Here is a 72,089-nt window from a genome sequence, read left to right on the forward strand (position 1 = left end):
TGAGGGAATTAAATAATTAAATACACAGTCATCTCTGTTTTGGTTCTGCATTTGAAAAATTGTTTCAACCCTCTCATTTTCTCCTCAAACTTCACCAGCAAGATGACATGAGGGTTTAATAGGAGAGAGCCCACCAACACTGTCCAACAACACCCTCAAGTGCTTGAAATCTTCACAAGACATAATTGGATGGGGTTTTTCGAAAAATTCAGAGGGTATGATGATGATGTGGCTCAAGAATTTTCTCTCTCCCTCATTCCACACACCAAAAGCCATGCCACTGTTATAATAAGGGGCCTCACTATAGATCTCACCCTGAGCTCATCAACAGAGTCACCACACTTCCCCTAGGAATACCATGGAGGAAAGAAGACAAAGGAGATAACCAAGTTGCCAAAAGAAAATTCTTTTTGGAAGGTGAGGAACCCACTAAGGACAAAAATGGAGTAAGGAGGGAAAGTCTGTCGTATCTATGGAATGAGGTAGGCTACCAACTAATCAAATACATCTCATGTGAGGGTAGGTATGGTGTTGTCTATGGCTATCATTTTAGGATCCTTGAAGAATTAAGATTTGGAGGAGAAACACCCCCTCATTAAATGCTTAGCATACCATACTTCTTGCTTCAATCACTCAAGCATCAAAGTAAAGGAGGGAAATTCCCAACAGTTAGCTCACAATGGGTTGATTAGGATCCTCATATAATATGCCCTCCAAAACCTCAGAACTCCTATAACATGGATAATTTTCAGAGACATGCCAGCAGAGGATGACATCAAAGCTCTCACTTATGATGTTAGTCCTACTGTCAGTGAAGAGGAAGTAGAACAGGAAGAGGAAGATATAGAAGGAGATAAGGATGAGATGGATGAAGAAGGAGCTGACACAAAGGAACATGATGAAGATGAAGAAGAAGAGGGAGAAGAGAAGGAGGATGATGATGAAACAGAGGAGGAAATTAAGGAGGAAATTGATAGAGATGATGAAGATCTACAAGAACAAGAAGACAGGAAGGACATAGAGGAAGAAGGAAATGGAATAGAGGGGACAAAGAAAAAGGAGGAGTCACCTAGGGTGTCTCCAGAAGCCACTGAGAGAGAGGCAACAACTGTCCTCACTGCTCTCAGCACCCAAATCAAGCAAAAAGGAAAAAGGCGGAGGCAAACCCCATTATATTTCAGGACAAGAAAGAGCATAAGAATAAGACAGGGGAAGCCACAAACATCAGCCAAAATTCCTATTGTGATTTAAGATTCCCCTACACAAAAAGACAAAATGCCTTCCCCTAAGTCCCTATCACCTATGTGAGGAGGCCTACTACTAGATCAACTTCCTCAATTGAAAAGGCAATCCTATAGCACACACAACAAAATCTACAGGAAGCAAAAACAGTCCTACAGGATACTCTGCTGAATCTACAGGAGGCATAGGAATTGGAAAGGAAGGTAGTGGAACAACAAGAAACTAAAGAGGAGGACCCAGAGACAAAATAACCCAACCGCCAACCTAATCTGGACTCCTATTACCAGTTTGTTGAAGGAGGCAGGGTGATACCTCAGAAATTTGCCATCCCACTGTTCTTCGAGCTTGAGAAGGAGAGGGCCAGAACTCACCGATGGATGCAGATCACCAAATAAAAGGGGGTGGAAGGCATTAGGCACATGCAAGAGAAACTCAAAGAAATGGACAGAGAGCTAAGTGACTTGAGGGACAGAGAAGCTATAATGAGAAATCAACTAGAGACAGAAAATGCATGGCTGAGGGGACAATTGCGAGAAAGAGAGAACCAATTGGTATGTATGGCTAGCCTCTCCTTGGAAGCAATCCAATGTAGGATTCCAGCTAAATCCTATGCTCTCTACCTCAAAGAATAATGGCTACAGTTTTAGATTAAGACCCTAACACAGAGAGGAACCATGCCATTTCAGGACTACAGGCAGTTTATTGATCTATGTGATCAAAGTACATTAGAAGATAGGGCCAAAATGGCTAAGTTTTGTTTGCACAACATGGCCCTCACAGAAATGAATGTATGGGACCCTGATGCCAATCTAGGAGATCTACAATTAATGGCTTTGGCATCATGGATGAACCATGAGGAGTCAAGAGCTGCAGAGATGAAAATGATATTGGCAAGAGACAAAATTGAACCTCTTCTTATCAGAGTTGAACAATCAAATCCCATGGCCCTCATCAGTACCCATAATTTGATTGCAAATGATCCTCGGCTGGCACTTAGATATCTTGATGCCCAAGAGTAAGCAATTTCACATTTTGAGGACATGTTCAAGTTGCTAGGAGATGATAGTATACATGCTTGCCTGAGGAGATGGAACACCCTGCCGTACATTTTAAAGATAAGAGAATATCACTCCCCTCAAAGGTTGAGAGAGGAACTCAACAAGACACCTATGTATAAGCAATCTATGCAAAGGTTGAAGGTCAATTGGATAGGCCTAAAACTCAGTCCACCACTACTCTTAGGGGTGTTAGAAGGGAGAAAAGAAGAAGAAGAAAAGAGGCAGTGGGAAGAAGTAGAAAAGAAAGCAGGCTTCTATGAACAAGAAGAGGAGACCACAACAGAGGCATGGGATGTCAAAGAGGCTACTAGAGCCATGAAGGATATGGATATTGACTAAGTTGCTCAGAGGATGAGCAACACTTTCAATAGGGGGTGATGATGAGCCTCATCATTGGGTAATTATATGGGCCTTAATTCACCTCCTAGCTTAGTCAAACCAACTATTCTCATAACTTATTGCATGCTTTTGATTATATTTTGTTTATGAGGTGAGTTAGAGTTGGATATTTTGCTTTGTGGTCTAATGTGCATTTAATGCAGGATTAAAGGAGAAAATCAAGGAATTTTGGCAAAGACCAAGGTCAAAACTTGAATGGGACAAGGGAGAGGGATTATAGGAGGTAAATCCTCCTCATTTACTACCCCTCCATTCAAATATTCCTCCATCAGCTCAGAGTGCAAACAACCAAATCATGAGGACTAGAAGGCAGTCGAGCAAGTAAGAGACAAAGCACCAATTTATCTCGAGTTTGGGAGCCGAGGCTCCCTAATTTTAAGGTAGTCATTGGAGACTTCAGATATATAAGTAGAGAGGCCTAGGACCTCAGTAGGATTCAGATTTTTGATTGTAAAACTCTACTCTATTTTCGAGCTGCAAGACTTGTGAACATTCTTTCGGATGTAATTTGTTGTTTTGGTAACAAGAATGAGTTTTGTTTTGAGCAAGCACTGAGTTAACTTAGAGGGATGAAGCTCTTAGGTTAGGGCCCAACCCTAATAGCCAAGGCTCCTCTTGATTGTACATGCATGTTTAGTGTAGATTCATAGCTTAATTGTTAATTTACTTATTAGATGAATTTCCATTACCGGTGTAGATTAGATGGGTTGTGTGATAGTTTTTTTCCATTTGTGCTTTAATTCAACTAGCAGGTTAGTAGAGAGAAAAAGGATCACCACAAGGTTGTTAGCAGGTGTCTCGGCCTCACTTTCTCCCTCTAGGACCATGACTTGAGTAAGGGACCTTTAAGCAACCCCAAAAACATAGATTTCTAGTTCTTTTATGAGCTTTGGAGTTTGTTGTTTGTAATTGAATATTTGGTTTATGTTGCAAGGTAGATTTCATTGTCATCTTTTCCATCTCCATTTCTGCAATAGATATCACTCTTGCTTTCATTCCTTTTAGCAACTTTCTTCATACATAATATAGGCAGTTGATTCATTAGTTCTGCTTTTCTAGTTTATAAAAATGTATCTTGCTGCATAAGGTTTTGGAAGACACACATGTTTCATGCAGAGAAGGTGCTTCAGGAGGAGACCAAGACTTCATAGCCAGCGGCCACCTTCCACTTCATCCACCTTAACCATCCCTTGCTTTCATCATCACCCTCACTAGTTTTTCATCATTTTTCATTAAAATTCTCCCAAACACATGGAGCAAATCTAGCCATCTCTTATCTTGGATATTGACTCCTGAGTGCTCCTAGACCTTCTAACACTCCATTCCACCCATCACACACCTTTCCTAAGCCTCCCAACACCTCCAACACCTCACATTTAGCTCTCCGTTGTATCCTGTATGTTTCCTGTAATCCTTACAGGATCATCCTATAGGTTTCTAGTACATCTTGTAGGTTTTCCTGAAACGGCCTGTTTTGAGGCCGAATTGAGGGAAAACCTCTAGGAAGTCACAAAAAGCCTCCTATGATCCAGATTTAAACAGGAACGCAACAAATTACAGAGATAACCATAAATACAGAGATGAGATAACCATAAATACTGAGATGCAGCGGAAATAATACTTCATTTCATTAATGGAAAATACTGAACTATGCTTACAAATAGAAATAGAAATAACCCAGCTAGGGCGATGGTAGCTTATCTCTGAGAAGAGATGTGTCAGCTACATGCCTCTGAATTGTTCTGAACTATGTTACAATGAGGCTCGAGGGCCTATTTATTGTTGAGAAACAATGGAAAACCCTTCACATTCCAAAACCTAACCCTAGAAGATGAAACGCCAAATTGTGGGCCCCGTTTTTTGGGTAAGTTGGTACATCAACTTCCCGGGGTCGCGACTTGGTCGTACTATCTCCGTTTGACGCGCATTATAGCCCGTTGGAAAGATATCTCTGAGGACTACGACGGAAAAGACGATTTTTAAACAGAAAAATCGCTTGGCGGTGGATTTCCCAAAAAACGTCGTTTAGGGCCTCAAAACGGCTCCGGAAGTTTAGGACCCGAAAAGCTGCTAAAAATAGTAAACTGTGCTATAATTAAGGAAACAGAAAAACTGAAAGAGATAGTTGTGGGGGTCCAAACGGGATAGGTGAGTGGCCACCAACATCCACCTGGATCATTCCTCCCCCCTTAGGAAGCAATGGTCCCCATTGCGTTGAGTTCCTCCCTGAGATGAGGAAGCTTCTACTGAGTTGGCTCTCTGGTGAGCTGTTCTGCAATCTCTGATGTGTCCAGAAATGGTGGGGAGCATGGTCGGCAACGGTCCACATTGAACACTCGGTGCAAGCGAAGGAATGGAGGAATTTTGTGCTTCAAAGCATTGTTTCCCGTAGCCTTGTTACTGGTGTAAGGACCATGTCGAAGTGGTCTGAGTTTCTGATGGGTTCTGGTAAGGCGCTCCCTCTGCAAATGTAACCAAACTTTGTCGCCCACCTGAAACTTGTGTGGTACCCCTCTGGTTAAGGAGAAGTTGTTCCTGTGTTCTGTCACGACTGTATCCCTCTGTTGCTGCTGCTGTGTGGAGGAACCCTTTACGGGGGTCATGGATGTAGCAACGATCTTCCCCTTACTTTGGGAGCGAACCAGACAAAAAATGAATTTCCTAGTCTGGGAGATGAGCTTGCTTCCTTTCTTGGCAGTGATCAAAGAGGTGGCGGTAGGTGGGGCTACCTCGGGTATCCTGTATAATGAATTATCCAAAGAAATAATGACAGCACGAGGCCTTGACTCATACACATCATGTCGCCTCCACAAGTATGGTTGGCCTAATAGTACATCGCAAACATCCAGAGGTGTAACATCACACAATACCTCGTCTGTGAAGGGCTTGATGTTGTAGGGAAGGCGACACTGCTGGCGAACTTTGAGATCTCGTCCTTCGTGAAGCCACCCGATACCGTACGGCTGTGGGTGTGGTGTAGTTGGTAGGCCCAACCACTTCACGACCTCTGCTGAAATGAGGTTCTTTTGGCTGCCACTGTCGACAATGAATTGCAGCGGCGAACCCTTCACCCACATCTGTGAGTGGAAAAGACGTTCACCCTCCTCTAGATCTTCGGGCTCATTTTTCTGGATCTTGGCAGTAGCAACAGTGGCGCTGGGATCTGCATCAATGATCTGCTTCCCTTTGTCATTCCCCTTGTCGGGTTCTGACTCAGAGTCGGAACCTGCATCTGATTCGGAAGCCTTCAACTCGGCCACCAGCGACTGCTTGGTCCGACACTCACTTGTGTTATGAGTGGGACTCTTGTGGAACTCACACCACTTTCCTGTGTCCTTCTTCAGCTTCGTGGTGGTGTTCTTTTCTTGCGGCTTCAATGGGTTGTCTTGGGTCACCCCGCCTTGGCTTTGTCCTTTGGGCTTCGGATTTGCAGATCCAAAGTCTCGCTTCTTTTGTTTGAACTTTTGCTCGATTTTGACAGCGTATCGGTACGTCGTGCCGAGTGAGGAGATGTTCAGGAACTCCATCTCTTCCTGGATGTATCTGTGTAGGCAGCCACGGTATTTGAGTACCAGATGCAGCTCAGAATCTTTGATACCCAACTGTGTGCAAAGGGTATGAAAAATATTTGTGAACTCTAGCACATCTTGGTCTTGTCCCTGCCGCAGTGTGGTCCATTTGATGTATTTGTCCTCATAGCTTTTGATAGGGTAGTACTGCTCCTTGATGGCATCCCGGAAGTCATTCCAAGTGGGGGCGGCTGAAAACAATGAGCCTGTACTTTCATCCTTCTGCTCGCAGTATGTTTCCCACCAGTCCTTGACGTGGGGGGCTGCTTTGAGAAGAGCAAAAACAATCTTTTCCCGACTTGAAAATTCATGAACAGAAAAATACCCATCTAGCAAATTCAACCATTTATCTACGGCATCTGCGTCTATTTGACCCTCGAAGATAGGGATTTCAAAATTAACTTGTACCTTAAACGGTGTGGCGTTTCCAGAGTCGCTGTTGGAAGCCGATGCGTCACCTCTGGGTAGCCGCTGAAGGATCTGCGCAAAGCTATCCATCATCGCGTTCCTTTGCCGCTCGAGGGCTTCTTCGAGCAAGATTCTGATAGGATCTCCTGCCCCCTCGTCTTTCTTCTCATCCGCCATGGGAGGTCGTCGAGATTTGCGAGGCTGGTCTTGCAGAGGTTCGACCAATTCAAGCGCTAACTCCTTATATCCCGACCTCGTTGGGGACATGTAAAGAAAAACAGAGAAAAAGCAGACCGCTTTGTTACCACTGATCCGGATTTAAACAGGAACGCAACAAATTACAGAGATAACCATAAATACAGAGATGAGATAACCATAAATACTGAGATGCAGCGGAGATAATACTTCATTTCATTAATGGAAAATACTGAACTATGCTTACAAATAGAAATAGAAATAACCCAGCTAGGGCGATGGTAGCTTATCTCTGAGAAGAGATGTGTTAGCTACATGCCTCTGAACTGTTCTGAACTGTGTTACAATGAGGCTCGAGGGCCTATTTATTGTTGAGAAACAATGGAAAACCCTTCACATTCCAAAACCTAACCCTAGAAGATGAAACGCCAAATTGTGGGCCCCGTTTTTTGGGTAAGTTGGTACATCAACTTTCCGGGGTCGCGACTTGGTCGTACTATCTCCAAATGACGCGCATGATAGCCCGTTGGAAAGATCTCTCCGAGGACTACGATGGAAAAGATGATTTTTAGATAGAAAAATCGTTGCCGGTGGATTTCCCAAAAAACTTTGTTTAGGGCCTCAAAACGGCTCCGGAAGTTTAGGACCCGAAAAACTGCTAAAAATAGTAAACTGTGCTATAATTAAGGAAACAGAAAAACTGAAAGAGACAATTGTGGGGGTCCAAATGGGATAGGTGGGTGGCCACCAACATCCACCTGGATCATCCTAGGACCCCTCCACACCATCCAACCACTTCATAAACCTTCTAGCCATCCTCAAACACCTTCAATCCACCTGTCACATGCACAAGAACAATTAGTTTGCATACTTGATTTTGCATAAAAAGACCCAAAAAATGAAAACAAATTTGGTTTAGTTTCTTTACCTGCACATTAGTATTGTTTGATGCTTCTTACTTCTGCAATTTAGATAGTAGCATGGATTTATTGTTGATTTAGCATTTCTACTTAGCATAGCTTCTTAAATGGTTAATTAGGGTATGGTGTGGTTTATCATTACATGTTGCCATTCTCCATTGCTGCAGTAGAGTAACTCTCTTAGAGTAGATTTGCCTTTCTTCCATCAAAGAATCAAACTTCTTTTGACTCTATAGAACTCTGGCTTGGAACCCCAGTGGTCTCTTTCTAGCTGAACAGTGACAACAGACATAACCATCACTTTTACTTGTGCATACAACACTGTCACCTCCAAGTTTGTACGAACCCCGGGTTGATAAGTAAATTTGGTAGCCCAGGAGTTGCAGCATCCTTGCTGCAATACTAGCGCTCATCACTTTCCTCAAAGACATAATGAGAAAAGAGAAACATGAGCTACACCATAGATGTCTCAGCTGCTGCAGAAAACATATGAAGGCTAGAAAACCCCTACAAGGTCCTCTATATTCTCAAAAGCCTTCAAAAACTAATTCAACCCACTAGTTGATCCTAGCACCCATAGACTCAAACCTGCAAAAAGTCTCTTTAGAAGTGCTCCAATGGCTCTGAAACATGTTTCATTGGCTTCAGAAGACCCAAAAATGCCTGTCTAGCCTCTTTATGCTCCTCAAAAGACCAAAAACTGAAGAAGATATGAGCTTCCCTAGCCTTTCTGCTAGTCACTCTACAATTTCCCCAAAATCTGGCACTAGTCCTACAATTTTGCCCCAAAATCTGCTAACGAAGCAACAACTTGGCGCAATTCGTGGGCTCGTTAAATTGCACAATGACACCTATGTGCGCCCTCCTGGTCACATGGACCCCATAAATCTTAGGGCTAGTCCTGGGGGTTGGCTCCCCACCACCCTTCTCCGTTGCGGTCTTCCTTGGTGGTTTAGGAGGGTCATTCACATGAGCGGTTAAGCTCATGGTTAGCGCTGGCAGAAATGGAATTGTTGGCGTGCGGGCATTTAGGTGACAGGTGTTCACATGGGCGGTTAAGGTGGCACCGCTGTTAGAGCCACAATTTAGGGTATGTCGCGTGGGTTGGGCTAGGCCCTAGTCCTTGGCCCTCAGCTCGCGGTCCCGTGGCGGTTGGGTGGACAAGGGCTAGGTCTTAGCCTGAACCCCCATGCCCAAACCTGCGCCTTAAAAACTTAAATAAACATTGCGCAATGAGGTTGTTAAGAACCATCGTGCAGTTCGTTGGTGTAGGCTGTGGCTAGTGTGGATGAGGTCCAGGGTTCAAATTCCCGAAGTTGCATTTTGGCCTTAACCAAATGTTTGTGGCCATCAAGGTGCCACGTGGCAGCCTCTGGCTGGTCCACACAGCGGCCTTCGGTTGGTCCACATCACCAACACCTCCACCCATTGAAAACTGCCCATATCATTTGCCACAGGCCTACCACATGTCACCACGAGATTCGACGAAGGAGCCCAGTCATGTACAGTCACCCTACCATGTCAGCGTGCCACGTAGGCAGCCCGGTCACCCTGCCACATCAACAGTACGGACTACCGATTATGCAATGCTGCTCATTTTTTGCCAAATTCTCCTGTTTGAGAAAACAAACAGAACGCGTTTTTAGGAGTATATGGTGTTTGTTTCTCGTGAAATGAGTTGCATCAGATTAAGGACAATGAGCAATACGTGGTTGTTCAGATTCTACACCGATCTGACAACTTGGAATTTTGAGCAAATTTTTGAGCTCTAGATCAACAAGATAATGATAACGTGACATAGAAATGGGCATTCGACAGGGAGCTAGGTTACTTTGATCCTGAGATCATCCAACCCGCTCAACATGGTGTTCATTGAACAATCACGGTGAACTAGTTAATTAAAATTTTTAATATTAAAATTAAAAGTAAAAACTTTAATTAAACATAAAAAATAAATGAAATAAAGTAATAAATAAAGTTAAATTAAACCAACAAGAAAAAGAAAAAGGAAGTGAACTTCCAAGTGGATATTGCATGCTGCTAAGTGGCTTTTCCTTCTCGATATTCGGCCTTCAACTCCAACATGAAACTCTTCATCTGGTTCTCAGGATGTTGCTTGTTGCTTTCAGGATTGAGGAAACTCGCTGCTGTTACAGTGTTTTAAAAAGACAATTATCACTATTGTAGATTTACGAATTAAGGGAATGGTGCTTTGTTTACACCTATGTTGATCTACTACTGCTTTACACGTCCCTTAGATAGGAACATTTCACCGGAAAGAGATATATGCGCAGAAGATCAATGAAAAAAAACTAGCTAGCGTAAGCAGGAGGAGTCTACGACAACCAATACTTACCCAATAAAATTGCCAATTGCAGCAGACTTGGACTGAGCAATTGAAGTTAAGACCCCAGGTCTAGGAGGTCCAATCATTGCATTTAAAAGAAGCGCTAGAAAGCCTATAAGAGCTTTAAACTCATGATATAGGCACGTAAACATAAAGAAGGGTTGAACTCCTTACTCATGGAACTACTAGCAACTGGTTAGTCTCAGTGAACAGAGGTTCCAGACTGTCTACTGTTCTCTCTAATCAAGTTATCCTACTCCCGCAAATCATTATATAATCAAGTTATCCTACTCCCGCAAATCATTATATAGAAAAGGGCTTAGCTCTATAGTAAAAATGTTTGTCAACTATCTAGCTTCTTTCCATTCCTACTTAGTGAGTAAGTTTGTCTCTCTATTGAACAATGAATTAAAATGAATACCTACATAAATTACAAGTTCAAAATAATAATTGATTCAACTGTATATATATCGAAATAATAGAGTTTCCCAATTTATGTCAAAATGAGAGAAAAAACATTCACCTTCAATCCTTGGGCCGATGTTCAGTCACCTAGAGAGTTAATTCAATTGTGATGTTGCAATGAGTTTTGAACAAGCCAGTAAGACTAGAAAAATGGACCGAGATTAGTTTCATTGTGAACAATTAGAAGCGCTATGCGCTCAGTGAGTTGTTCATGTTGTCGATTATTAGCTATGTATGTCAGGTCCCGAGAATAACCCCGTAGCTAGAAATAGCCTTATAGGTCATGTCACCTTCCTTCCGACCCTTCTGTCAACAATGATAAATCGTTTCAATCTGTTCATTCTTCCCACTTCCTCTTTTAATGCCCACGTCAATGATTTTGCGATGGCAGGAAGGCTAGTAGTTTCCTAGGTCCAATGAAAATTCCATTGTTGCATGATGATATCTAAGCACAAACAAACACGTAAATATCAAATAACTACTATCATATTGATTAATATTGTTGAGGTCTCCATTTGATTATCATCTGGGGATAGAAACATGGTTAAGGCTACCAGGATTGATAGTAGAGGAGAAACTTACAAATCAGCTCTGGTCATCGGGAATTGTGAAGGCTGGATATATGCCTTAAGTTTTCAATTTCTCTGAAAGCACCGAACACCAATATTCGCAGAGGCAGCAATAGATCTACAACATAATGGTATGAGCAAGAATGGATAGGGGATGTTCAATTCATGGCAGTCGCTTCCTACCAGCTAAGTGAAAGTTCTAGTATTTGTGTTGAAAGATGAAATGATTTTTTACTCCATCCTTTTGCATATTTAGATGTTCGGTTGCCATCTCCCCGATTTCATAGAGGTCGCGTGTATCTAGCATTTGTTGAAAGATGTAATGATTTTTTAATCCATCCTTATGAATCTTTAGATGTTCGCTTGCCATATCCCTGATTTCATAGTGGCCACATGTAGCAAAGGGCTCAGGGGAGGGGATCGTGGCAACACTCATGGGAATCCACGTGTAACAGAGGGTTCCCAACGTGTAACAGAAACTCATGCTTGTGATTATAAAGTAAGCATTTAATGCTAAGATTTGATTTTTTTGAAAAAAGTACGGATGATGTGAATACGAGACTCATGTTTGTGATTATAAAGTAAGCATTTAATGCTAAGAAGTAATGCTAACATTACTTTCATTTGATTTTTTTTTGAAAAAGTACTATGATGTGAATACTTTTCACATAAGGAATATAGATCGATGCCTCGGGAAGAGGCCAAATGAGACCATGAAAATGTTTATTGGTTAAAAAAATCATTGTACATAGGTGATAGGTTCATGGAAAATGTTTTATGAAATATCAAACTAAAACTTTGGCTTAATTTTTTTTATCCATGTAAGAACTAATGTAAACCTAATAATTTCGATTACTAATAGCCCATGTCGTGACGACAAGGACTAACAAACTAATTAATCACCAACATATCTATATGTTATTAGTTATAGTTGAAAATGAACTAACACAAAGTGTATTATTAGCTATAAGTTATTGTTGAAAATGAAGTATGTGTTTTACGACATGTTCCTTTCGCCCAAGAAATAAGAGCCCTCAATTTTTCCATGCCGTGATTAAAAGTAAAATTTGAACAAATACACACCATGCCAATTTATGTAAGCATATGAATATTTCTGCAAACATTGTTGTGTGGCAAAAGTATATTGAAGATGGATTTTGGCGCCATGAGCAGCTATACCCCTTTGCGCTCAGGGTGGGTTGGGGATGGCAAGGGGCATATTCTGAAAAGGCAGGGCCGAGATGCAAGAGGAAAAGGAAATAAAGCATGAAGGAGGTGTGAGATAAAACGAGTATGCCAAGGCAGTTTATTGGAGTAGGGCGGGAGAAGAGAGACGTGATGGAGTTAGAGGAAGGAGTGGTAGGCGGTTTCAAGGAGGTAGTGTTAGAGGAGAAAGGTTGGATTTAGTGCCAACAATAGGTGGAGTCTAGAGAAGAAGACTGTGAGAGTACACAAGAGAAGGAAGAGTGGTGGAAATTGGAGAAGTTTGAAGCAAGCGTGCACTAACATACCACAAACAGAAGGAGAAGGGGGACTGTCATAGCCCGAACCGAGAATTACAGAGACCATGCATCCCGAGGAACCTTCTCAGAGTACATGCCACACCAAACCCACCACCCCGCACACATTTATTTCCACATGCACATTTATTACCACAACGATAAATTCTCTTAGTAGCATACTGCATTTTGTAGTTAGTTAAGGAAGCAAATAGGGTCAATTCAGTAGTCAAATCTAGATGAGTCAAATAGGAGGGAGTAGTTCGCAACAAATAATAGTTATATCAAGGGGCGCAACATTAGAAGGTGGTAGCCAAAGGAGAATTGCAGACACTCTAAAGTTGCCAGTATTTCATGGTGTCAAGAATGACAACCCTAAACAACACATGTTTGTTTGTGAAACAGTTTGGTATGCTAAAAATGTGTAGGATGAGAATGCTAAAATTGTGTAGTTAGGAACCACCTTTAGGGACTACACTCTGGCGTGGTACCTGAAGTACAAGAGTAATGCTCCACCAGCACAACCAAGGACACTGCAATATATCAAGCAAGTGTTGTTAAGAGAGTTTCACAGACTTAATTCTGCTTCTCAATGCATGATCGAGCTGAAGGAGATTAAGAAAAGACCAGATGTGTCTATCAGGGACTATGACCAGTGGTTTAAAGTGTTGTTGGGGAAGCTAGCTTTTGAGATCCCTGATGCGCAACATAAAAAATGGTTTATTGCAGGAGTGTTGCCTCACACACCCACAACTTGTCCTATGATGTAAAGGTACGAGTATTTTATGAAAACATTATTTTGTGATTTACGTAAATCGATTGGTCATGACATCCACCATTACAAGGTGTTGGAGTTGATGCACGACCACACTATGGATGTGTACAGAGTTCAAGAGGGTCAAGACAGGTTGGCACAGAACTACACAGAACATCGCAGAGGTTAGAGTGCAATGGGAAGAGGACCTAGAGGAATTGCAGGACTTGGACAAGGACAAGGAGCTTTTGGACAAGGAAGAGGACCAATTGTCTATTACAATTGCAGTTGGCCTGAACATCTCACTAGAGATTGTCCTAATCCATGTTTGGCATGCACATATTATCGAGTTTTGGACCATGCAACTAAGGATTTCCCGCATCTGTTAGCAAATATTCAGGAGAAGAAGGGGCGTCATTTGGAGAAGGTGAGAGCAGAACTACGAAAAGATCAATCAAAAATGAAAGTTGTGACATGCAAAGGGGGCAAAGATTGGTGCAAATGCTGCTAATCATGCTAGTACTAGTCAACAGTGGGTGCGCAAAGCTGCAAACCCACCCCTGAAATTTGATCCTCGGAGAGAGAAGGATACGTACAAAGAAGCATGCAAGGAATTGATTGCGATATACTAGATTGCTCCTAAGGATAGTCTTGTTTATGATATGCCTCAAATATTTGATAGGGTGACTAAGAATTCAGGAGGAGATAAATCTATTCAGGCATTTTTGAGAAGTTGCTTGGACTTTATGCAGGATGATGGAGCCCTACAAAAATTGTGCAAGAGGATTGACCAGTGTGCGAAGGAGTCAGAGAAGGAAGCAACATAGATACCCAAGTGCGTAGTTAACCAAGTCATGTAGAAGAAGAGAACCAATAAATAATTCAAGTTTGGTGTGCAAGTAGGAGCTTATGAGATGAATAAAATTATTTTGGATTTAGGTTCTGATGTGATCATTTTGCCTAACAAGACATGGGAGATGATGGGGAGGCCTAAGATGACTTGGTCCTCAATCCAACTCATATTGGCAAACTAATACAATATTTTTCTTATTAGAAGATTATCCAATGTGGAGGTAGACATTCATGGAGTTACCAGCATGGATGATTATGAGGTAATTGAAATTTTTGATGATATTGATTCTTACCAACCTTCTTAGGGATCAATTGGGCCTTTGATAATAAGGTGTTTATCAATTTGAAGAAGAGTCAAATGAATTTCGAATTGGGAGATGTCAGTGTAATCGCACTTAGGACCCAAGTGAAGGAGACTTGTATGTGGAACTTGTTTGAGAAGAAGTGGAAGGAGAGGCCCTGGAGATCTATAAAGTTATAGCACAAAAGAAAGACTATGTCAACCCAACCACATATGGAGTGTTGAGTTGGAAAAACATTGGTTGATGCGCCTCAAATTCTGAAGGACTGGAGAATTGGCAGAATCAACTACACGATATTTCAATTTGGGCATGCGAGCACGTTCAGATCAGTAATGAGGCACCAAATTCCTTCAAAAAGTAGTTATCTACGCAGGGGAATTTTCGAGGTGACAAGTTGTTACTTAGTACTACAACTAGCAATGACCTCTCAAGACATGTTTTGAAACCATTGGAGAAGCAATTCCCCGTCGCCAAAAAGTGCATTGAACATCCAGCTATGATTTTATGCCCAATACACTAGCTTAGGCACCACAATTCAAATACCCTAGAGAGTAGCTCGCCGATGGGAAGAGCAACTAGTTATTCTACCAGTTCGACCACCAATGAAGAGCGAAAGAACATCACACATGCTTTCTCTCACAAATCGCAGTTTGTCACACCTCGTCGCAGTTTGTCGCATGAGTATGGAACGTGTAGTATTGTAGTGTTGGGGCCACAACACGACAAGTAAAAATTAATATTTAAATAAATAAATAAATAAAAATTATATATGAATAATACTTGTATACAATAAATGTTGTTTTTTATGTTTTTGCGCAGTTAGGAAGAAAGGAACCTATGTTTGTGAACGATTGTAAAAAACTAGTCATAGAATTGGTGGTAGAAAGAGAGAGCGTGAACGAGCCTACAAAAACGTTACAGGAACTCCACAATACATGAGTTAAGTTTATGGGGCAAGTTGTGGGAAAATCATCCATGTGCGTGCTCTAGACAAAGAACCTGTTTGTCCCATTACAATTCGAACAAGGACCTGAGGTGGTTCTGACTCAACAACAAGGAGAGACCATGGAAGTCATTGAGTCGTCATCTCAACTAAAGAGGTGTTGGCCAACATCCAACTCTATTCCACCCCATTCAAAGGATGTGCCATAGGTTCAAGTATTGAAAGAGATGAAATCCATGGCCATTATGCTAGGACTTCCTCTAGGAGTGTTGAGAAGGTGGGTAAACTTAGACACTTTGATCACGATTTGCTAGATTGAACCAATTTCTAGAGCTTCGGGAGTATTTGATAGTGAGTTCGACAACTAATCCAAGGATTACGATGCTTGAGCCGCAATAGTGGGCGATAGGGTTACAAAACGATAACATCCTATATTTGTTGGAGATTCCTTATTTTGGTTGCATCGACCAAATTAATGTAATAACTAGACTATTACTTAACTGCATACATGGGGGTTGGTTGTGGCTAGATAGGGCCATCGAAATTACTCCATAGATAACTCACTAGATTATGAGGTTTCCAATGAAAGGTGAGAATCCTATACCACTCTTTGAAGATAAGTCCAAGACCACAGGAGAGAAATTGCTAGAGACATATGGTACATCAAGGGGAAAAAGGGGGTTTAAGTTTGCATAGATAAGAGATTAAGGTGTTTGGTTCACTATGCAAGTACTAGCTTGTAAGGTAATCAGGAAGTGTAGAAAAGACGAGGTGTTCATAGGAGTTATTCAGGAAGGGGATTTGAATTTGATCATCGCCCATACATTACTCAAAGATATAATCAAAGAGAAACTTCCTTCCATCAAATTGGGTTTATTTGCTTGAGGGGAGCCACAAGTGTATGTTGGGGCCTATTGCAACAAGTTTGAAGTTTTGGGGTGCACGCAGAGATGGAGAAGTAGAGCATAGCACGCAGAAGCGTCATGTAGATGAGGCAAGAATGTGTGGCAACAATAAGTATGGTGAACTGCACAATCAACAAGGGTGCTGTCACAAAGGAAAAAAGCTTGGGTAATTCTGCTAATGTAATCATAAATAAATCAGTGAGAGTCGATTCGGCTAGGGGGTTCTTTCCTCTGCTTGTTTGTATAGAACACTTGGTTAGGTTTTGGGCCTGTTAGGGATTTTGACGCTATGTATTGTAAGTGTGATCTCTATTGTATATGTTAAAGTTTGGTAAAATGAATTTTAATTTATTGATATTATTTATAATATAAATTTCACATATATGTATATAATTTACTAAGAATCTATATGTTTAATAATTACATGTTTCGAAATATCGTGCTTATAATACAAAACATTATTATTTAAATTTATTTTAATATGATATGCGCGTGCGCGCATACACACACACATATAATTTATTAAGTATCTATATGTTTAATAATTATATGTTTCGAAATATCGTGATTATAATACAAAACATTATTATTTAAATTTATTTTAATATGATATGCAAATTATGATTTTTTTTCTTTAAAAAATGTTTGTAATTTTATTAATAGAAACAAAATTATAACACAGGGGATGCAGGTGCGGAGAGGTTATCTTTCACCCTAACGAAGAAATAGAGTTACAATATACGTGGTGCTACCAATAATCAAGCTAAATTTTTGGCCTTGTGGGGAGGAAGGGTGGGTTAAAGTTGGCTATAGCAAGGAAAATTCGACAGTTAATGGTTTTTGGAGACTATGATTGTCTTTCAGCAGTGGATTAGACTCCACTCAAAAGGAACTCCAGCCATGCTCAACACCCAATTTTGTAAAATTAAGAATACAATTAGGAAAATTTGAGGCATTAGTTTTATCATGTGAAGAGGAATATAAATGCAAAAGCAAACGCCTTAGCAAATAAGGGAGTCCATTTAGACCAAGGGAGGAGTCCATTTAGACCAAGGGATATTGGCTCACGATGAGCGCAATGGTGTTTATAACTCTTTACCATGAAAAAAGCAAACAAAGATCAAAGAATTGTAGTATTGAACGAACAAAAAGGTATAAGAGAAGAACTTATTTCTAAGCAGCGTGGCAGGTCCACATTATTTAATTTTTATAATTAAAATAATTTTGATTAATTATTATATAATAACAAAAATTAAGTATTCCTAATCCTTTTAAATTATTTTTATTTTGACAATTGGAAATAATCAAGAAATTAAACCTTCAAGTACATTATTAGAAGAACTTTATAATAATTTATTAAATTTAGTTAATAAAAATTTACTTTTGTTTTATTAAATATTGTGTTATAATTATTATATAATAATTAAAATTAAATTATAATAATTTATTAAATTATTTTACATTTTATAGTTGATTAAAAAAGTATTTAATTTTAATTTTAATTATTAGTTAAAATTATTTTATTAATTATTAATTATCGTGTTATAGTTATTTATTTTTTAAAATAAATATAATTAAGCTTTGATAATATTTTTTTATGAATTTAAAAAGATAAACTTAGTCATGCCTTGATAATATCATATCATTTCATTTCATTTTTTGAATAAAAGAATTAATCCGCGACATATCTGTACTGTATGTCGCTAGTTATTGTTGAAAATGAAATAACACCCAGTGCATTATTAGTTATCCGTTATTGTTGAAAAGGGAGTATATGCTTGACGACATGTACCTTCCGCCCCAGAAATAAGAGCCCCTCACTTATTACATGCGCTGATAAAAAGTAATAATTCAACAAATACACACCATGCCAATTAAAAATTGTTAAAATTTTGAAAGATTAAAGGGTAAAAAACAGTTACTGGATGCAAATTTGCCTCCCCACTATGATAAAAGAATTTACAATTTTAAACAACCACATGTTTTCATGTATCAAAACGTTCAAGCCGAAGACGTCGTAGTTCCTCCAAGGACAAGTCGTCAGAGGTACCAGCAGGTGCTGTCGGGTAAAAGCGTGGAGCTGAAGCGCTAAAATCGACATCTCCGTGCCTTGTACCACACATCTCACAGGTGTCCAGATATATGTTGTTGTCAAAAGTACATCTTGGGCAGCGCCATACTGCGTTCACATTTCCAGCTGCCCCAGGAACTCTTCCACCTACTGTTCCATGACCAAAAGTAGGTCTTCTGTAGCCAATGAACTGGCCTTGAAAGAATCTCAGAGGCCAGCCTATAATCCATGTTAATTTCCTGATAATTGGGGGCAAAGGATTGGTACCAGAGAAAAATCTCCTGAAACGGAGGTAGAGGATCCCTGCAAAAATGCCACTAAGGTGGCCAAGGAATGAAACTCCAGGAACAAACATTTGGATCAGTAGTAACTCTGCCCAGGCAGCATGTCGTGCAGGAACAACCACTCCATATACATTAGTAAGATTTGGGGAGTTAGAATTGAGAACCACTTTCAAAGCAAAGAGCACCGCTGAAAATCCAACTGCACATTCTGAGGTTAAGGGGTATGGGTAATCAAAGAAAGTTGCCAGCACCTTTGCTGTGACTACCACAATCCCATGTGACAAACCAAGCAACACAGCAACCATAGAGGCAAATTCAGTGCTTCCCATCATCCTTTCTAATTGTACCCCCTTCCACAACAAGGAAAGCATGTTATATACAAGGTGTGACTCGTCCAGATGGTAGAAAGCTGATAAAAATAGCCGCTTCAAATCCTTATTCTGCAACAAACACCCAAACAATCACAAACAATCAACTCCTGTTGAAGGCATGGGTAGCAAAAGACTGTGGAGGTTAACAATTATAAAAAAGGTGTAAGCTAAAATGCTAAGGAAGTTAACAAAAATGCTAAACTGTAACCTCCTCTTGAAAGAAACAGCTGAATTTTAATATATGATATCTTATATTCTAAAAACCAACAAAACTATAAATGTACAATTTGAACTTCAGCAGCATGAATTGAAATCTTAGATTTAAGGGTATGTTGATTTGTTGAAGAACATCCTATGCTCAGGCTTGCACACTTGTGATTCCTCCACACCATGTCATTGTATTCAAATCAGGGATGACTTCTCGTAATAATTCTTAAGTTCATATGTCAGTGGCCAGATTGTGGCATTATATGCATATATTAGAAAATGCAAATCTTTGTCATCATTTCCAAAATGTCCAACAACCCAACATTTGTGGACATAAGTGCTTCAAGATGTGCTTCTACAGTATTCCCACCAAGCAACTACGATATTACATAGCTTATCCAAGGGGTGAGAATAAAGCTAACCCAAAGCAACTTGGGAACATAAATTCCCAGTTCCAACACTTTTTGAAGAGCACCTACAGGTTTGAACTCACACGCCCAACTACCTAGGTTCTAAATTGTGCCCCAAAAAATTGTGTAGATAAGGTTTCATTATAAAAGTGATTGAGAATAGCTAGCACTTAATGTAGAGCATAAAACATGTGGGAAAAAATAATTCTGTAAGGTAAAGACACACACATACTTCGGCCTCTGCTCATTTGGATAACTGGATTTTGCAAAGTGAAGCTAGATTGGTTGAAAACACTGCTAGAATCCAAAGGCATATTCTTTGCTTCACAGATTTACAAATTGAAATAAGGAAAACACTGCTAGAATCCAAAGGCATATTCTTTGCTTCACAGATTTACAAATTGAAATAAGGAAAACACTGCTAGAATCCAAAGGCATATTCTTTGCTTCACAGATTTAAAAATTGAAATGAGAACCTCCACACATGATTTCCCTGAAACAATCACAATCCCACTCTATCTAGAATGAGAATAAATTCTGATCATTGATGAGCACGTCAGAGACAAGTTCTATCAGAGTTTACCTTTCTGTTGACAGGTTAGGGGATTATTACTCAGCCAGTATTGGGTGTATATCCAAAGGTAGAGAGCCCCCACACTGTTGTAGAGAGTGCTAGCCATAGGACGTCCATGTAGCAAATGCTGGATAGGTTTTTCTTACATGGATTTCCCTAACCAAGACCTTAAAGCATAATCTCTGCTTTGCTAATTGCAGTATTTAACTTCGAAATCTGCATATTCACATGTCAAATGTCCTAAGAATTCCCATGGGTCATCAGGGTTTGTCCTTAGCAACTTCAGCTAAGTTTAAATATATTCCAATTTAAAAAAATAAATATACATATATATATACCTCAGACTTCAGTGCTCAGTTTGCTACAACATAAAGGTTAGGTACTATTCACTACCTAGAGTCTTAAAAAGCTCGCTATGTGCCTTAATCTCCTATAATGATAAACAGAATGCAGTCTCTTTCTTACGTGTCTTTTCCTATATACAAATTTTTTGAAAGATAGATTGTGGAGATATAGAGTCGAGTATTCTTCTGCTGTTCGTCATCTACCTTCAAATACAAGTATCCATTGGTTTCAAAACAAACTTAACAAGTTCTTGGAACTGATGAATATCTAAAGACGTTAGCAAGCCTCCCCAAAACTTTGATCCGAAAGGAGATACCTTCATTTAACCTCCTCAGCATCTCCCAAGATTTTATTCTAGTACTTTCATAGGGTACCATTAAAAATAATAAAATATAAATCACTGTTGCCCCATTACCTGCCCTTTTGAAGCTGCAAATGATGCTTTACTCTTTTAAGTGTTAAAATTTGAAGACTAGAGTATTTTTATCTTTATAGCATGCAGAAAGTGGCTTCCTATATTTCAGAATGAAGTCTCATTATCAGTTCGTTCTCACATGATAGTACACCTTCGGTATTAGGTGCTTACCTGGTAGATGATTGGTTTAAGTTCTCCATAATTATATAGATGCTTTGTAGGTCAGGACCCATGGTATCCCTTAAGAACGATCTTTGGGTACATGGACACTGAATTCGAAGCATCTCATCTCCATCTTATTTTCATTTTTTGTGATTGTTATATCATACTCATTATGAATGACGCATTTCCATGATGAAATATAACGTTATAAACAATTACAATTGAAAGTTGTGTTTTGTACTTCCTCAAGGACTTCCATGCCAGTTAGTTTACATCAATAGGATGGAAAAAGTGAAAGCGAGAATCCATCTATATATACAGATAAAGGCTCTCTACAAGATTATAGGATTGCAAAGAATAAAAAATATTGATCAGACAGGCAAAGCTAAGCTACACAAATTTACTGAAAATTAGATATTGATATTTATTATTATTTTATTTTATTTCCTTTATAAAGTGGAGTTTATAAAAGTAATTGAGGATAGTATTGATGAAGAGGGGATCATTGCACTGAGAGCAACGAAGTGCCCTAGAGTCCAGTATGATGGGAATGTTGTCAAGTACATGGTTAACACTTAAATGTTAACTTTGATATATATATATATATATATATGATATATATATATATATATATATATATAATGGCTATAACAAAAAATAATATTCTATGTTTAAATAGAAATATTGTTGCCTCTATACAGGAGATGCAGCTCCACAGACCTCATACATCCAGATTCCATACTATGATACTACATAGTCATTTATGAGGGAACAACTTGCAAGTATTTCAGTTAAGCACATAAACTCAATATATAAAAAGCATAGAATCTAGTCTGCAAAATACAACACACAAATAAGATAGATACTTATATGCAATCAACATTGAACATGTGGAATGGTTGCCAATGAATGATTTTTACTCCAAATCCACCCAGCAAAAGGGTTTCAATGCAAACCCCAGGTCAAGACTATGAACTGGCCACTTACTCACAGGTATGTCTCCATAGATACTCGCAGGAAACCACACTAGCCTACATGCTAAGCATGGAAAAGTGTAACAGCTGTAGACATCCACAGGAAACAGTGCTGCAGATATTAGTTGAATGGCTTTACTAGCCGACATGCTAGACCAAAAGATCCCTTGCCAGCCTTCACATTGGCCAGGAGCCACTATCCACGTTAACCTAATTATTAACAAGGAAGCCATTAAACTGCAAATGGAACTTGTCTCTATCTCAGCATATAACCACTATCCCGCATGCAAGAAGGAAAATCAGCTCAACAAGTAATTATAACCCATCACAAAAGTCCCCTGTCTCAGTTCGGTCCCCATGCACATGGCTCAACATGGGTGTTTAATGCCACCACCACCACATAGTGAGCAATGGCAATATATGATTCTCTCTCAACAATGCCAGCCAATGCTCAATTGCACAGGTAGAGCCAAAGAATGGGAGTAAGACCAACCAGAAGAGGACTCTTTGCCTAACCTCAAAAGTTGCTTAGAGATTGAAGTTAGTAGGTGTGCATGAGCTGAGGTGTTGGCATATTCTGAAGGCTTCATATGTTGGCATATTTTGAAGGCTTCATATGCTGAAGCCACCAATGAAATCATGGAAGGGGATTTTTCCAAACGAGTGAAACTTCCCCTCTCTTGCTCCTTTTACCATTGTTGCTTGTTAAGTCATAGCCCTCACATGTTCTATTTCTTTCCTATGTTGCATGTTACTGCAAAATCCAGCAGCTCAGTGCAAAGCCTCACAAGGCACTCTATGTCCTAGGGTAACAACCAGATAAGCCACCATTGTCACCTTAGTGGCTTTTCCCCTGCTGTTTTGTAGTTATATATTATCCCCAGAAATGAGGCTTCCCCAACAAGGCTTAGAAGTTAGATGACCAAATGATCCTAAGCCATTTGGCTTTCTAAGGAGCTTGCAAATTATACACTTTATAAAGGTCTTCAATAAAGAGAGGTTGGGGGTGGAAAAGAGATAATGGATCGGAGGAAAGCACTGAAAAAGTCTAGGAGGCCAAGATAAACTCGATAGATGTTCAAGTAAAGTTTTCCACTAGCCATCGTCAACTTATATAATGTTGTTATAAGTTAGGATATCAAGAGTATGTAGATTTACAGAATGCAAACTTTATATCCTCCCCACAACAATTCATAACCACTGCATCCAAGAAGTTAAGAACTAGTGCGCACTCTTTGCAAGAGAGAAAATTGAGTGCGTGACAAATTACAATTATCCATCCTAGTTTGACTCCCCTCTACTTATATGAGGGTAACCAATTCGCATTAAGTCTAAGTCATAAGTAAAAGCCTCAAAACATGACTTAAGTGTTCAACAAGGCTAATAGGTCACAAGCTGACCTAAAAATAGCCTTACATGATGATAAAACATAATAAATAACTTTTTTCTTCACGTGTGGGAAAAGTAGCTTTGAGACATGACAACATCCTCATAAAGTGAGTATCTACATCAAGCAAGATGCCAAGAAGGGTCAAAGAGTGCTCCTCACTTCAAGACATCTCATCAATGTGAAAAGGTGTATCTGCAAGCCAAAAAATCCCCATCCAAGATGTCATCATCAAGAAGCCACACATCATCATCCTAGGATTTGCATGAGTGACATTGCAACCCTAGTGCATGCCATCATCATCAAGAGGTGTACCAACCCTCCCAAAGTGTCTCGAGTCTTCACCATCCTCATCTGGGCATTGGAACAAGGCAACACCCATCAACAAGGTGCAAGGTCAACATAGGAGCATCCTGATTCCTTTGGGGTACATCATCAATCCTGGTAACACCTAACTTCTTAGCTCGATGTTCCAGCATTTGGATGTATAGGAGGTGTCATACATCCATGAAGGGGCTCCACCAAGGGCCAATGCTAATCTTTGCAGGGGCAACATTATGGTTGCAAGGTCATAAGAGCACTCATGTTGGGCCTAGATGTCCTCTTCAATGTGCTGTAGAAGTGTCAAGCCATCCCTCATCTGATATAAACCACCTAAGACATACCCTTAAGATCAAGTGAGATCAACATAATTAGGTAGAGAAACCATAAAAGTATCATAGTGGACCATATTTAATGCTAGGGGTACCACAATACTTCACGCAAGACTTTCCTTCAAATGCGTTTCTAGCTTATAATTTGTAAACAAGTTACCACATTTATGTTTAGGATGGAAATCCAATGAGCCCTATTAAGTGCTTCCAACTCTAAAGGAAAGGATAGTTCCTAGGAAGACACATCAACCCACAAGTGCAACTGATAAAGATGAACATGGAATGGGAAAAAATTCAAGGAAGATGCCACTGCCATGGTACCAATTGAATGAGGTCCAACATCTTGAGTGTAATGATGTGAAAAGGGAGCAATCGTGGGGACTTGAGTTATCCCTTTCCTCAACATATTTTTACCACCCATCTGGTATGTCTTTCATTTCAATGATTTTTCTTTTTCTTTCTTGCATAGCTTGGGTAACCAACTTGCTTGATGCTTTCTAATACCCCTTAAAATGTAGCAGTTTATTGTTCATTGGGGTTAGGACACTCATAAGTTCCTCTTATTTAGATAGAGCATGGTATGCTAAGAACTAGGTGATGGCTAATGAGGGGAGTAGATCTTATGCTAGGCTTTTGTCCATGCACTTTAAATTGTCCCAACCATCTTTTGCATTTTACATTTTCTTCCATTTCTAGTTATATATGTTTTTAGTGTTTTTTTACAAATCTTTTCCTAATTCTGAACTTTTATTGGCCACAATGAAAATACTTGAATATGCTTAATTCACTTTGCAGAAATCAATTCGAGTTTTATCAAATTTGTTGCAGGGTAAATTCTTTCATAAATTATATTGCCACATAATTTGAAAAAATATTCAGGTGACTTATACCACAAGTAACAGTTCGCAAACAATTGATAAAATATTGGCCAATTTTTTATTTGCACAGTAATTTTTTATGAACAAAATATTTTAAAATATAAACCTAATTGAGATTATCGGGGTTTGCAGTGTATCTTAGAACCAGATATGGATGGAGACAGAACTCATCTAAAGAAGGAAGCAGATCGTCCAGCACCCCGGGCCTCAGACAAACTAAAGTGTTGGCTGCAATTAAGCCCGCTGTGACCAGGGGTTTCCTATCCAACTGACAAAGCTCAGAGGCCACATGCAAAGCTAGAGGATATAGCATCCCTCTGTTACGGGATCTCCCTCGGCTTCTATATGTCATGTCTCTTTCCTTTTCTTTCTGGGCTCCTTCAATCAATAACCTACCACCCTTAACAGATACAGACATATAACATTCTGAAACTCTATACAACTGTCTTTATAGGATGAAGCTTGAGAATATCTTTGCTGTTATGAAATCAGCTGAATAAGGTACACATTCTTCTTAACTACCCATCATCTAGACATTCTGTGCTTCCTGGCATTCTGAGGGCATACTCCCTCCTTCATAGTACAATACAAAAGTACTTCCATATTTATCGGTCATGTTGTTTCTTCATTGTTGTTAATGTTTAGGATCACAACAAAAATGAAACTCGGGTAGGTCCATTCTCTCAGGTTACACTGTTCATCTTTTAGTTGACCTTTGCCCAATCTTCTAGTGAAAGCAAGGCACTAAAATTCCATTAAAAGGTCGTTAGATATGAAGTTAACCATTGAAAGGAAACTTGACAAGTGTGTCCAGTGCTTGGCGAGTCTTTATGGCTTGCCTCTAAAGCTAGCTAAGGCTATCTAGTCCGCTGATTTGGGCCATACCAAGTCAAAATTTGAAACTGGTCAAACTCGAGCAGACTCGAGAAGTTTAACCACTGGATAAATTCAACCAAGACTCCTGACTTGTTGAGCAGGTTTGACCGATTTGCTGATTTAATAACAAAGTTGAAACAAACGTTAAACGGGCGTTAATATAGTTTAAACAGAATATTGTGTGTTCTGAGGAATTTTTGGGTCTACTAAATTTTTATTTTCTGAGTGTTTCTTGAGGTGAATCCCTATTATTACTCTTCGGCTTTGCTAATTCAATCCCAGGTACGAGACATGTGACTATGATTTTAATGACAATGTTAAACGGCAATACAGCTTCCTTTCAGTTTTGAAACCATACTCCCCAAATTCTCTAACAATAGAGATTTGTTTAGGTATATCCCCGTCTTCTCAACAATTCAATTCTTTTTTTGGGTTCTGTATTATGTTTAGGTTCGTTGCTGCTGAAAACCTCAACAAGAAACTAAAACATTCAGAAAAATGTACATCTTGCTTTAGGGTGGCATTCAGCAATTATTTTGAACAATTTCAAAATTTGCCGAATCTCGAACATTGACAACCAAATTGCCAGATACTGCAAATTTAATCATAATGAATTTGTTTCATGGTCAAAATTCTAATATAAGAGGAAAATTAATTCGATGTGTACCATAAAATTCTATGTTATTGGAATTTGAGATAATTATAGAATTGAAAAGATTGGACAGGTTACTAATTGAACCCAGGGCCTGCCCCGCTGTTGTGGAGGATCGCAGCAGTGATACCATGTTATAGTGTTTGAAAAAATTGGCAGACTTGGAGTTGAACCCAGGAACTGTCCCAGGACAGATGGTGCTCTCTACAGCATGCCCTCCTTGATGAAAGAGACCAAGTTCGAAGCGTGGATTCATTTTCCAACACTCCCCTCCCCTCACTTTTCACGCCACAACTTGCCAACAACAACAACACCTAGCTCTGATACCATGTTTCTATGTTGAAAAGATTGAACAGGCTGAAATTGAGCCCATACTTGCCCTCCTTGATGAGGCAGTACAAGTTCAAAATGCGACTTAACATTCTAACATATCTTTTCCTAATTCTGAATTTATTGGCCACAATTCTGAAAATATTTGAATATGTTTAATTGCTTTGCCAAACTCAATTCAAGTATTATCATATTTGTTGCAGAGTAAATTCTTTCCTTAATTATATTGCCTAATTTTTTTATGAACAAAAGATTTAAAAATATTAACCTAATTGAAATTATCGGGGTTTGTGGCGTACCTTCAGAACCAGATATGGATTGAGACAGACTTCATCTAAAGAAGGAAGCAGATCGTCCAGCACCCCAGGCCTCAGATAGACTAGAGTGTTGGCTGCAATTAAGCCCGCTGTGACCGGGGGTTTCCTATCCAATTGATAAAACTCAGAGGCCACATTCAAAGCTAGAATATATAACATCCCTCTGTTACGGGATCTCTCTCGGCTTCTATACATCCTGCCTCTTTCCTTTTCTTTCTGGGCTCCTTCAATCAATTACACTTCTTCTCATACGATCCTTAACAGATGCAGACATATAACATTCTGAAACTCTATACATCCATCTTTATAGGACGAAGTTTGAGAATATCTTCGCTGTTAAGTAATCAGCTGAACAAGGTACACATTCTTCTTAACTACCCGTGATCTAGAACATTCTGCGTTTCCTCGCATTCTGAGAGCATCCTCCCGAGTCCATCTTGTATTGATCGTCTTCACATGTTAATGGCGTTTAGTGTCCAGGGTCGTGGCGATTTAGTGTAACTCTTTTTATAAAATTATTATTTGGCCTAAATCACAAGATAAATGATTTTTCTTCGAATTACACTAATTGGTTTCAAACGTTTCGACAAATGATTTATCTTGACAAATGATTTATCTTGTGATTTAATCTGAAGAATTCTCTTAAACTTAATATTAAACTGAAGAATTTTCTTAAACTTAATATGGATCACAGAAGCCTCAATTCAACAAAATTATTATTATTTCTCATATGGTTAGCGTAGATCAAATGTTTAAAATTAATATTATTTATAATATATTTTATGTTGTTTGAATGTTCTAAGTTTATTGTTGTTGTTTTTTATATATTTATAAATTTGAATGGGTAAAATTATAAAATCATAAATATTTTTTATTTTTTTAAGAATCAAATTTTAAAAAATAATCAATATATATTTTTAATTATTAATTTATTATTTGTAGAAGTAATTAGAGTAACAGGAAAGAGTGGTTATTATTTGAGTGGGTTTTATGTAGATATAGCTAATATGAATTCCGGTGTAATAAAATACATAGAAAGGGAGCGCTTTGAATGAAATGTAAAATAAGGAGTTGTTTTTAGTATGATTTTTTGGATTGTTTTTAGTATGATTTTTTTGGATTTTGTGGGTGTTGGAATCTCGTAAAAAAAAATTGGGGCAAAAACTTTTAAGTTATTAAACTTGTGATTTCAATAAATTTTGATCAGATTTTAGAAAAATTATTTTGGATTTAGGTTCTGCTGTGATCATTTTGCCTAATAAGACAAGCGAGATGATGGGGAAGCCTAAGATGACTTGGTCCTCTATCCATCTCAAATTGGCAAACCAATACAATAAACCAATAAATAATTCAAGTTTGGTGCGTAAGTAGGAGCTTATGAGATGAATAAGATTATTTTGGATTTAGGTTCTGATGTGATCATTTTGCCTAAAAAGACATGGTAGACAATGGGGAGGCCAAAGATGACTTGGTCCTCTATCCAACTCATATTGGCAAACCAATGCAATATTTTTCTTATTAGAAGATTATCCAATGTGGAGGTAGACATTCATGGAGTTACCAGCATGGACGATTTTGAAGTAATTGAAATTGTTGATGATATTGATTCTTACCAACCTTGTTAGGGTCAATTGGGCCTTTGATAATAAGGTGTTTATTAATTTGAAGAAAAGGCAGATGAATTTCGAATTGGGAGATGTCAGTGCAATCGCACTTAGGACCCAAGTGAAGGAGACTTTTATGTAGAACTTTTTTGAGAAGAAGTGGAAGGAGAGGCCCTGGAGATCTATAAAGTCATAGCACAAAAGAAAGACTATGTCAACCCAATCACATATGGAGTGTTGAGTTGGAAAAACATTGGTTCATGCGCCTCAAATTCCGAAGGACTGGAGAATTGGCAGAATCAACTACACGTTATTTCAATTTGGGCATGCAAGCACGTTCAAATCAATAATGAGGCACCAAATTCCTTCAAAAAGTAGTTATCTACGTAGGGGAATGTTCGAGGTGACAAGTTGTTACTTAGTACTACAACTGGTAGTGACCTCTCAAGACATGTTTTGAAACCATTAGAGAAGCAATTCCTTGTCGCCAAAAAGTGCATTGAACATCCACCTATGATTTTATGCCCAATACACTAGCTTAGGCACCACAATTCAAACACCCTAGAGAGTAGCTCACCGATGGGAAGAGCAACTAGTTAGTGTACCAGTTCGACCACCAATGAAGAGCAAAAGAACATCGCACATGCTTTCTCTCACAAATCACCTCCAATAAATGCAATAATGATTCCACACTAAATAGTTTGGCACGGGGAGCTAGCAATGCGTTGATGAGGAAAGTTCTAGAGTCAAGAAAGTACCTCGTCACAGTTTGTCGCACGAGTATGGAACGTGTAGTGTTGTAGTGTTGGGGGCCACAACACGATGAGTAAAAATTAATATTTAAATAAATAAATAAATAAAAATTATATATGAATAATACTTGTATACAATAAATGTTGTTTTGAATGTTTTTCGCAGTTAGGAAGAAAGGAATCTATGTTTGTGAACGATTGTCAAAAATTAGTCATAGAATTGGTGGTAGAAAGAGAGAGCATGAACGAGCCTACAAAAATGTTACAAGAACTCCACAATACATGAGTTAAGTTTATGGGGCAATTTGTGGGAAAATCATCCATGCGCGTGCTCTAGACAAAGAACATGTTTGTCCTACTACAATCCGAACAAGGACCTAAGGCGGTTTTGACTCAACAAGGAGAGACCATGGAAGTCCTTGACTCATCATCTCAACTAAAGAGGTGTTGGCCAACATCCAACTCTATTCCACCCCATTCGAAGGATGTGCCATAGGTTCAAGTATTGAAAGAGATGAAATCCATGGCCATTATGCTAGAACTTCCTCTAGGAGTGTTGAGAAGGTGGGTAAACTTAGACACTCTAATCACGATTTGCTAGGTTGGACCAATTTCTAGAGCTTCGGGAGTATTTGATAGTGAGTTTGACAACTAATCCAAGGATTACGACGCTTGAGCCACAATAGTGGGCGACAGGGTTAGAAAATGATAACATCCAATATTTGTTGGAGATTCCTCATTTTGGTCGCATCGACCAAATTAATGTAATAAATAGACTATTACTTAATTGCAAACATGGGGGTTGGTTATGGCTAGATTGGACCATCGAAATTACACCATAGATAATTCACTAGATTATGAGGTTTCTAGTGAAAGGTGAGAATCCTACACCACTCTTTGAAGATAAGTCCAAGACCACAGGGGAGAAATTGCTAGAGACATATGGTACATCAAGGGGAAAAAGGGGGTTCAAGTTTGCATAGATAAGAGATTAAGGTGTTTGGTTCACTATGCAAGTACTAGCTTGTAAGGTACTCAGGAAGTGTAAAAAAGACGAGGTGTTCACAGGAGTTATTCAGGAAGGGGATTTGAATTTGATCATTCCACATACATTACTCAAAGATATAATCTCAAAGAGAAACTTCCTTCCATCAAATTGGGTTGATTTGCTCGAGTGTAGCCACGGGTGTGTGTTGGAGCCTATTGCAACAAGTTTGAAGTTTTGGGGTTGCGCATAGAGATGGAGAAGTATAGCATAGCACACAGGAGCGTCACGTAGATGAGGCAAGAATGTGTGACAACAATAAGTATGGTGAATTGCACAATCAACAAGGGTACGATCACAAAGGAAAAAAGCTTGGGTAATTCTGCTAATGTAATCATAAATAAATCAGTGAGAGTCAATTCGGCTAGGGGGGTCTTTCCTGTGCTTGTTTGTGTAGAACACTTGGTTAGGTTTTGGGTCTATAAGGGATTTTGACGCTATGTATTGCAAGTGTGATCTCTATTGTATATGTTAAAGTTTGGTAAAATATATTTTAATATGATATGCAAATTATGATTTTTTTTCTTTAAAAAAATGTTTTTAATTTTATTAATAGAAACAAATTATAATACAGGGGGGAAGACAGGTGCAGGAGAGGTTATCTTTCACCCTAACAAAGAAATAGAGTTACAATATACGTGGTGCTACCAATAATCAAGCTGAATTTTTGGCCTTGTGGGGGGGGTTAAAGTTAGCTATATCAAGGAAAATTCGACAGTTAATGGTTTTTGGAGACTCTATGATTGTCATTCAACAAGTGATTAGACTCAAAAGGAACTCCAACCATGCTCAACCCCCAATTTTGCAAAGAATAAGAATACAATTAGGAAAATTTGAGGCAGTCAAGTTTTATCATGTCAAGAGGAATATAAATGCAAAAGCAAACGCCTTAGCAAATAAGGGAGTCCATTTAGACCAAGGGATATTGGCTCACGACGAGCGCAATGGTGTTTATAACTCTTTACCATGAAAAAAGCAAACAAAGATCAAAGAATTGTAGTATTGAACAAACAAAGGGGTATAAGAGAAGAAGTTAATAGGTAGGTGGGCTAATGTTCTCATATCAGCCCGTATTCATGTCTCATGACACTTCAAAACTTATTTCCAAGCAACTTGGTAGGTCCACATTATTGTTGGGCTCCTAGCCCATGCAAACACCTAGCTTATCCAAATAGATGTAATATGGGATCGATGGAAGTTTGATAACACCCTTATTAAATATGGGGAGGAGTCGAGGTATGACGCCCTCATCACTGAGGAGAAGCAAGCATGAGTATGGTATGGTAAATTAACGACACAGGTAGAGATTTTCAATGGCCTAAGCTCAGATATTAAATGTTTGGCCAAAAGAAAGTTCATTTCCAAACAGGGGCATTGAAGGTGGTGACCATATCTATGGATAAGTAGGGGTAGCCATGCCTGGTGAACAAGTTTATAAGGCTTGTTTGGTTATCGCTTTCTCTCCAAAAGCTTGAGTTTAGCAATCCAAGATCATAGCAGGCAAGGAGGATCATTACGTTGGAGAAGAAATGGAGATGTCACCTGCCTTGGAGGAGGAATTTAGTTGCCAGTTGGACTTCCTCACTACAATAATGGAGCATATCTTGTCTTTTGCTAAACGAACAAGGGGAAATGGTGGCCACAAAGGTTCAAGCTTAGTTATTATTGTTGAATCAAAAGAATGGCATGCTCTAGATGAAACTTTATAAACTCCAGGGGAAATTAAGTATTGGATCTCCATATGGCAAGACTCGAGTCTTTGTATGGGAATGATGTAGAATGAATGAGACTATGCAAGGATGCAAACGAGCCAGTGGCTCCAAATTGCTTGGAGAAAGACGCCAAGGTGGCGGAAAAGATCCACACCCCTACTCCAACACAGTTAAAACATGTTTATGTTGACGTAGATGAAGTAAATCTAGAATCCGGGCCAGGCAACGCTGGCTAGTTCACTCTCTGTTTTAAATGATGTATTGTAGATATATATTAGTGCTAAAAAAAATTTGAGGTTTTTTAGACAATATTAGTTTAGATTTGCAGTAAGAATGAAGTATAGTAAGGGAACAAAATTATTTTCGATATGTATGTGCTTAGAAGATGAAAATCCAACTAATATTATAAAAAGAACTAGCCTTGAAACTATCTTGATATTAATATAAAAATCTTAACTATTTGGTTTTAAATATATATATATAATACAACACATTGAATTAAATCAATTTATTATTTTTAATAAATTTTTTTAATAAAATCCACATATATATATATATAAACATTTGATCTAATATACCAATACGTTTCCTCCATATTAAACTATATAATTTTATATAACATAATTTTATTTTGTCATCATTATTATTGCAAAACCTCCTTTTACTAATCCTAAACTACTTTACATCTAATATTTAAAATAATAATTCATTTAACTTTTAATTCTAAACTACTTTTAATTCATATTGATAAATTCCATTGTCATAATTAATAAAAACAGTGTAATTAGTTTAATAAAATGATTAAATAAAAATGATTTATTTAATTTTTATTATTTCACAAAATCAAATAACAAAAATTCACTTATTTTTAAAATTTTTATATATTTTAAAGTTTAAATACAAAATATTTATTTAATTTTTATTATTTCACAAATTCAAATAACAAAAATTTAGTTATTTCTTATTATTTTATTTTAAATTTTATTAAACTATACTTATAAAAACAATTATTTTACCTCTTATAAATTATTAAAGGAAATTTTTAATTTTTATAATTAAAATCATTTTGTTTTATTAATTATTGTATTATAATTATCCGGATGCGGGTGTCACTGCCGCGCATTTATGAGGTTTTATTATTAGCAAGCAGATGTCCCTGCACCTGGCTCGCGGACGAGGATCGCACATCTCCATGGCATGCGATATCAATTGGACATAGTACAGAATTATGGTCGCACAGTTTGTATTCAATGTGCGCTTGGTTCAAGAGACTATGCTCGCTGTTTTATCCATGGCCTGGTGTCTGGTTTATGCCATTGCCCTCGGCTCTTTCCACCTCCGCCTGATTTTCTTCCCACACCCCTGTTTCGTCCAGGCAAATAGGAAGCTCTCTTGGATTCTTAGTCTTGCCTGGTTCGTCTGCGCTCAGTCTCTTCCCCTTCGGCTCTGCCATTTTCCCTTACCTGGTTTCTTTGATAATTTGAAGATGCCTCGCCGTCGTGGAGTCCCTCGCCGTGGAGGTAATAATGGTAAGCGAGGCAGGGCCTCTCATTCTGCTCCTCAGAACATTGTCCCAATTGCTTCTGCCTCCCCGTCCTCTCCGCCCTCTGGCCATGCTAGACCTCTCCCGCACAACTCCTTTCAAACAACCCGCTTCACCTTCCATAGCAGGCTCAATAGACCAGTGTTATCAGCCAACATCATTGTCATTCTTGCTGAAGAGGAGGATAAGCCCAGCAGCTCGACCCATACCACCACCTCGCAGTCTCAGGAAGACAGTGTCCTTCAGGGGGAGATGGCTGGGGTCGTGTTCAATGATGACAACATGCAGGAAGACGGCATTGTTCCTGAGGCTCCTCAGCCTCAGGCAGAATCCAGTCAGCGCGAGGTGCTTGCTTGTGAGCCGGTTCATCATCCAGGTAGCATCTTGAATCTGGTAATTCCTCCAGATGGCGGTATCGAGGGGAATGCAGATAATGAATTCGTCACATGGATTGCCTCTTCCAGCCAGGCGGACAAGGATGTGCCCGACTCTCCGCCACATGTCTAATGATTCTGGTTCAATGCCTACTGGTGGCACTCTTGCCTCTGCTCTGTTTTATTTTATGTTATGCGTCTATGTTTTGGGTCTCTGGATACTGTTCTTGTCTCAGATCTTGTTTTGTATCGATGCGAGCCAATATATTCTGATGAGCAGCAACAAATCATGGCTCAGCAAGCCTTGTTTTTGCTTTAATTTTGTTTATGGCAGGTATGACAGAATGCTTATCAGCAAAGCCATAGTTGGCGATAGTACTGTTGTGCTAGACACAGAACTAGATTACTTTTTTGTATGTCAGGGTCTTACAAATCATGCTTCGAAGTCTCTAAATCCTGAAAGGGCGGATAGAAGGATCTGTATGTCTCAGAATCTCTGGTTGAAGGCTGGCTTCTGCCCCCTCTGAGGTTTCAATCTCATTGTACATATTTTTTCTCTTTATTTAATAGAAATAGTCTTTACGCAAAAAAAAAAAAAAAAAAAAAAAAAAAATGTATTATAACTATTATATAATAACAAAAATTCAAGTATTCCTTATCCTTTTAAATTATTTTTATCTTTATCTTATAGCTGTTAGAACTTAATTAGACAATGAGAAATAATCCAGAAATTTAACCTTCAAGTACATTTTTAGAAAAACTTTATAATAATTATTAAATTATTTTACATTTTATAGTTAATCAAAAATATATTTTTGTTTTATTAAATACTATGTTATAATTATTATATAATAATAAAAATTAAATTATAAGACCTTTATAATAATTTATTAAATTATTTTAATTTTATAGTTGATTAAAAAAATTATTTAATTTTTATTTTTATTTATTAGTTAAATCATTTTATTAGTTATTAATTATTGTGTTATAGTTATTTATTTTTTTAAATAAATATAATTAAGCTTTGATAATAATTTTTATGAATTTAAAAAGATAAACATAGTTTTTTTTCAGAAAGAAAAGCAATATATTATATTGAGGCAATATATACATCATATTCTGATGGATTTCATGAAAGAAGACCGCATCAGAGAGTCTATATAAGAAGACAAATAGCTGAGAGGCCTACCACAAGAAAAACATGAAGCATCACATAGGAACACAATAAAAACTGGAAGCACCAGTATCGCCAACATTGTCACAATGCACTACAGGTATAGGCACAAGACAAAAAGAAACCCACAGCATCCAGATGAAAGCCCCCAGAAACAGGCAGTCAATCGAGGGCACAAAACCGAAATATAAGCGCCAGACATAACGCATCCATCGACCTATCTTCGGATAGAAGGATAGAGTGCTGAGACAGAAAACAGAACATATTTGAAGGAGATATTTGAGTCTTCAAAGATTTTTAAATTTCTCCACTTCCAAAGGCACCATATTGTGATGGGAAGGATTGGGCGCTTGACAGCTTCTTGACTTCCCCACCAGGCAAAAGCTGCATCAACAGAAATGAAATTGAGGTGCGGAAAAGAAAAATATGAAGCTAAATCATACCAGATTTGTTGGGAGGCCATGCAATTGAAGAACATATGATAGTTTGTTTCCTCCTCCATTTTGCATAACACGCATCTGCTGGGACCGTGCCAAGAACGCTTCCTCAAGTTTTCCCAAGTTAAATTCTTGTTGTAAAAGACTAACCAAGAGAAGATGATCACTTTGAGGGGGCAGCCAAGTTTCCACCAGAACACTGGAAAAATCTGTCTAGTAGGAATAATTTTTTTGGATATGAGATCAGAGTATATGTCCTTTACAGTAGCTCGAGAATGAGAGAGAGATAAAGACCACACCACATGGTCATCAGTCCCAGCTCGATTCAAGCCACCTTGATCAAGTGTGATCTTGAGGTTATCCCAAAGAAGAGACAAGGCCTGTGGGATACCAAGATCAGCTGCATTCTTGAGCGAAGGAGAGAGCCCCCTCCACTCCTTGATAACCCTGTTCCAAGTAAAAATACCAGATCTGTGAAGGTAAAAAAGAAGAGGATCTGGAACCTGTAGATTACCCCTGAAACCAGCAAAAGAGTCGAAGCCGATGAAGATTTTCCTTCCAGAGAATATCCTCCATTTTAGATTGTTAAGAAAGTATTTCTCAATTCGCCTGAAGCTAAGCCAAATAGCAGACCCTTGTTTTATTCTAGTGGAGCCAAACCTGAACCAGAACTCCAAGATTCTTCCTTTTTGGTACTTTTGGTGGATAATTGCACTCCAAGGATTTGAGTCAAAGATGCCTCTCCATAAAGATTTGCAAACAAGAGCTTTTCCAAATATCCTCAAATCCATCAGACCCCATCCTCCAAATTTTTTTGGCAAAGTTAAGTGGTTCAATTTTGAAAGATGGATTTTACCTCTTTCAGCTTTCGTCCCCCAAATAAAATTGGCAGAGATCCTGTTCATGGCCTGGATAATACTGGCCGGGAGCAGATAAAGGTGAGCCCAGTAGACCGACAATTGCATCAAGACTGATTGGGCGAGGACGACTCTGCCACCCAAGGACAATGATCTGTATTCCCATAGCGCGATCTTACTATAAAATCTTTCAACAAGCCATCTCCAGTCATCCTTTAAATAAGCCTTAGCTTTAAGGCGAAACCCCAAGTACTTGATACCTTCAGACAATGGTCTAGAGTCGATTCCAAAGAGCTGGGAGATCCAAGATGTCGTGATCTCATCTGTTTCATTATGATACAGGACCGATTTGGCCTTATTGATGGCAAGCCCAGAGGCCCTTTGAAAGCGGTCAAGAATAGACTTAATGCACATCCAGGATGCTTTAGATAGCATAGCAAATAACAATACGTCGTCTACAAACAGATTATGAGAGATATGTATTTGCTTACAGATCTTGACCGGAACATAAGCTTTTTCCTCCACTGCGCGGTTGATGTGCAAACTCAAAGCATTTATGGCCAATATGAATAGGAGAGGCGACAGTGGACAGCCCTGTTGAAGGCCCCTTTCCGCCCGAAAGAAAGGAGAGGGAAGGCCATTAACCAGAACAACATAGTTAACATTTTCGATACAAGCCATTATCCATCGAATAGGGCCCGGATTCAGACCGATTTTTGCGAGAAGACATTGCATATATCCCCAGTCCAAAACATCATATGCTTTCTGAAGGTCAATTTTCATGATAGCTGCATTAGTTTTATGCACAGACATAGAATGTAAGCATTCTTGTGTACTGGCGACGACATCAAGAATATTACGGCCCTTTAAAAAAGCATGTTGATTAGGAGAGAGACAGGATGCCAGAGTCCCTTTAATTCTTTCTGCTATAATCTTTGTAATAATCTTGAAAGTTATGTTGCATAGGGAGATGGGCCTGAAGTCCAAAAAAGATTCAGGCTCTCCCTTCTTAGGAATAAGAGCAATGAGAGTGGACGTGGTATGGTTGTGAATGTTGCCCGATAGTTTGGATGCTTCCACCATGCTGAGCAGATCCATTTTGAAGAGGTCGAAGAAATGGATCAGGAAATCTATTGTCCATCCGTCAGGACCAGGGGATTTATCCTTCTTAAATGATTTCATAACATCAAGAAGTTCATTTTCAGAAACTGGACTAAACAAAGCTTCATTCTTTTCTTGATCAAACATTTCTGGCACCAAGTCAATGCTCCATCTGATGTCGTTGAAAGCAATATCATTACTCCTGCAATATTGTTTCGAGAAGAAACCAATGGCCTGCTTTGTAATATCCTCCTGGGAGACAGCATAACCACCCTTATCGTCCTTTATTTTCCATATGAAATTCCTTGCTCTCCTTGCATTAGCATATTTATGGAAAAACTTCGTGTTTTTATCTCCTTCCTGCATCCATAAAGCTCTGCTTTTGAGCCTCCATTTAGCTTCCTCCTGTTTCAACAAACTGTGTTTCTCCTTCTCCAGATTCCTAATACGACACTTCATCTCAAAAGAGCATGTGGAGTAGTCTGTTGAGGCCAACACCGAATCCAATTCTTGTTGAATCCTCTGAAGGTCCTTTTTATCCTTCTGATGTTTTTGAAATTGCCATTTTTTCACCAAACCCCTTAACTCAGCCAATTTTTCCCTGAAGGTAGAGAAGATAAATTGTTTATCCCTGTCCTTTATCAATTTCCATGCATTTTGAATGTATTCATTGAACGCAGAATCTTGAAGGAGACCTCTGTCAAACTTAAAAGAGTATCCTCTTCTGAAAAGATTTGCAGGCCAGGTTAGAAGGATAGGACTGTGATCCGAAATCATAACATTTTCCACAGATAGCCTTGGCATACCCATTTTATCGATGAGGCTAAAATGAACAAGAACCCAATCAAGTCTTTTTGCTATATAAGCCCCGCCCACTCTGCCATTTGACCTTATTAATTCTGAGATGCTCAATAGGAATATGGTTGATATTAATCCCGCTGTGATGAAACCGCATTCATGTCGCCAGCTATAAGGAGATTGTTAATATCAAGCAGATCTGAAGTAAAGAACCTATTCCAAAATGAAATGCGGGATTTATATGGCGCATAAAGATTGAGAATATTAATGGGAAAGGCACATCCTCTGATTGAAGCCGTGATTATAATCCCATCACAGCATTTATACGCCTTTGCTTTAACCCGAGTAGGATCCCATAGAGTAGCCATACCGCCAGATAAGTCATTTGCCTCTGTAGCAACCATGAACCAAGTGGGAAGCATTTTCCTGAAATAAGTAAAATTATCCTCCTTCTTGTGCATTGTTTCCTGAATAAGGATAATTGCAGCCCTGGAATGGAAAAAGAAATTTTTTAGCGTTATGAATTTAGGATCAACGCCAAGACCCCGAATATTGAAGGATATAATGGGGATCATTTAGGTGATTCAGCAGCCATACTCGCTCTAAGGGGCTGTGATTCAGAGACATCAAGGATAGGCACCTCAATCAGAGACAAATTTCTAATACCTTCATTTGATACTATAGTTCTCCCTCTAAAATGTCTGCTACCACCTCTACATTTCTTCCGGACCGTGATGTTTCTAGCCAAATCCGGGCTTATAACATGCACGAGACTTGGACCAGGCTTATGAATCGTGAGCGGCTCCAGTTCAAGAGATTCCCTATTAAGCATATGATCCAAATCACTATCAAAAAGATTAACCGGAGATGATGTCGGGGAGTTTAAAGGAGTCGGTCCAACACATAGATTTTTCCCTTTGTTGACGTGCGGATCAGCACGTTCCGGATGCGGAGACGAGGATGAAATGGAGATGGGAATAGAACCCACAGAGAAGTCTACCCCTTTCGAAGGCCCAGGATGAGAGTCAGAGATGAAATCCTTCTGATGCATGGGAGACGGAGATGGAACAGGGCAATCCTCTCTAGGCTCTGCAAAAGGGGAACTATGGAGCCCTGTTTTGATACAGGTGATAGGGCTATTAGCGGATGACGAACGACCAGGGACGGATTGCGGGCGCATAGAAGGGTCAGCCGAAAGATCACGATGATCACGATGAGGCACTGGACTTCTTGGACTGTGGCGCGGAAAAGACGGAGAGTTGGGAGAGGATTGACTACCATTGAGAAATGACTTTTTGCTGAACCGTCTATATGCATATAATTTAGCACTAGGACAGTTTTTAACTAAATGACCCGTTCTCCTGCAGGCAGCACACCTAAAAGGTATACCCCAAAAATCCAGCCTTTGATTAATGATTTGATTCTTCCAGCTAATCTGAATATGGTCAGGATAGCCACCCCTAAACGACCTTTGAATAAGAATCCATGCTATTCGTTTGTCCCTTTCACCCAAGCACCAGGGATCGACGTAGACAAAACGACCAATAGCATTACCAATCATCTCCAGAGTTTCATTAGACCAGAGTTCCAGGGGAAGATTCGGGCATTTTACCCAAATTAGATTATTTACTGGAGTGTTTTTCAAAGGATTAAAGCCAATGTACCATCTATACAGAGCAAGAAAACTCCTCTTGAATACCCATGGCCGGCTCTGGATGGCTTCAGCGTCTGCAGCATTTAAGAAATGGAAACAATACCACTCTCTCATGAGGCTTGAGATTACCGGAATATAACCAATAATTGGTTTCCAAAAGTTAGCCAACCATTTCCTCATGTCGATGTCAGACATTTTTGGAAATGCCATTTCCCAATAAGTGCCTTGTGTTGAAGGTTGTCTATTCTTTCATCAAGCTGAGCAATCTCGATTCTTATCGACTGAGGTGGAGGGGAGGTTTTGGCAGGTTTGTGCTGCTTGTTATAATTGCGGTCCATACCCTTTTTGCTGGTGCCGTCCCTTGACGTGGATGGTTTGATCACCAAATCATCCAAAGTTGCCAGAGTGGCAGCAGACCAGGCATGTTCAGCGTCCACGGCAGCATTGACAAGGTCTTCCGATGCGATGGAGTCATAGACCCCCTCCATTCACCGCCAAAAAAGGAGTCCTCGAAAAATGAGGACGATCCAGAAAGATCCAATTTTCAGAAGAGGACCGAATATCAGTTGGAACCTACCACCCTTTCTGACTCACCCAATGGGAAATAAATGACCAAAGCAAATAGGGAGAGGATAAAGGACACAGGAAGAGAGAGAACAAGTACAATTCGTGACAGAAACTTCTGCTTCTGAGCTCAGAAGGCAACGTCCATACCACCCGAAATCCCGAAACGGATATATTCCCGGATTTAGGTGTAAGGATACGTACCGGGAATTTAAGCTGACTTTACTTTCACCATAATGCCTGGACCAATTTGAACAATCGGGAAATGACGTAACTCTGACCAGCTATTGGAAAAGGAAAACCTGGAGATGCCGGAAATCGATACCAAGACTGTTGAGATTGCAACAAGATGATGGAGCTTAGTGAAAAGAGTCGCCTTCACTAAGTGGGCCCGCAGGCTATTTTTGGCGCAAGTCTATTTTTAGACATATGGATCATGTCTACGGATTGCAGGTTGTTGTTTATGGATGATTGGTCAAGTTGGGAAAAATAGATGGACTTCTATTTTTAATCAAAGTGTGAGTGATCACAGTGTGAGTGATCAAAGTCTATTTTTAGACTGGCTGTCAAAAATAGAAAAGTCAAATATTATTATCTCATAATAATATTTGGACTATAAACTTGATCTTATTCTCTTGGAGCACTTCAGTTTGAGCTACAGAGGTGGTACATGCAGCTGTTAGAAGGAAATATGCTTTTCTTATGAGTCAGTTGAGTTGTTGCATGCATGACTTCAGTTAGAACTCAATCAGTTGAGTTTGGTGGAGTTGATTGTGGAGTTGATGGAGTTGTGTTCAGTTTGACTTGGTTAAACTAGTTGTAATTAGTCTAACTGCAAATAGACTAATGATGAGTTGTTAAACTAATTATTAACTCATGATGCAACTAATGAATGCATCAGTTAACTCAGTTGCATGTCAGTGCATGTTCAGTTCAACAGGGACAGGTGGTAGAGAATCAGATTGCTATCAGTTGTGACTATAGTTGTGCACCAGATCTTGCACAATCAAGGGATTGAGTATGCCAATGAGTTTGCTCACGTATTTGCCCAGTATTGTAGCCTTTGCTCACGTCCAACAAAGTGTGAGTGATTATTTTGAGGTGAAATACGAGTTTGGTAAGCCATTCTCATCAGTTCTTGAGCAGGTATTGAGCAATGGAGGCAGGCAAGCAGTGGAATAGATTTGGAGATCAGATCTGAGCTGTATTGTGTGTAACAGGTGGAGCTGGTACTAGATTGCTTGTGATAAGCATTGTACTTTGTAATGTTACATGTTCTCAATCATTAATATACAGATAGTTGGGGTTTTTAGCGAGATGCTTTCCCCGGGTTACATACTGTGTTAATGTGTGAATGCTCTTGATGTTTTGTTGTTATTGATGCTGCTATATTGATGATCAACGTAGAGGAGCTTATGTATTGTGTATGTATTCCGCAATAGTACATGATCAGGATAATCTCTGTTGAATATGTGTTAAATTATTCAAAACTTTTACATGATATCAGAGCGAGCTAGATAATTGTAGAAAAAGTTTCTACATGGTATCGGAGTTGTTGATCATCAGATCTACTATTCAGGAAGTGTTTACATTCTATTTCTTCAGGCAGAGTCTGTAATCGGGCCAGGTAGCCTTTGGATTCATCCTTCCTTTGGAAGGTGAGATATCTGGTGAATGCCCATACAGTCAATCTCTGTACGAGAAATATTGTGTTCTCACGAATTTTAGATCGGAGGCGGTTGAGTTTGGAGCTGGTGGAAAATCGAATTTGCAGCAATGTTGTCGAAATGTCTTTCAACGGATTGCAAATGTTATTCCAAAGCAAGAGCGACCTGGCGCTCAAGGATAAACTCAAAAACAATAAAGGTAAGAATGGATCTTCATCAAAGGTATCTGATGAAGAGAATTGCGCTTTGGCTGCCAAAGCAAAGAAGGGGAAGAACAAGAAAGCTTCTCAGTCTGGTGCGAAAGGCAAGAAGCAGGACATGTCCAAGGTGAAGTGTTTTCACTGTCACCAGCACGGACACTATGCCACTAATTGTCCACAGAAGAAAAAGAACAAGCAGGCTGCTGGATCTTCAGCAGGAGAGGCTCTAGCCTCACAGTTTGAGCTTGATTTTTCATTGATCGCATGCTTGGTTTCAAGTGTGATGGGATCAGTGTGGTTCTTGGAAAGTGGTGCGTCTTTTCACATGACGGGAGATAGAGATTTGTTCTCTGATCTGGAGGACAAAGATCTTGGAGTGCACATCGAGATGGGCGATGATGGTAGATACAGTGCGATCGGTATCGGTACCATTTCCTTTGAGAGGGAGTCTGGTAAACCCTTCGTATTGAAGGAAGTCATGCATGTTCCAGGATTGACGAAAAATCTCATCTATGTGGCGATGTTAGAAGACAAGGGGTATGATGTTGTTTTCAGTGAGGGAAAGGCTTTCCTTCGTAGCAAGACAACTGGTGAGACCCGGAAGATAGGGGTTCGAGTGAGGAACCTTTATCAGTTGCATGTAGATGGATGCGCAGCAATGGCAAGCAAGGCAGAAGGATTGGTGAGCCGGGATGATGGCGAGTTGTGGCACAGGAGATTGGGTCACCTTCACCATGGAGCCTTGAAGATACTGCAGCAGATCACTACAGGGCTTCCTAAAGGCACACTTGCGCAGTCAGATCGGTGCAAGGGGTGTACTTTGGGGAAGTTTGTGAAAGCCACCTTTCACGAGAAGGATAGTCGCGCCATGACGATCCTTGAGAGAATTCACACAGACATGTGTGGACCTTTCTCAGTTGCTTCGACAACAAAACACAGGTATTATGTGATTTTTGTTGATGATTTCTCTCGTAAGTGCTGGATCTTCTTCATGCAGAAGAAGAGCGAGACATATTCAAAGTTCTGTGAATTCAAAGCACTGGTCGAGAAGGAGTTGGGGAAGAAGGTGAAGGCTCTTAGGAGCGATAATGGTGGTGAATACATCTCGGACGAGTTCAAGGATTTCTGCAAGGCAGAAGGGATTCGTAGAAAGCTCATAGCTCCCCATAACCCACAACAAAACGGGATAGCTGAGCGGAAGAACAGAACGATCGTGGGTGCTGCACGGGCAATGTTGCATGATCAGGGCCTACCCCTTCACTTGTGGGCGGAAGCATGCAATACAACAGTTTATGTGCAGAACCGTTGTCCTCATAGGATACTTGGCATGAGTACACCCGAGGAGGCTTATTTTAGTAAGAAGCCTGATCTTTCTCATTTGAGAATTTTTGGTGCTAACGTTTACATGCATGTGACGAAGGATGCCAAAAAAAAGTTGGAGCCGACCGTAGAGGTTGGGATATTTGTGTGGTACACTGATACGCCCCACAACTATCGTGTGTATTTGCCAGACAGTGGTAAAACTGTTGTGCGATGGGATATAAAATTTCAGGAGGAGAAAGCCATGAAGTGTTCGCTTGAGAGGGAGCTACACTTGCATGCAGATGAGGAGCTATTAGTTCCTAAGGATGAACTTCAGGATGTGGATCAACCACAGGATGAGGTTCATGGAGTGGACAAGTCCACTCATGCAGCGCCAACCATCAGAGGGCAAAAGCGCTTGACAGAAGCTGAGCAACTGGCTCAAGATGCAGAGAAAGTTGTAGGACCACCTACAGCCCAACGCAGGCAGAGACAGTCACCTGATCGGTACACTGGATACATGGCTCTTATGAGCAAGTGTGTTGTGACTGAGCCATCCTCTTTCGAGGAAACTGTGGAGGATCCCGCATGGGTAGACGCCATGGTGGAAGAGTATGATTCTATTGTCAGAAACAATGCATGGGAGATTGTTCCTAGACCGGAAGGGAAATCAGTGGTGGGTTCGAGATGGATCTACAAAGTTAAGCAGGCAGCTGACGGGAGTGTGGAGAAGTACAAGGCAAGATTTGTTGCCCGAGGCTTTTCACAGATTGAGGGGATCGATTATGAGGAGATCTTTGCACCTGTCGCAAGGTATTCTTCCATACGGACGATTCTTGCTCTCTCAGCGCAGATGGGATGGCACATTCATCAGATGGATGTGAAGACTGCGTTCCTCAACGGAGTCATTGAGGAGGAGGTGTACATTGAGCAGCCCGAAGGCTTTGAGGTCTTCAGCAGCGAGTCGCATGTGTGCAGGCTCAAGAGAGCGCTGTATGGGTTGAAGCAAGCACCATGTGCTTGGTACACACGGATAGACAACTATTTCACAGGACTCGGATTCTCCAAGAGCGAGGCGGATCCTAACCTATACCAGATTGTGGTGGAGGGTAAGTTGCTTATCATTGTACTGTATGTTGATGATTTGATTCTAACGGGTGATGAGCTGTTGATACTGTCATGCAAGAAGGATCTTGCTACAGAGTTTGAGATGAAGGACTTGGGCCTCCTTCACTATTTCCTAGGATTGGAAATATGGCAACGCAGTGGTGGACTGTTTGTTTCTCAGGGCAAGTATGCTCGGGAGATACTAGAGAAGTTCAACATGCATGGCTGCAAGCCTGTTGATACTCCTCTTCCTAGAGGTTGGAGGAAGGAGGATGCCACTTCGGGAGAAGAAGTGGATGCCACTATTTATCGACACTTGGTGGGGTCGCTGATGTATTTGGTCAATACACGACCTGATATATGCTATGCAGTTAACCAGCGTTCACAAGCTATGGTTAAGCCTACCAAGCTCTTCTGGAAGGCGGGCAAGCATGTATTGCGCTACTTGAGAGGCACATCGGGATATGGTTTGTGGTACAGACAAGAGGATGAGGTGAAGCTATGTGACTTCACGGATGCAGATTGGGCAGGGAGCCCAACGGACAGAAAGAGCACATCAAGAGGGGTCTTCAGTATTGGATCGACAGTAGTTTCTTGGTACAGCAGGAAGCAAAGGTCTGTGTGGATGAGGATGATCCTGGTCGGGTTTTTCGGGTCCAAGCACATCAAGTACCATCATATCAGAGATTGTGTGCAGCGGAGGATCATGTTACTTTCGTACATTCCAACGGAGGATCAGAATGCTGATATTCTGACGAAGGCTCTCACCAGGAGCAAATTCGAGTACCACCGAGGCAGGATAGGGGTTGTTGATAATCCATATCTTGTCGAGAGGGAGTGTTGAGATTGCAACAAGATGATGGAGCTTAGTGAAAAGAGTCGCCTTCACTAAGTGGGCCCGCAGGCTATTTTTGGCGCAAGTCTATTTTTAGACTATGTCTATTTTTAGACATATGGATCATGTCTATGGATTGCAGGTTGCTGTTTATGGATGATTGGTCAAGTTGGGAAAAATAGATGGACTTCTATTTTTGATCAAAGTGTGAGTGATCACAGTGTGAGTGATCAAAGTCTATTTTTAGACTGGCTATCAAAAATAGAAAAGTCAAATATTATTATCTCATAATAATATTTGGACTATAAACTTGTTCTTATTCTCTTGGAGCACTTCAGTTTGAGCTACAGAGGTGGCACATGCAGCTGTCAGAAGGAAATACGCTTTTCTTATGAGTCAGTTGAGTTGTTGCATGCATGACTTCAGTTAGAACTCAATCAGTTGAGTTTGGTGGAGTTGATTGTGGAGTTGATGGAGTTGTGTTCAGTTTGACTTGGTTAAACTAGTTGTAATTAGTCTAACTGCAAATAGACTAATGATGAGTTGTTAAACTAATTATTAACTCATGATGCAACTAATGAATACATCAGTTAACTCAATTGCATGTCAGTGCATGTTCAGTTCAACAGGGACAGGTGGTAGAGAATCAGATTGCTATCAGTTGTGACTATAGTTGTGCACCAGATCTTGCACAATCAAGGGATTGAGTATGCCAATGAGTTTGCTCACGTATTTGCCCAGTATTGTAGCCTTTGCTCACGTCCAACAAAGTGTGAGTGATTATTTTGAGGTGAAATACGAGTTTGGTAAGCCATTCTCATCAGTTCTTGAGCAGGTATTGAGCAGTGGAGGCAGGCAAGCAGTGGAATAGATTTGGAGATCAGATCTGAGCTGTATTGTGTGTAACAGGTGGAGCTGGTACTGGATTGCTTGTGATAAGCATTGTACTTTGTAATGTTACATGTTCTCAATCATTAATATACAGATAGTTGGGGTTTTTAGCGAGATGCTTTCCCCGGGTTACATACTGTGTTAATGTGTGAATGCTCTTGATGTTTTATTGTTATTGATGATGCTATATTTATGATCAACGTAGAGGAGCTTATGTATTGTGTATGTATTCCGCAATAGTACATGATCAGGATAATCTCTGTTGAATATGTGTTAAATTATTCAAAATTTTTACAAGGACCTCTGAGGAAGACCCTAGGAGCTATGCAGAAGGCTCATCACAGAGCAGACAGCAACAATAGACTTTAACAATACACCACCAATAGCCAATCTTAAACCTTACATCATTGCAAGGTTTGTATATGACAATTATATTCCTGAGTCTGTGAAAAAATGATTTAATCATCCTGAACTTACTACGTTTTGGACATATGAGCTGAAACCACTAAAACTGTGCCATTGACATTCAAGCCAAAATCCAAAGCTTTAACAGCAGAAGAACTACTTAAAGCTAGATTAGAGAGGCATGCATCCTTGAATTCTAAAACCATAGCAAGCAGAAATGTATAAGAATAAAATTATAAAAACACAGAGTTATGCCAAGGAAAAAACTTTCACTAACCTGGAGCCAGAGCCAAAACACCCGAAGCGTACGCACCACATGAACCATACAACCGCCATCCAGCCAGCAAAACAGAGGTAAAAGAAAAGCTTTCTGAACAGGATAGAGAAACAGAGCTGGGGCAGAGCTCCGTTAGGGAGATTACAGAAGTTTAAATAGCATCTGGGACGAAGAAGGTGGCGGAAACTGGGTTCAAATTAGAGAAAAGAGCTCGAGCTGACAGAGCTCAAAGCCAAGATAAGGTGGCGGAGCTGGCATGAAGCAGGAAAACAACAGAAAAGCAAATCCAACGCAGTAAAAGAGCATATGACGAAGAGCGGAAGTTTTAACTAGACCCTGTAGATGATGCCCACCTCCCACTTACTGCATGTCCGAAAGACGTGTCTGGCCCTCGCATAGACAGCCGGAAGTTGGCGCATAGTCAAGATATCACTTCGTAGACCGGTATTGGGTGGCTGTGGGGCGCCTGGAAGCTGTATGTTCAGTTGGTTCGACACGTCGCAGGCGATGGCTCCGCTCCCGCTCCCTCTGATCAGCCATTTGATCTTCAAATTGGCATCAAAAAGATAAACAGAGTTATGCCTTGATAATATTATTTCATTTCATTTTTAGAATAAAAGAAATAATCTGCGACATTTCTGTACTGTATGTCATTAGTTATTGTTGAAAATGAAATAACACCCAGTGCATTATTAGTTATCTGTTATTGTTGAAAAGGGAGTATGTGCTTGACGACATGTACCTTTCGCCCCAGAAATAAGAGCCCCTCCCCTCACTTATTACATGCCCTGATAAAAAGTAATAATTCAACAAATACACACCATGCCAATTAAAAATTGCTAAAATTTTAAAAGATTAAAGGGTAAAAAACAGTTTTTTTTTTTTTTTTTTTTTTTTTTTTTTTTTTTTTTTTTTTTTTTTTTTTTTTTCAGTGGGGGAGAGAATTCCCGCTGAAGAATCAACATACAACATATGAGGCCGAAGCCAGCAGATATACGCCGAAGCGAGAAGAGCATCATCAACATACAACAGATGTGGCCGAAGCCAGCAGATTGATTGCCGAAGCGTGAGGAATATCATCGGAACAAATGACCTCCCGCAGGAGTCGAACGCGGCTGGGGGTGCGAAAGCCAACCGCCCCAGCCACCATGGGTAAAAAACAGTTATTGGGTGCAAATTTGCCTCCCCACTATTTTCCTATCCCTGGCTTTTAATCTCTTGCTTATGTCCTTCAGGTCTGTTTTTATTTACCTTTTTGGTTTTCAAGCTTTTGTATGGTATGAATGACTATATATATCTCTGATCATCCTCCTAGTTATACTGGAGGTGTTCTCAGAGGATCTCTTCCTCTGGTTTTGTGTCATATGTTCTTAGCTTCCTCAATTAGCATGTAAATGTACTATCTGGAGCAGTTATATACACTCAATATAATACAATTTCGCTTTTTGTTTCTGAAAAAAAAAAAATACAATTTTAAACAACCACATGTTTTCATGTATTAAAACGTTCAAGCCGAAGACGTCGCAGTTCCTCCAAGGACAAGTCGTCAGAGGTACCAGCAGGTGCTGTCGGGTTAAAGTGTGGAGCTGAAGCGCTAAAATCGACATCTCCGTGCCTTGTACCACACATCTCACAGGTGTCGAGATAAATGTTGTTGTCAAAAGTACATCTTGGGCAGCGCCATACTGCGTTCACATTTCCAGCTGCGCCAGGAACTCTTCCACCTACTCTTCCATGACCAAAAGTAGGTCTTCTGTAGCCAATGAACTGGCCTTGAAAGAATCTCAGAGGCCAGCCTATAATCCATGTTAATTTCCTGATAATTGGGGGCAAAGGATTGCTACCAGAGAAAAATCTCCTGAAACGGAGGTAGAGGATCCCTGCAAAAATGCCACTAAGGTGGCCAAGGAATGAAACTCCAGGAACATACATTTGGATCAGTAGTAACTCTGCCCACGCAGCATATCGTGCAGGAACAACCACTCCGTATGCATAAGTAAGATTTGGGGAGTTAGAATTGAGAACCACTTTCAAAGCAAAGAGCACCGCCGAAAATCCAACTGCACATTCTGAGGTTAAGGGGTATGGGTAATCAAAGAAAGTTGCCAGCACCTTTGCTGTGACTACCACAATCCCATGTGACAAACCAAGCAACACAGCAACCATGGAGGCAAATTCAGTGCTTCCCATCATCCTTTCTAATTGTACCCCCTTCCACAACAAGGAAAGCATGTTATATACAAGATGTGACTCGTCCAGATGGTAGAAAGCTGATAAAAATAGCCGCTTCAAATCCTTATTCTGCAACAAACACCCAAACAATCACAAACAATCAACTCCTGTTGAAGGAGGCATGGGTAGCAAAAGACTGTGGAGGTTAACTATTATAAAAGAAGTGTAAGCTAAAATGCTTAGGAAGTTAACAAAAATGCTAAACTGTAACCTCCTCTTGAAAGAAACAGCTGAATTTTAATATATGATGTCTTATATTCTAAAAACCAACAAAACTATGAATGTACAATTTGAACTTCAGCAGCAAGAATTGAAATCTTAGATTTAAGGGTATGTTGGTTTGTTGAAGAACATCCTATGCTCAGGCTTGCACCCTTGTGATTCCTCCACACCATACTTCGGCCTCTGCTCATTTGGATAACTGGATTTTGCAAAGTGAAGCTAGATTGGTTGAAAACACTGCTAGAATCCAAAGGCATATTCTTTGCTTCACAGATGTAAAAATTGAAATGAGGAAAACACTGCTAGAATCCAAAGGCATATTCTTTGCTTCACAGATTTAAAAATTGAAATGAGAACCTCCACACATGATTTCCCTGAAACAATCACAATCCCACTCTATCTAAGAATGAGAATAAATTCTGATCATTGATGAGCACGTCAGAGACAAGTTCTATCAAAGTTTACCTTTCTGTTGACAGGTTAGGGGATTATTACTCAGCCAGTATTGGGTGCATATCCAAAGGTAGAGAGCCCCCACACTGTTGTAGAGAGTGCTAGCCATAGGACGTCAATGTAGCAAATGCTGGATAGTTTTTTCTTACATGGATTTCCCTAACCAAGACCTTAAAGTATAATCTCTGCTTTGCTAATTGCAGTATTTAACTTCTGAAATCTGCATATTCACATGTCAAATGTCCTAAGAATTCCCATGGGTCAGCAGGGTTTGTCCTTAGCAACTTCAGCTAAGTTTAAATATATTCCAATTTTAAAAAATCAATATATATATATACACCTCAGACTTCAGTGCTCAGTTTGCTACAACATCAAGGTTAGGTACTATTCACTACCTAGAGTCTTAAAAAGCTCATTATGTGCCTTAATCTCCTATAATGATAAACAGAATGCAGTCTCTTTCGTGTCTTTTCCTATATACAAATTTTTTGAAAGATAGATTGTGGAGATATAGAGTCGAGTCATTCTTCTGCCGTTCGTCATCTACCTTCAAATACAAGTATCCATTGGTTTCAAAACAAACTTAACAAGTTCTTGGAACTGATGAATATCTAAAGACGTTAGCGAGCCTCCCCAAAACTTTGATCCCAAAGGAGATACCTTCATTTAACCTCCTCAGCATCTCCCAAGATTTTATTCTAGTACTTTCATAGGGTAACATTAAAAATATAAATCACTGTTGCCCCATTACCTGCCCTTTTGAAGCTGCAAATGATGCTTTACTCTTTTAAGTGTTAGAATTTGAAGACTAAAGTATTTTTATCTTTATAGCATGCAGAATTGCAGCAGAAAGTGGCTTCCTATATTTCAGAATGAAGTCTCATTATCAGTTCGTTCTCACATGATAGTACACCTTCGGTATTAGATGCTTACCTGGTAGATGATTGGTTTAAGTTCTCCATAATTATATAGATGCTTTGGAGGTCAGGACCCATGGTATCCCTTATGAACGACCTTTGGGTACATGGACACTGAATTCAAAGCATCTCATCTCCATCTTATTTTCATTTTTTGTGATTGGTATATCATACTCATTATGAATGACGCATTTCCATGATGAAATATAACGTTATAAACAATTACAATTGAAAATTATATTTTGTACTTCCTCAAGGACTTCCATGCCAGTTAGTTTACATCAACAGGATGGAAAAAGTGAAAGCAAGATAACTATCATAATCATAGTAATAATCCATCTATATATACAGATAACGGCTCTCTACAAGATTATAGGATTGCAAAGAATAAAAAATATTGATCAGACAGCCAAAGCTAAGCTACACATTTTTACTGAAAATTAGATATTGATATTATTTTATTTTATTTCATTTCCTTTATAAAGTGGAGTTTATAAAAGTAATTGAGGATAGTATTGTTGAAGAGGGGATCATTGCACTGATAGCAACGAAGTGCTCTAGAGTCCAGTATGATGGGAATGTTGTCAAGTACATGGGTAACACTTAAATGTTAACTTTGATATATATATATATATATATATATATATATATATATATATATAATGGCTATAACAAAAAATAATATTCTATGTTTAAATAGAAATATTGTTGCCTCTATACAGGAGATGCAGCTCCACAGACCTCATACATCCAGATTCCATAATATGATACTACATAGTCATTTATGAGGGAACAACTTGCAAGTATTTCAGTTAAGCACATAAACTCAATATATAAAAAGCATAGAATCTAGTCTGCAAAATACAACACACAAATAAGATAGACACTTATATGCAATCAACATTGAACATGTGGAATGGTTGCCAATGAATGATTTTTACTCCAAATCCACCCAGCAAAAGGGTTTCAATGCAAACCCCTGGTCAAGACCATGAACTGGCCACTTACTCACAGGTTCAAATCTCACAGGTATGTCTCCATAGATACTCACAGGAAACCACACTAGCCTACATGCTAAGCATGGAAAAGTGTAACAGCTGTAGGCATCCACAGGAAACAGTGCAAGTTGAATGGCTTTACTAGCCGACATGCTAGACCAAAAGATCCCTTGCCAGCCTTCACATTGGCCAGGAGTCACTATGGAACTTGTCTCTATCTCAGCATGTAACCGCTATCCCCTCATGCAAGAGGGAAAATCAGCTCAACAAGTAATTATAACCCATCACAAAAGTCCCCTGTCTTAGTTGGGTCCCCAAGCACGTGGCTCAACATGGGTGTTTAATGCCACCACCACCACATAGTGAGCAAGGGCAATAGATGATTCTCTCTCAACAATGCCAGCCAATGCTCAATTGCACAGGTACAGCCACCCTTGAATTGGCATATTTTGAAGGCTTCATATGCTGAAGCCACCAATGAAATCATGGAAGGGGATTTTTCCGAACAAGTGAAACTTCCCCTCTCTTGCTCCTTTTACCATTGTTGCTTGTTAAGTCATAGCCCTCACATGTTCTATTTCTTTCCTATGTTGCACGTTACTGCAAAATCCAGCAGCTTAGTGCAAAGCCTCACTAGGCACTCTAGGTCCTAGGGTAGCAACAAGATAAGCCACCATTGTCACCTTGGTGGCTTTTCCCCTGCTGTTTTGTAGTTATATATTATCCCCAGAAATGAGGCTTCCCCAACAAGGCTTAGAAATTAGATGACCAAATGATCCTAAGCCAATTGGCTTTCTCAGGACCTTGCAAATTATACGCTTTATAAAGGTCTTCAATAAAGAGAGGTTGGGGGGTGGAAAAGAGAAAATGGATTGGAGGAAAGCACTGAAAAAGCCTTGGAGGCCAAGATAAACTCGATAGATGTTCAAGTAAAGTTTTCCACAAGCCATCGTCAACTTATATGATGTTGTTATAAGTTAGGATATCAAGCGTATGTAGATTTACAGCATGCAGAACTTTATATCCTCCCCACAACAATTCATAACCACTGAATCCAAGAACTAGTGCGCACTCTTTGCAACAGAGAAAATTGAGTGTGTGACAAATTACAATTATCCATCCTAGTTTGACACCCCTCTACTTATATGAGGGTAACCAATTCGAATTAAGTCTAAGTGATAAGTAAAAGCCTCAAAACATGACTTAAGTGTTCAACAAGGCTAAAAGGTCACAAGCTGACCTAAAAATAGCCTTACATGATGATAAAACATAATAAATAACTCTTTTCTTCACGTGTGGGAAAGGTAGCTCTGAGACATGACAACATCCTCATAAAGTGAGCATCTACATCGAGCAAGATGCCAAGAAGGGTCAAAGAGTGCTCCTCACTTCAAGACATCTCATCAATGTGAAAAGATGCATCTGCAAGCCAAAAATCCCCATCCAAGATGTCATCATCAAGAAGCCACACATCATCATCCTAGGGTTCGCATGAGTGACATTGCAACCCTAGTGCATGCCATCATCATCAAGAGAAGGTGTACCAACCCTCCCAAAGTGTCTCGAGTCTTCACCATCCTCATCTGGACATTTGAACAAGGCAACACCCATCAAGAAGGTGTAAGGTCAATATAGGAGTATCCTGAGAAGGGGTACATCATCAATCCCGGTAACACTTAACTTCTTAGCTCGATGTTCCAGCATTTGGATGTATAGGAGGTGTCATACATCCATGAGGGGGTTCCCTCAAGGGCAATGCTAATCTTTGCATCAACATTATGGTTGCAAGGTCATAAGTGCACTCATGGGCCTGATTCCCTTCAATGGGTAGAAGTGTCAGCCATCCCTCATCTGATATAAACCACCTAAACATACCCTTAGATCGATGATCCATCATTAGGTTGGAATGTATAAAAGTATCAGTGGACATTAATGCTAGGGGGCCTTTCCCTCAATGGTTTCTAGCTAATAATTTGTAAACAAGTTACCACATTATGTTTAGGATTCCAATCTATAAGTGCAACTCAGGAAAGGGCCTAGAAGACCTCTTCAACTGATGTGAACATGTAAAAGTGTCACTGCCATGGTACCAGGTCCAACATCTTGAGTGTAATGATGTGAAAAAGCAATCGTGGGGACAGTTACCCTTAATATTTTTACCACCCATCTGAGTCTTTCATCAAATTTTTCTTTTTCTTTCTTGCATCATTACTTGCTTGAGCTTTCTAAAACTTAAAAAAGTATTTTACATGGGGTAGGACACTCATAAGTTCCTCTTATTTGCTAGAGGGTACTAAGAATACTTCATGACAGTAGATTTCCTTCTAGGCTTTTTCCAGCTTTAAATTGTCCCAAATCTTTTGCAATTTTTTCCACAGTTATTATGTTTTTAGTGATTTACAAATCTTTTCCAATGAGCCCTATTAAGTGCTTCCAACTCTAAAGGAAAGGATAGTTCCTAGGAAGACACATCAACCCACAAGTGCAACTGATAAAGATGAACATGGAATGGGAAAAAATTCAAGGAAGATGCCACTGCCATGGTACCAATTGAATGAGGTCCAACATCTTGAGTGTAATGATGTGAAAAGGGAGCAATCGTGGGGACTGGAGTTATCCCCTTCCTCAACATTTTTTTACCATCTACAACATAAAATGGTACATGTCTTTCATTTCAATGATTTTTCTTTTTCTTTCTTGCATAGCTTGGGTAACCAACTTGCTTGATGCTTTCTAATACCCCTTAAAATGTAGTAGTTATTTTACATTGGGGTTAGGACACTCATAAGTTCCTCTTATTTAGATAGAGCATGGTATGCTAAGAACTAGGTGATGGCTAATGAGGGAGTAGATCTTATGCTAGGCTGGGCGGATTTGTCACCTCGAAACATTAAATCTCCCAATCCATCTGATTTGCTGGATTTTTGCTAAAATTTTCTTCCATTTCCTAGTGGAACCATCTATGTCATTTCAGTGTTTTTTTTAAAAATCTTTTCCTAATCTGAACTTTTACTGGCCACAATTCTGAAAATACTTGAATATGCTTAATTCACTTTTGCCCACTCAATTCGAGTTTTATCAAATTGTTGTAGGGTAAATTCTTTCATAAATTATATTGCCACATAATTTGAAAAAAATATTCAGGTGACTTAAAAAAGTGGCGAAGTAAAAACAGATCGCAAACATTTTGATAAAATATTGGATTTTAACAACACTGGGCCAATTTTTTATTTGCACAGTAATTTTTTATGAACAAAAGATTTTAAAATATAAACCTAATTGAGATTATCGGGGTTTGCAGTGTATCTTAGAACCAGATATGGATGGAGACAGAACTCATCTAAAGAAGGAAGCAGATCGTCCAGCACCCCGGTCCTCAGACAAACTAAAGTGTTGGCTGCAATTAAGCCCGCTGTGACCAGGGGTTTCCTATCCAACAGTCAACTGACAAAGCTCAGAGGCCACATGCAAAGCTAGAAGATATAGCATCCCTCTGTTACGGGATCTCCCTCAGCTTCTATATGTGATGTCTCTTTCCTTTTCTTTCTGGGCTCCTTCAATCAATAACCTATCACCCTTAACAGATACAGACATATAACATTCTGAAACTCTCTATACAACTGCCTTTATAAGTTTATAGGATGAAGCTTGAGAATATCTTCGCTGTTATGAAATCAGCTGAATAAGGTACACATTTTTCTTAACTACCCATGATCTAGACATTCTGTGCTTCCTGGCATTCTGAGGGCATACTCCCTCTTTAATAGTATAATACAAAATTGCTTCCATATTTATCGGTCATGTTGTTTCTTCATTGTCGTTAATGTTTAGGATCACAACAAAAATGAAACTCGGGTAGGTCCATTCTCTCAGGTTACACTGTTCATCTTTTAGTTGACCTTTGCCCAATCTTCTAGTGAAAGCAAGGCACTAAAATTCCATTAAAAGGTCGTTACATATGAAGTTAAGCATTGAAAGGAAACAAGTGTGTCCAGTGCTTGGCGGGTCTTTATGGCTTGCCTCTAAAGCTAGCTAAGGCTATCTAGTCCGCTGATTTGGGCCATACCAAGTCAAAATTTGAAACAGGTCAAACTCAAGCAGACTCGAGAAGTTTAACCACTGGATAAATTCAACCAAGACTCCTGACTTGTTGAGCAGGTTTGACCGATTTGCTGATTTAATAACAAAGTTGAAACAAACGTTAAACGGGCGTTAATATAGTTTAAACAGAATATTGTGTGTTCTGAGGAATTTTTGGGTCTACTAAATTTTTATTTTCTGAGTGTTTCTTGAGGCGAATCCCTATTATTACTCTTCGGCTTTGCTAATTCAATCCCAGGTACGAGACATGTGACTATGATTTTAATGACAATGTTAAACGGCAATACAGCTTCCTTTCAGTTTTGAAACCATACTCCCCAAATTCTCTAACAATAGAGATTTGTTTAGGTATATCCCCGTCTTCTCAACAATTCTATTCTTTTTTTTGGGTTCTGTATTATGTTTAGGTTCGTTGCCGCTGAAACCTCAACAAAAAGGTAAAACATTCAGAAAACTGTACACCTTGCTTTAGGGTGGCATTCAGCAATTATTTTGAACAAGTTCAAAATTTGCGGAATCTTTAACACTGACAACTAAATTGCTAGATACTGCAAATTTAATCATAATGAATTTGTTTCATGGTCAAAATTCTAATATAAGAGGAAAATTAATTCGATGTGTACCATAAAATTCTATGTTATTGGAATTTGAGATAATTATAGAATTGAAAACATTGGACAGGTTACTAATTGAACCCAAGGCCTGCCCCTGCTGTTGTGGAGGATCGCAGCAGTGATACCATGTTATAGTGTTTGAAAAAATTGGCAGACTTGGAGTTGAACCCAGGAACTGTCCCAGGACAGATGGTGCTCTCTACAGCATGCCCTCCTTGATGAAAGAGAGCAAGTTCGAAGCGTGGATTCATTTTCCAACACTCCCCTCCCCTCACTTTTCACGCCACAACTTGCCAACAACCACAACACCTACCTCTGATACCATGTTTCTATGTTGAAAAGATTGAACAGGCTGAAATTGAACCCATACTTGCCCTCCTTGATGAAGAAGTACAAGTTCAAAATGCGACTTGACATTCTAACATATCTTTTCCTAATTCTGAATTTATTGGCCACAATTCTGAAAATATTTGAATATGTTTAATTGCTTTGCCAAACTCAATTCGAGTATTATGAACAAAAGATTTAAAAATATTAAACTAATTGAAATTATCGGTGTTTGTGGCGTACCTTCAGAACCAGATATGGATTGAGACAGACTTCATCTAAAGAAGGAAGCAGATCGTCCAGCACCCCGGGCCTCAGATAGACTAGAGTGTTGGCTGCGATTAAGCCCGCTGTGACCGGGGGTTTCCTATCCAATTGATAAAACTCAGAGGCCACATTCAAAGCTAGAATATATAGCATCCCTCTGTTACGGGATCTGTTTCGGCTTCTATACATCCTGCTTCTTTCCTTTTCTTTCTGGGCTCCTTCAATCAATTACACTTCTTCTCATACGATCCTTAACAGATGCAGACATATAACATTCTGAAACTCTATACATCCATCTTTATAGGACGAAGTTTGAGAATATCTTCGCTGTTAAGTAACCCGCTGAACAAGGTACACATTCTTCTTAACTACCCGTGATCTAGAACATTCTGTGTTTCCTCGCATTCTGAGAGCATCCTCCCGAGTCCCTCTTGTATTGATCGTCTTCACATGTTAATGTTAATGGCATTTAGTGTCCAGGGTCGTGGCGATTTATTATTCAGAGTAAATCACAAGAAAATTATTATTCAGTCTAAATCACAAGATAAATTATTTGTCGACGCGTTTCAAACTAACTAGTGTGGTTCAAATTATTATTCAGTGTAAATCACAAGATAAATCATTTGTCTACTCGTTTCAAAGCAACTAATGTGGTTCATTGTCCTGACATGCACCACACTAGTTGGTTCGAAAAACCAACTAATGTGGTTCATTGCCCTGACATGAACTACACTAGTTGGTTCGAAACGCATCGACAAATGATTTATGTTGTGATTTAAGCTGAAAAATTCTCTTAAACTTAATATGGATCACACAAGACTCAATTCAACAAAATTATTATTATTTCTCATATGATTAACGTAGATCAAATGTTTTAAATTAATATTATTTATAATATATTTTATGTTGTTTGAATGTTCTAAGTTTGTTGTTGTTGTTTTTATATATTTATAAATTTGAATTCGTAAAATTATAAAATCATAAATATTTTTTATTTTTTTAAGAATCAAATTTTAAAAAATAATCAATATAATTTTTTAATTATTAATTTATTATTTGCAGAAGTAATTAGAGTAGCAGGGAAGAGTGGTTATTATTTGAGTGGGTTTTATGTAGATATAGCTAATATGAATTTCACTGTAATAAAATACATAGAAAGGGAGGGCTTTGAATGAAATGTAAAATAAGGAGTTGTTTTTGGTATGATTTTTTGGATTGGTTTTAGTATAATTTTTTTGGATTTTGATGATGTTGGAATCTCACAAAAAAATATTTAGGGTAAAAACTTTAAAGTTATTAAACTTGTGATTTCAATAAATTTTGATCAGATTTTAGAAAAATTAAACCAGATAAACTTACCTTAAAAACTTCCAGAAAATCAGACTAAAAACAACTCGTTAAATTAATATCTTACAAAAAAAACTAAATATTTTTATTAAATTATTAAAAAAATCCAATTATTATTATTATACTTAAAATATTTCTATAATAAAAATTACTCCAACACCTATATCTCCTCAACTTATTATTACATATTATCACTATATTATTTTGAATTAAATTCCTATCAATAAATACTTTCTTTTTAAATTTAAATTTAAATTAATAAAATAATAACGAAACGTGAAATTATATTCTTAATTCGAGATTAATAAATACTTTATGCTTAAATTTAAATTTAAGATAATAAAAGTAGCCTACGTGAAATTATACTCTTACATTCGAGATGATAAGATGGATATCTACCACGATGAGAATAATATGGTTTAACATTGGATATATGGAGGGATATGGAAAAACAAATTCGAAGCACATAAATAAACTTTATTGGTGTATAAGCTTGGAAGAACAATTTACAGATTTTTAATTGAAGTTAGGGTGGGTTTTTTAAATTTTTTTAATATAGAGTTTTGTATGGATTTCGAAAGAAAGTTATCTCCAATTGGTATCGAATTGAGTCAGTGAATTTTATAGTTGATTTTATGTTAATAGAAGTATAGGATAATTAAAGTTATTTTTTTCAAAAGTTTTGTGTGGATTGGTAAAGGTGTAGGTGTAATTTGAAGGAAAAGAAGTAAATTGTGTAACAATAAAATATTTAATTAGGGTGATTGTGGGCTATGTAAGTTTGAATATACGTGAATTAGGGTTTTATATGTTTGGATTAGGGTATTTTTTAAGGATTTAATATATATTTTTTATATATTATATTTTAGGCGCTTATTTTGGTTTGAAAATTCATATGTATAGAATGTATGTAAACATTTAATCATATATACGTAAAAAAATAGGTAAAATTTAATCAAATTAGCGAATATTTTTTTTAGAAAATGTCCAAAAAATAACCCATTTGCGAAATTTCGCCCCTAAAATTTTCCCTAATTTGAATCAGGGCTCTGCCATGACAAGCTCCTCCTCCTCCTCATCCAAGTTTGTAGAACTACGCCAGACCTTATGGAGGAAGAATCAATTGATTATTCAGAGGACACTTATGAGGGCCTTCAAATTTGGTCCCAACCTGGAGTTTCGACATCGCTTTCACACTTGACACTTAGGAAGACGCCTTTGACAATTATGCACTCTCCTCTTGGGATGACTCTCTCCACTGACCCCACACCACCTATTCATGTGACATAGACTCCCAGTTGTGATCCAGATTGCCCTCCTCCTTCCTCCATTTTCTCTTGGACTAAGGACCCCCACCCTCCCCACCTTGTTCCATAGTAGACTTTACCAATTTCTCCCATAGAGCTAGACCCCGCTCTTCCGTTATTCACATCCCCTCCTCGAGTTGTCTTCAAATTAGTGGACTCTACTTCTCTCCCCACTTTCACACTGGCAACCTCCTACTACCCCCCCTTCTCCTTCTAGTTTTTTGTGTGACCTCCTCACATGAAAAATGCAAAGCGAGGGTTTTCGCATTCTAGTTAGTCGTCGTCCCTCTAGCTGGTGGGAAAGGAGGCTTCAAAACCTAGCAAGAAATGTGTTAAGTGGAAAATGAAGGAACTTAACCTAGTCCTGGGCTCTGGAGTTAAGCTAAATGACATTGCAAAAATGGAGGAGACTGTTGTGGTAGGATGTTTTGCTAGTAAAATGATTTTCATGGTAGTTATGCAGAACTAGATGAATAAGCACTTCTCTCCTATGTTGGGATACTCTCTTCGCTGCCTTATCTTGGCCAAAGGTTGGATGGGATGACTCACGAAATCAAAGGAAGAAGTGGAAAAAATTCTTTAGCACTGCTAGTAGTGGGAATCACAAGATTTATTTCTAAAAAATGGTCGGTATATTTTGATGCTAGAATTGAAAGGCTCTTGGTGGTTCCCATTTGGGTCCACCTCCCAACCCTTCCATTGTAGTTTTGGTTGAAAGAAGTTTTTCGGGAGATTGGAAACATCCTAGGTTCCTTTTATGAAGGAAACACATCTTACAAAACAACGAGATACATGGCTATGTTGAGGATTCTCGTGGGAGTAAATATGGCTTGCGAGCTTCTAGACTTCATCTCAATTCAGATTATGTCCAAGACCTATAAATATGCTCTTGATTATGAGGGGATTCCATATAAATGTGTGAGATGTTACTCGCATGGACATCTTGGGGAAGACTATCCCCACAGGAAGGTAAAAAGAAGATGGGTCAAGAAATCGCTAGGGGGATCAGACTCTATAAGTTCCCCATCATAGAAGCTATTTGGAGGTGCACATTTCTTAAGAAAAAAGAACTTGTCTCCCTCTTTTGAATCAATTGAATGCAGACTAGAATAGACGAATACACCATGGGGCATACTAACAGGTCCTCCGAAGTTGACCCTCAACTTCAAGGATTCACATAAATCGACTGCAGTGGCTTCCTTAACCGGTATGAATTTTTGTAGCCCACCCCCCACCCTTCTTCTTTTTTTGATGTTTTAAATTCTTTATGCTCCTTTAGTCCCCTCCCTGTCGTGACTTCATCCAGCCATTGTCATTATTAGAGCTACAAAATCTTTTCTTCCCCCCTGTAACAATCATCCTTCTAGAATCAACTTGTAACAATCAATTTTTTTTTGTGAATAATACTTCTCATTTGTTCTACGAATGAGTTAGAAGCTCTTATTAGTGACCAACATTCTAGTTGGGTGCTCCTATCTTTTCAATCTAGGTGCAAAGGGTACTTGAGTGTGCCCCACTTATGCGGGGATGTTGCCTTACATTGAGACATAAAAGGTAGACTACCTCCAAGTTCCAAGGTCATGAAAGACTTCTCTGTAAGGATCATTTACCCAGCTTGGAAGTACAAGGCAGCCAAGCAACTACAAAGAATAACAAGCCTTCTCCATTTAAATGCATCAAGCATTTATAAGGCAGAACAAAGCTCTCTCTCTACTTTGACATTGACAAACACCTAGTGGCATCCAATACCTTCGTGACTTGTTCATATAGTAGCAACATGTTCTTCTATAATGCAAATGATTATTTAAGAATGTCATTGCTACTAGCTATCAAAATTTAAGATGCACGAGATTGCATAAATCATTCCTACTGCTATCTAATGGCTATAGGGATTGTCCCCTAATACATGGAATTTTGACAACATGGAAATTGAGAGAATTTCCAGTTATCTTGATGGAAATGTAGTTATTACTTTTCACCTTTGCTTTTGCACAAGGATGAATCTATGATAAGGACTCATCAAATGAATTCATTTGAAAATGACTTGCCCCAACAAGTTCAACTGGGATGAATCTGCCACCTATGTGGGCCTATAATTTATGTCAAAAGGGCTCAAAAGAAATGGAACGTATTTAATCTAGTTAACCAGAAAAAAGTAGACTTATATAGTGAACTTTAACAACTCCCTCAACCAGTTAATAACTGTAAGGAAAAGTCCACCTTAATTTATGGTTGATACACATATTTTGTTGAGGTAAAATTTTAAACAAAATGGAGTAAGGTAAGGTAGTCCATTTTACTGTTGGTACCAAACCAACATTTGCTTGAAGGGAAAATTTTGAATAGTAGGAATAGAGCGCAAGACTGATCCAAATTTATGCAGGAACGAAATGAATTACATATTTAAACAAAAAAATAGAGCTACAACGAAAACTGAACTTCAATTAATTTATAACAAAATACTGAACATTGTTTACATGCAGAATGGAAATAAACTATCTCGGGTGATGGTAGCTTATCTATTAAAAGAGATGTAGTGGTGTTGTAGCGGCTACAACCACCCTCCAAAATTTTGCCCTAGCTTCGTTTTGGAGCCTCCCTACCAACCTTTCGCAGTAGCATGTCTTGCTTCGTCAAGTACACAAGCTTTAGTGATTTTCTTGTAGAATGATAGCCTGTCCATCAGAGCTTGTTCCATTCCCCTCATAGGTTGTTCTTCCGGACTTGGTCCAGCTGTAGGCTGAGAAGCTCCCTTAATAAATTGCACAATTATGGAGGGAAACCAGCCTTCCCTCCAGAAATTTCGCAATTCTATCTGGCAGCCTGCTAGGCTCCAAAATTACGCATCTGCCAGACAAGCTTCACTGAGAAAATTGCGCAATTCTTCCCAGCAGGGTTGCTGAGCCTAGGAATTGCACAATCCTAGTCAGCATTCAGCTACTCTACCCAAAAATTGTGCAAATCTCCTGGGCAGCTAGCCAAGCTCCCTCCCAAAAATGCACATTTTCTCCCAACAATTGAGCAGGCTCTTGCATGTGCAGTTGAGTTGAACGGTTCCCTCCGGGACCAAGAAAAGCTGATTTGCATGCATGGGCTGCTCCTCCCAAGACAACATGCAAAGGAATCCCTTGATTTAGGGATCTATTTTTAGCAGTTGGAGGTTACATGCAAGGATCATCTAAGAAACCTCCCGCTAAGTGTCGTTTTTCCTAGATTTGTGGCATGCGCATCACAACCTCGATCTTATCAAAACTCATCAACTGGACGTTGCAGAGCTCATTCCTCACATCGACCTTGCAACTTTGGCATCCCACATTGCATCTAGGAGTCGTCGGCACATTCAACTCAGTTGTCTTGGGGTAAGCTCGTTGTTCATGACTTGCGTTGCGTTCTGTCGCTTTTTCTGTTTCGCTTTGTGTGAGTGTTGTTTGCTTGATTTAAGTGACCCGCTTGTTGTTGTTTACATGCATACTAGCTTGTACAAGCACCGTTTTAGTTTTCGTTTGCATCTCACTATTGTCGCATGCATGGGACTGTTTTTGCACATACGGTTGCCGTTGCGGCGACTCACTTCACACACTTGCATGCTTTCCCGTTTCCTAAATCATGCACTTGTTGTTTGCATGAATGATCATTCACTCTTGTTTGCACTCATCTCCTCATGCATTCACACTTTTCATATTTTCAGTCGCCTGTTTGCCGGACTAGGCTACCTTGGCTTGGACCGTGCCTTGCTTGGCTAGCACTGTGCATTTCCGGAATCGAAGGCTCTAGCTTTCCTCCAAAAATTGTGCAAATCTAGCCAGACACTAACCTTTAGGCTTGTATTGCGCATTTATTGGAGATAGTGTCCTGTTGGCCCCAGAAACTACGCAATGCAGTTTGTTGGTTGCATGTCACTATTGACTGAAATTGCGCATTGCGCAGTTTCAGTCCTCAGCAGGCCAGGCTGGACTGTGCATTGCATAGTTCCAACAATCAGTCAGCCTCCTGACAGCCCGGATTGTGCCTTGCGCAGTTTTGGTAGTCAGTCTCCCGACCTCCCGACGGAAATTACACAATCTTCATGATCAGTCACACAGGTATGTTGCAAGTCAGTTCTCAAGTTCTTCTTGGTTTTTGACGGACAGATTGCTTGCCATGAGTGTTTCCATGTCTCCAGGTATCGCAAGTGTTCATCTATCTCTTAGCAGCACAGGTACAATGGTTTCCAGGAGAGTAGAGTAGAAGACACCGTCTAGAGCACACTTGGGGATGAAGTCGAACAAGTGTCTATGAACTTGCCTACCCACGAAGACATCAAGTTGTTCATAGACAAGGACATCAAGATATGTCGACATCAACATCACAACAAGCAACACCATCAACAACAGCTGAAGGCAGCATACCGGATGTAATGAATGCAAGAGGAAGGTTGTTGACAACACAAAGGCGGAACAAAGTTGCAAGCTCAAGTAGATCCACTTGTGATGAAAGCAACTTTGGAGACTCAGGCTATGAGGTGACGATGAGACATGAAGATAGCGCGAAGGCAAAGAATGGAACAAAGAAGGAGTTGCATGCGCTGAAGCAGCAACTCAAGGAAGAATGAGAGTTGCATAGACGAGATGATGAGTTGTAGCGGGAACAGGTACAACAGGGGGAACAACATGCACTCACGGATGAAGCTACGCCCATACAAATTATAGATCCATCCCAACAGCTAGCACGGAGTAGACAAGGTGAGCAGTGTTGTTGATCTCATGCAAGGGAATGTAGCAGCATGCATGTCATTGTGTGCACGCATGTGATCCCACCCATTCGACACACTCACTGAGGCGAAGACAAGAAGAAAGTTCGACTGGAGCTGAACATGTACCTCGACAAGTTGATGCGCACGACCACCAACACATGCTTGGAGAGCAATGTAGGCACTATGCATCAACATGTTGTTGGTATGGTCACACCAGGACGAGCATGCACATGTTATCAGACGAGCTAGACAAAGGAGCCATATCAATGCACCTGGATGCAACGAAGGCAAGAGTTCGCTTCAGGAAGATGTCACCATTGAGCACACAGACACCATCACAGACAACCAAGATTGGCATCGTCTCATCACCTTCGACCATCACAAGCATGTCAAAGAGTTGGTCTCACCACAACGGTTCGAGTGTCAGTGATGTCTTGCATGGCTTGCTCAAGCTATTTTGTCTCACATGGGCACATGTGCATTGTAATGTAATGTCTTGTCAAGTGGAAGTTCAAGTGTCAATAGTTGAATGTAACAGTCATAGAGTAGTTGAAGAGTCATGAGGGTAGATGAACGGTCTCAAAGGGGAATGTCAAGGGTCACCCCACCCTTTGCTATAAATAACACCTCATAACTCATTGTAGAGGCTTTTGGTTAGCCAAGCTTCTGATAAGACTATCTTAGAGAGAGCTTGGACAGTATTGTAATGAGCCTTGGCTTCTCCACTGCGCAAGGCTAGTACATCTCTTTAGAGGAGCAGGTGGTTATGGCTGTAACGTTCTGCTGGCAGAACTAGTGGTTGGACATTGATGTATTATATGACTGGAACTTACACTTCTTAATATAACAGAGCCAACACGTTTCATGCATATGTCATATTGTATTCCAACTATCTTGTTTACTCTAAATGGTATATGTATATGTTTTCTTACACATGCATGTATGGAATATTCTATATAAGTATGTATGAATCTTACTGAAATTTGTTGATTGGTTTAACCATCACTTTGGATTGTTAGCTAACTTGATTTCCAGTTTGTGATGCATCTTCGCTCGTGTGTTTCCAAGCTGCGTGCTACCACAGGTTTATAAGGGGCACACTCACCCAACTCTCCGTATGTTAGAACCGTTCATGCACCTTCCTTGTCTTACTGCACCTGTCACACCCTTTGCTACCAACCGAGTTATCTTACTTGCGTCTATGCGAAATCGCGGTCAAGGCATTATCGTACGACCCACTGCTGGGACTCCTACACCAAACAGTCTAAGGTCTAATTGGGACTTCTTACCAAGGAGATCCCCTAACATGTTGGCGGGTCCAGCACCATCAACATTTCTGGCGCTAGAAGGAGGGCCAGATGACAAGTTGTGTCCTCTCATCCTGTTTTGAACCTTTGCATATCTATCATGGAGTCTTGCACTCTACTCCCTCCACGATGTTTTTCGCATGCCGAAGATGTCACCATCACGAGGGAGTTCTTTGATCTCTTGTCCACTTACACATATGATGGTGAAGGCGAAGTGGCATGGCCTGAGTTTCTACATGACTTTCTTTCCATGCTTCATGAGGAAGATGGATGTTTTGATGAACAGGCTAGTTTGTTGCTTGCATACACACTTCGTGAATCTCCACATCGATGGTTGTGTAGCCTGCCGGCTGACAGTGTGCACTCACTTGAGCACTTCTGTGATCTCATTGAAGACACTTTCTATCATTTTGATCCAAAACATCTTGACCAAAAACTGTTACAACAACGAAAGGCTCTGCATGAATCGCCTATGGATTTTTGGCAGTGCTTCCATGATTTGCAGTTTCAAGCTCCGAAGAGCCAGATGAAATTTTTCTATCTTTGGGACTGATTCGAGTATTGCGTTAAGAAATCTGCTTGTCCCAAGAAGAATTTTGAAATCAAGCCTCGCTCAGTATTCTTCAGTGATGGAGTTGCGCAATCATAGACGGATACGGTCACTGTCACAAGTGACTGTCCATCGTCCCCTCATCAAACAGCTCCATCACTGCAGAGTGATGCGGGAGATCATGCTCACACATCAGTTCAACTGTCACATCCTCCCAACATCACTTCGCTTAATTTTCACGCAGATTTGGTTGTGAGTCCATCAAGTTGTCACATGCATTTTGTTCCACAACCTCTGTCTTCATACTCGACTAATCCTCCGGATGATATTGTCTTGTGTTCTTCCATTCTAGACTCTACACTTGTTGTGAATGAGGATCAAGCCATCGATGGGGTTGGTGTTGCACAACCAACATGCATTGTCATTCATGAAGAGTATGACTGGGAGCTTGAGCATCAACACTCAGTGAAGGATGACTCCCTTCCATCCGAGCCTCCTCCGTTCTTCCCTAACATCTTTGGTGAACCTTCCATCCATGATTTTGCATGTGTATCTTCATCTACAGATGCACCCATTGTTGATCACTCGCAGGACACACCGGATGTCAGTCCATCATTTGACAACAGAGAGGATAAGTTATTCATTGAAAATCCACTTGATTTTTCATCTGCCTTTTTCAGAAACACAGAGGATGAATTTGTTCGCTTCTCATCTACCCCTCTGTTTGATTCATCAGATCATGAGGATGCCAATGAAAACACTGATTTTTTTTATCATGGCTGTTGTGATCCATTTACTTCCATATTCGATCACGATCATGATTCTATCGCAGTCAATTTTTTGAAGCCACCAATTTATGATGATCTATCTGACGATGAAGTCGAAACACCCAAGACTGTCGAGGCACTTCAGCCCAAGCTAATGGTTATGTCAGGCCCTCGCTCTCTTGGGGTTAGTTTCACTTCTGATCATTAAACTGTTCAATCACCCAAGGTTCCTCATCACTCATTTTTATGCATTAAAGATCAATATCACACACAGATCATGCTTCATCCACTCGAACTGCACAATCCCATTGCTCATGCATTGGAGGAATCTTACATTGCAAGCACGCATGCACGACGCGAGTTGTCTTTTATTCTTTCATTTGCTTGCATGTCACAGTCAAGAATGTGTGTATGCTTCACAGTTGCACGCAGTGTCACACAACACCATGATAAGTCCACAGACTGCTTGTCATGTACTTGCACTCACTTATGTCCTGTGGGCACTTTTAAACATGAGGTGTGTTTGTCTTCATTGTTATATCTTTCTTGCTTGTTGGTTCGCACAATCGGGTTGCTCGTGGACCAAGCCTTCACCAACATGGGTCAACCAATGCGCCGGTGGCTGCATTGGAAATATCACTTCACGTGATCAGGCCCATGCATCGTTAGCTTAGGAGTAGGAGTAGTGTTTGCTTTCAGTTGGTTTTCTTGCATGCTTGTTTGCTTACTTGTTTTGTTTGTTTGTTTGTCTGCTTTCTTGTTTGCTTACTCACTTTGATTTCACTTTTTCTTCTGCTTCTGCTTTTCTTTGTTGTTTGTTTGCTTGTTTTGTTCATAGGTTAGTTTTGCATGAAACCATGTATGACTCTTGAAACAAGCTGGGTAAAGTACAAGAGGCCTTGTACAACTATCACTACTTGGTTATCTGTCATCCTACCTCTATATGAAGAACTTGTTACTTTTAGTCCATGATATATCGATGGAAAATATGTACTGTTCAAAGTGAACCTTGGTGAAAACACAACGCTTGCACACTAACTAGTGTCACCTACTCTAGTAAGTTGTTTTTGGGTTAACCCTTGTTAGCTCAGTCAAGTAGAGTAAGGTGAGGGGGAAAACCTTAACATGCACATCAGAGGTACAATAAACTACTTCTCTATAGGAACAACCTCTTCTACTCTCAATAAGTCGGGATCCCTCTTCCACCTCTCAAACGAATAAGTGCTATGCATAGTTGTGAAAATGAAGAAAAGAAAAAAAATGAAAAGTGAAAATTTCAAAAAATGAAAAATGAATAAGGCGAAAGAAGAGAAAGGCTTCTTGCGCAGAGAGGTGATGCAAGTAAATCCATCGGGGTACTGACCAGGCTTATTGGCAACAGAGCAACACCAGAGATGAAACTAAGACTCTGACAACTATACTTCTTGTGCACCAATATACCCCTCAACCCCAATCAAAACAAGTGTGTTGCCTTGGCTTGGAATGTGTGTCATTCGACCAAGAGCTTGGCAGATGCTACATCTTACAATTAGGCTAGTGTGAAACCAAGACGAATTAAGAACTAAAAAATACTTCCGGAGGTGTTAGATTTGTTTTTCACGAACAAGGTCCATTAAGAGAACGGGAGTTCTACCAGTGTGTCGCCAAGTGTTGTAGCGGCTACAACCACCCTCCAAAAATTTTCCTTAGCTTTGTTTTGGAGCCTCCCTACCAACCTTTCACAAAAACATGTCCTGCTTCGTCAAGTACACAAGCTTTAGTGATTTTCTCGCAGAATGATAACCTGTCCATCAGAGCTTGTTCCATTCCCCTCACAGGTTGTTCTTTCGGACTTGGTCCATCTGTAGGCTGAGTAGATGCCTCAAGAAATTGCGTAATTTTGGAGGGAAACCAACCTTCCCTCCAGAAATTGCGCAATTTTGTCTCATAGCTTGCTGGGCTCCAGAATTGCACAAATTTTCTAGTCAAGCTTCACTAAGAAAATTGAGCAATTCTTCCCAGAAGGGCTGCTCAGCCCAGGAATTGCGCAATCCTGGGCAGCAGTCAGCTACTCTGCCCAGAAATTGCGCAAATATCTTGGGCAGCCAGCCCAGCTGCCTCCTAGAAATGTGCATTTTCTCCCAGCAGTTGAGAAGGCTCTTGCATGTGCAGTTGAGTTGACCGGTTCCCTCCGGGATTGAGCAAATTTGATTTGCATGCATGGATGCTCCTCCAAAGGCAACATGCAAAGGAATCCCTTGATTCAGGGATCTATTTTTAGCAGTTGGAGGTTACATGCAAGGATCATCTCATAAACCTCCCACTAAGTGTCGCTTTTCCTAGATTTGTGCCATGCGTGTCACAACCTCGATCTTATCAAAAATCATCAACTGGACGCTACAGATCTCATTCCTCACATCAACCTTGCAGCTCTGGCATCCCACATTGCATCTAGGAGTTGTCGGCACATTCAACTCAGTTGTCTTGGGGTAAGCTCATTGTTCATGACTTACGCTACGTTTATGTCGCTTTTTGTGTTTCACTTTGTGTGAGTGTTGTTTGCTCGATTTCAGTGAGTGTTTGTTGTCGTTTACATTCATACTAGCTTGTACTAGTACTGTTTCAGTTTTCATTTGCATCTCACTGTTGTCGTATGCATGGAACTATTTTTGCACGGACGATTGTCGTTGCGGCGACTCGCTTCACACACTTGCATGATTTCCTGTTTCCTAAATCTTGCACTTGTTGTTTGCATGAATGATCATTCACTGTTGTTTGCACTCATCTCCTCATGCATTCACACTTCTCATATTTTCAGTCGCCTGTCTGCCAGACTGGACTGCCTTGGCTTGGACTGTGCCTTGCCCAGCTAACACTACGCATTTCCTGGCGAAGGCTTTGACTTCCCTCCAGAAATTGCGCAAATCTAGCCAGGCACTAACCTCCAGGCTTACATTGCACAATTCTTGGAGGCAGTGTCTTGTTGGCCCCAGAAACTGCGCAATGCAGTTTGCTGGTTGCATGTCACTGTTGACTGAAATTGCGCATTGCGCAGTTTCAGTCCTCAGCAGGCTAAGTTGGACTATGCATTGCACAATTCTAATAGTCAGTTAGCCTCTTGATAGCCCTGATTGTGCCTTGTGCAGTTTTGGCAGTCGGTCTCCTGACCTCCCGGCTAAAATTGCGTAACCTTCATGATCAGTCACATAGGTATGTTGTAAGTCAGTTCTTAATTTCTTCTCGGTTTTTGACTGACAGATTGCTTACCATGAGTGTTTCCATGTCTCTAGGTATCGAAGGTGTTCATCTATCTCTCAACAGCATAGGTACAATGGTTTCCAAGAGAGCAGAGTAGAAGACATCGTTTAGAGCACACTTGGGGATGAAGTCGATCAAGTGTCTATGAACTTGCCTACCCACGAAGACATCAAGTTGTTCATAGACAAGGACATCAAGATATGACAACAGCAACATCACAACAAGCAACACCATCAATAGCAGTTGAAGGCAGAATACGAGATGTAACAAACGCAAGAGGAAGGTTGTTGACAACATAGAGGCGGAACAAAGTTGCAAGCTCAAGCAGATCCACTTGTGATGAAAGCAACATTGGAGACTCGAGCTATGAGGTGATGACTCGACATGAAGATCGCGCGAAGGCAGAGAATGGAACAAAGAAGGAGTTGCATGTGTTGAAGCAGCAACTCAAGGAAGAACGGGAGCTGCATAGATGAGAGAATGATTTGCAGTAGGAACATGTACAAAAGGGGGCGTAACATGCACTCACGGATGAAACTGCGCTCGTACAAATTATAGATCCATCCCAGCAGCTGGCACGAAGCAGACAAGGTGAGCAATATTGTTGATCGCATGCAAGGGAATGCAGCAACATGCACGTCATTGTGCGCATGCATGCGATCCCACCCATTCGGCACAATCACTGAGGCGAAGACAAGAAGCAAGTTCGTCTGGAGTGTTGGAATTTCTAAGTCTAACTGTTAGAAACCCTTCATTTACTTTTCTGATTTATTTTTGCCTACTTGTTCTAATTAATTAACAAGTTATTTACCATGTAAATACTGAAAATAAATACAAGTACATGCTCAACACATTATAGATCATCAAATGAAGGTAACAAAACAAGCACACAAGTGACACCGTTGTTTTTGGACCAATGTCCCCGGAAAAACCCAATGCGGGAAAACCAATGCAGCTATCTGAGGGTTTTAGTTATTAAGCAGTTTCAGAATACAATCTGGGTGTCAAAACCGACTCACCCAATAGAGAATAATCTTGGAAGTAGTACCTCTTAGTCGGACTCGACAGATGTTCAGGCT

General features: G+C 39.7%; 2 protein-coding genes across 2 annotated transcripts; both read right to left on the bottom strand.

The window, feature by feature from the left end:
• Positions 1-18,298: 18,298 nt before the first annotated feature.
• On the bottom strand, positions 18,299-27,841 carry LOC149248467 (rhomboid-like protein 14, mitochondrial). Its single transcript, XM_089458452.1, has 2 exons — positions 27,316-27,841; positions 18,299-19,222 (listed from the first exon to the last, which is right to left on the bottom strand). Exons 1-2 carry the CDS (start codon positions 27,526-27,528, stop codon positions 18,413-18,415), a joined length of 1,023 nt encoding a protein of 340 aa, XP_089314578.1. The 5' UTR covers positions 27,529-27,841; the 3' UTR covers positions 18,299-18,412.
• Positions 27,842-48,982: 21,141 nt separating this feature from the next.
• Positions 48,983-58,245, bottom strand: LOC149248468 (rhomboid-like protein 14, mitochondrial). Its single transcript, XM_089458453.1, has 2 exons — positions 57,740-58,245; positions 48,983-49,933 (listed from the first exon to the last, which is right to left on the bottom strand). The coding sequence occupies exons 1-2, from the start codon at positions 57,950-57,952 to the stop codon at positions 49,124-49,126; spliced, it is 1,023 nt and encodes a 340-aa protein (XP_089314579.1). The 5' UTR covers positions 57,953-58,245; the 3' UTR covers positions 48,983-49,123.
• Positions 58,246-72,089: the final 13,844 nt, after the last annotated feature.

The sequence above is a fragment of the Pinus tabuliformis genome, chromosome 7 (assembly GCF_031772625.1).
Source record: "Pinus tabuliformis cultivar Carrire ecotype Pingquan chromosome 7, CPIR1, whole genome shotgun sequence".
Taxonomy (NCBI): Eukaryota; Viridiplantae; Streptophyta; class Pinopsida; order Pinales; family Pinaceae; genus Pinus; species Pinus tabuliformis.

Bases quoted from the DNA above. Each gene is read 5' to 3' on its own strand.
- LOC149248468 (XM_089458453.1), bottom strand. From the start codon at position 57,952: ATGTATAGAAGCCGAAACAGATCCCGTAACAGAGGGATGCTATATATT. The intron at 49,934-57,739 runs GTACGCCACAAA...TGTTTGTTGCAG, and splicing joins ATCCATATCTGGTTCTGAAG to AATAAGGATTTGAAGCGGCT.
- LOC149248467 (XM_089458452.1), bottom strand. From the start codon at position 27,528: ATGTATAGAAGCCGAGAGAGATCCCGTAACAGAGGGATGTTATATATT. The intron at 19,223-27,315 runs GTACGCCACAAA...TGTTTGTTGCAG, and splicing joins ATCCATATCTGGTTCTGAAG to AATAAGGATTTGAAGCGGCT.